Source organism: Pistacia vera, unplaced genomic scaffold (assembly GCF_008641045.1).
Source record: "Pistacia vera cultivar Batoury unplaced genomic scaffold, PisVer_v2 Contig351, whole genome shotgun sequence".
Lineage (NCBI taxonomy): Eukaryota > Viridiplantae > Streptophyta > Magnoliopsida > Sapindales > Anacardiaceae > Pistacia > Pistacia vera.
Window position 1 is genome coordinate 432,832 of NW_022196170.1, and position 72,089 is coordinate 504,920.

The window sequence follows — 72,089 nt, forward strand, 5'->3', positions numbered from 1 at the left end:
CTGATTGTACCTCCAAATTCCGACAAGGTGGAGCCACCACCAAAAATGCCTATAGGTCAGGCTAAAGTGCAAAAACAAACGAAGGCCTACACCGTGCCCACTACAGTGCACAAAGGCAAGGGAAAGCATGTGGCAGATGATAGGCCAAAGGGCTCGAAAGGACCAGCGAATACCGGTTGTGAAACAGGTAGAATACCTGTAGCTTTGCGACTTGGCGGTATGTCGCATCACGAAACGTCTCATGCCACATCGCATAGGCACCCCCACGAGAGTGCAAGGCAGGGAGATTCCCAGTATCGTCAGAATGATGGTTTTGACCATCATCACGACGGAAATGCTCACCATACATGGGTCGATTCTGACCACTGTGAAGGTCAGGATAACTCCCCTGGCCATTCAGTGCCTTCACATGGCTCTAGCCAGCCTGTGTCAAGGTATACCAGAGGTTTGGATAGAGGTGAGGAAGAGTTTGATATACGATCTTTCCTCAATTGTAATCGTGAGGGTTGAACCCATGTTGCGAAAAATGATACCCAGGTAGCTTTGGTTCCTCAAATTGAGGAGTTACAATGAGCTCTGGATCAACTTAGAGCTCAACATAATGAGTGCGGGCAGGTCGTTGAGGCATATCCCTTTTCTTCACCAGTGTTGATTGCCCCCTTCCCATCAAGGTTTCGAATGCCCAATATGTGAGCATTCAATGGGGATTATGATCCGTAGGATCATCTCTATGAGTTTAACAACCTCATGGAGCTTTACTAAGTTTCTAACTTGGCTAAATGTCGCTGCTTGGCAATGACTCTGTTTGCCCACGCCAAGCATTGGTTTAGATCACTTCCACTAAGATCTATTAACTCGTGGCAGTAGATGAGCTCGTTGTTTTTGAGACACTTTTAAGCCAATAGGAAGTTCTTGATGCCGTTGAGCTATCTGAACAACATACGGCGGGAGAGGAATAAGTCTCTCAATCTTACATTGACCGGTTCCACAGGGAGCTTTATAAGGTGGCTAATACACTTGAAGATTCAGTTTGAACTCTTATCATTGTAGGATTTCACTCGCAAACTGATTTGTGGAAGAAGCTGTAGTTTGAGGACAATATTTCCCTTACCTGCTTTTACAATCTCACTGAGAAATACCTCAAGATTGAGAATTTCATGGCTGCTCTAAATCTCCACGACCCTGGTCCTTTGACCAGTGCTCCTAATTGGAGGGAGACAAACCGGGGGGAAATAGTAGAAGGTCTGATCGCAAGTGGTCTAATGACGATCAGTGGAAGGGAAAGAAACAATGGTTCCAGACCAAGAAATCTTATGCCCAAATTCCTCATCGCGATCATGACAAGAATTAGTATACTCCATTGAATGCATCGGTATTAGCTATTCTGGATAAATAAGAAAAAGCTAATATGCTTGGGGAGCCAAAGTCTATGAATAATCCCCCTTCAGTGAGGAGCAACAAAATGTATTGCCGTTATCATCAGGATAATGGGCACCATACCGATGAATACCAGGCTCTTAAGCAGGCAATTGAAGACTTCATCAAAAAGGGGAACTTCAAGGAGTATGTTGATGGTCCAACTCCCCTTCGGGAGAAGGATTAAGAGGACCAGGGAAAGAAACGCCGTGGTCGCAAGGGTTTCTATTTAGTCGGGATCATCTTTGGAGGACCATACCTCACAGGAAATTCTCAAGGTGCTCAGGAAAAATATGCTCGAGAAGCTCGTCATGACCCCGTAAATGTGATGAGCACGACATCGCGACTTGCTAAGGTGCACAGAGAAGAGGAGATTACCTTCTTAGAAAAAAACGCAATACGATTACATCACCCTCATGAGGATGCACTCGTTATTGCGCCTAAAATAGGTCGGTACGAAGTCCACAGGATGTTAGTGGACAACGAAAGCACCGTGGAGCTTTTGAGAAAATGCAATTGGATGAGGTAGATCTGAAGCCTGCCATAATCCCTCTTTACAGTTTTACAAGGGACCATCTGATTCCCAAATGAACGATTACACTTCTTGTCACTTTGCGTGAGACCCACGAAGTGACTAAGATAACAGAGTTTCTGGTAGTAGACTGTCCGTCCGCTTTTAATGGCATATTGGGATGACCTCAACTTTAGAACTTCAAGGCTGACACCTCCATTTATCATCTGAAGGTGAAATTTCCCACTCTGATAAGGTGTGGGGAAGTCATAGGGTCTCAGTGTGAATCTCACGACTGCTATGTGAGAACAGTGCAGATGGCATATAAAGGGAAAGGGAAGCCAGTGGGCGTTCCCGAGCAGGCTATGACAATTAGTAGGATTAAACCACAGCTAGGTCCGATGGAAGATAGCATATATCCTCATATTTAGGAAGAGTATTCCCATAGCGGGCCTATTGAGACTTTACCTAAAGTATCGGTCGATCAGAGTGAGCTAACTCGCGTATTGAGAATTAGGAGTAATCTCATCCCTTAGCTCGCTACAGATATAACGAGGTTCCTTAGACAGAACATAGATGTTTTTGCATGGACTCATGCCGATATGATCGAAATCAGCCTGAATGTAATATGTCATGCACTCAATATTAACAGTGAAGTCAAGCCAGTTCGCTAGAAAAGAAGAGTCATGGACCCAGAGCGTTATGCTACTTTTAAGGTTGAGGTGGATAAGCTCCTTTCAATTGGGTTCATTCAGGAATCTCATTACCCGAGTTGGGTCACTAATCTTGTTTTGGTGAAGAAACCCAACGACAAATGGCAGACTTGCATTGATTTCACCGATCTTAAAAAAGCCCGTCCGAATGACTATTTCCCTTTGCCCAAAATTGATCAGCTCGTTGATGTCACTTCTAGGCACAAGTTGTTAAGCTTCATGGATGCCTACCCGGGGTATAATCAAATCCTAATGTACACGCTCGACGAGAAGCATACCTCATTCATTATAGATCGAGGACTTTACTATTATAAAGTCATGCCCTTTAGTCTAAAAAATATTGGGGCAACATATCAGCGTCTAGTTAATCGCATGTTTTCCAAGCAGATCGGGAAATAAATGGAAGTCTATGTCAATGACTTATTGGTCAAGTCACATGTCGCTTCAAATCACATAGCCAATCTCGCAGAGATGTTCAACATACTCTGGAGATATAAAATGAAACTCAATCCTTTGAAGTGTTCATTCGGAGTATCCTCGGGGAAATTCCTAGGGTACATGGTTAACTATCGGGGGATTGAAGTCAACCCCGAAAAGATCCAAGCTCTCTTAGATATGAAAAGTCTCATTAACAGAAAACAAGTTTAGAGCTTGAATGGGCAAATAGCGGCTCTCAGTTGTTGTGGAGTTTTGCAAGTGTACGAAATCGTGTAAGTAATAAAGTGTATAAATACAGATATCAAACCCAAGGGAATTACTATTATCAACTACCAATTAAATTATCCTATTACTATTTGATCAATCCAAATTGTATCAAGGAAAATCTAAATTAAATAAAATTAATAATTGAAATTAAAAAGAGAACTGAAAATAGAACAATTAAAATAAATCTTTGGGTTAAAACAAGATGACTAGACCTACGGCATAGATTTCACACGAACTCTTATTCATATGTATCGATCACTTATGCTAATGTTATTAAGCTCTTCCTACAGGTCAAAATCCCTAAATTTCCAATAACTTTCTCTCGAACAATTATCAAATTAACCCCTAATTACTAACCCGAATTATCTCTAATAAGATTTAAGCAATTGGAGATCATTATGTTCTATGAAGTTTACCAAAACCTCATAAGTCACGGTAACCTATCTCTAGTATTTGCTCAACCTATGGTTTTACTACTGTAGACCAACTAAGTATCACCTCTCGATCTCAACCTAGTCCATTAGTTCATTCAATTCTTAGGCCCTTAAGAATCAAAAGCATTAAGCATAATAATAAAACTTATGAAGAAATCTTAATAAAAATTAACATAAATAAAGCAACACATAATCAAGAGATTGGGCTACATCTTAGCCCTAGAGAATAAATTTAGTTCATAATCAACATGAAAGAAACAATCATCTTTATTAAAATAATCAACATGAGTTTATAAGAAAGAAACAAGAAGAACTTCCCTATATTGCCAATCAAAAGCTTCAGAAATTTTGTCACTTTGATCTTCTCTTACGTTAGCCCCCTCTAATTCTTCCTTCTAAGAATCCCCAAAATAATGCTAAAAGACTTCTATTTATATCCAACAAGATTTAGGGTTTTATTTTCCTTAATTCTATTTACTTTAGGACTCTTAACCCTATTTTCCTAATAAAAAACGGAAGAAAAATTCCTAACTGTCGTGACTGTGCCTCAGCACTATGCTGCGACGCGGCTGATTTTGGACAAAGTGTGCGACTGCATAGTGTTGCGGCACAGTGATAACTGTAACGCCCCACTTGAGGTACGTAGTTACTGTTCTTTCGTTTGCTCTTATTTGAGATGGTTTCGTGGTAATATTGTCTGATTGACATTAGTACGAGTGTGGTGTTGACTAATTGACTTGAAATTGGTTAAAAAAATAGAAGAAGTGTAGTGTGTCAAGCTTCGCCGGGGCGAAGATATGTTGAAACCAAGGGAAACTTTCTGGACAGTTTCGCCGCGGCGACAGAAGTTTCCTCGCCGCGGCGACGGTCCGACCAAAATGTTTACCAAGTTTTAGATATTCTCTTCACTAAGGGCAATTTGACCATTCTACCCCTAATTAGCAGGAAAAGTGGGGAGTGAATTGTAAGGAAATTTCAAGGAGAATATGTTAGTATGGGGGTGTGTTAGTAAGGAATCAAAGGATATGGATGGAATATCCAGAAAAGAGCAAGGGCAAAATGGGAAGAATGAGTATTAAGAGTTATAAAAAGGGTTAGCCTTTGTTGATGCTCTTAATTTTCCAGTTCCACCGCCTCCTTCATTCTTCTAAACTCTCCAAATTCCTCAATCTTTCAAGGATTTCCAAGAGCCTTTTGAGAAACTTTTAGTAGGGTTTTAACCTAAAGCTTCCTAAGGTAAGGGTTTGTGCTTTAGATGAGAGTTTTCCTATGTTTTGATTTGAATCTCATGTTGTGATTGTTGGTTAAATTGTAGAGGAAAAGCAAGCTTCCAAAGGAAAGGAGAAGTGTTAAAGAAGCTATTTCTCATAAGGTAAGTAAACTCAACCTAAGTTGAGATCAAGAAATCTTTTGAGTAGATTGAAATCATATGTGCTTTCTTTAATTGTTGAATGAGAGTAGGAATTATTTGAGTTATGAGTTATGAGAAGTGTGGATTTGCTTGATGTTAGGTTGAGTTTGATAGAAGTTGGAGGAAGTTTTGAGCAAGCTTATGGAAGTGTTTTATTGTGACAGGGATTTTAGATGGTTGTGAGGGAGTTTTCTCCCATTTGGTTGATTAAAGAAAACAGAAAAGTTAGAATTAGAGTAGAGTTACTTATGCACATGAGTTGCTTGATGAAATGCTCAAGAGAATCATAAGTAAGGGTAGAAAGCCTTAATTGTTGCTACTGTCATAGTTACTTTCATAAATGCATAATGAGTATGAATCATTGATGTGCATTAATTGCTTTACTTATGCATTAGAAAGAAAGAGGAGAGACTTTTGAGTTTAGACTACTCTAAGAGTAGAAGAAAAAGAGAAGGAGCACTATAGAGTAAAGCTAGAGTAGTGCTTAATAAGAGAGTAGTGCTTAATAAGGAATAGAGTAGGTTGTGCGATGGGGAATCGGTGAGTATGGGTAGAGTATTCCCGCATGTACGCCCATAGTGTACATGCGGATGAGGGCTATACCCGAGTTTACGAGAGATTCTATGCACTCACATGGCCAAAGGTTCCGAATCCATGCTTAACAAGTCGATCGGCTAGAATGAGTAGAAGTCACCGGGAGTGGGAGCGAGTCCCAGCCGTGTCCGGTCAGATGGGGCCGTGACTTACTAGAAAGAAAGTTAGTATAGAGGAGCATGAGAAGAGTAATTAGCTAGTGATTAAAGAAAGAGTTACGGAGATATTTGAGCTCAGGGGGTTACTTACTGAGCCTTGTTTGTGCTCATCCAGTTGTTTCCTATGTTTTTGCAGGTTCTAGATGAGGGCACAGTCAGATGGACATCGGCACACGAAGAGAAATGGCTACACTGTCTACCTCTTTTGATGTTTTGCATATGTCACAAAGTTGTAATATTTGTATAAAGAATGCATATGTTTAATGAAAAAAAAATTTTGGGCCCAACTTTTATATTATGGTTGTTGTATTTTCACTGTGCATGTTTTATAAGAATCGAGTCGTTACATTTTGGTATTAGAGCAAAGATTTTGGGATTGACAGTGTACCATTCTCATCGCTACGATGTCCAATAGCCGACTGTGTAAGTTAAATTATTTCCTTATGTCGAGTGTTCTCTTAAATTGACCCAATATGGTCGTTTTGTAGATGAGGGTAGTAACCGTAATAAGGGTAAGAGGGTGTGAAAGAGGGAGAACCTTCTAACCCCCCAGAACCAAACCCCCCTACTCTTGATGTGACATTGATTCGGAATATGTTCAAGAGGTGGTAGCAGAGAGTCAGGGGAGAGTTGTACCAGAAAGAACTGAGACCCCTGGTCGAGGACGGCCCGCAAGACAAGAACGTGAGGGGCCGGTACCTCCAATAGTACCGAATCGAGGTGATCCGGTTCAGGGCTTGCAAGCCAACATCAGCCGTCAGAGTTTAAGGGCACAAGTGATCCGCTGGAAGCAGAAGAGTGGTTTAAGTGTAGAGCGGATAGTGGCCTTGTTTCCCATGAACGACAGAGAGAGAATCAGATATGCTAGTTTCCTGTTTCGGGGAGATGCCCGAATTTGGTGGGAACTAATGGAAGAGCTCGACATCGGGTTTAATGACTTGGGCAGAATTCAAAAGACTATTTGAAGCCGGAGATCGAACGGAAACGACGAGTAACATGAGAAAGTCCAAGAGTTCATCAATCTGAGACAAGGGACTAGTACGGTGAAGGAGTATTCGGTAAGATTCAATTCCTCGCCCGATTTGAATCGGGATAGTGTACACTCCAGTGTTGAGGGGGGACAAGTTTGTACAGGGGTGAAATCCGATATTGCCTGAGATGTGATGACAGGAGCTGAGCCTCCCGATACCTATAGTGAGGCTTTAACAAGGGCGTTAAGGACAGAGATTTATGTGAATAAGCACATTGCCGAAGAGTCATCTTTACAGGTACTCAGTGAACCATCCCCTGCTTTGCAGAGGGAGAGGGTGGATGCTCAAGGAATAGAGAAGTAAGGGTCAAGAAGAAGTTCCAACCCAAGAATAACGGAGGGATTGGCAAAACAAGCGGCCCAGAACCGAAGGGTTGCCCCTTTGTACTAAATGTGGAAGGAACCATTCGGGGGAATGTTTAAGGGATAGAAATGGTGTACAGGTGCCGTCAGCCAGGGCATCTAAAGAAGGATTGTAAAGCTCCGTTTCCACCCGCGCTCAGGGGCGAGAGGTACTAATGCCAGAGTTTTACGGTGCTCAGGGTGAAGCTGAGGCCAGTCATCAGCCGTAACTGGTCAGTTGCTATTCCATGCTGTTCTTTATATGCTTAATTGATTCTGGGGGTACCATTCTTTTATATCGCATGGGATGATCGGGAGGATTAGGTTTGAAACCTAGCAGAGTGAGCAACCTATTAAGATTGAGTTACCTGATGGGGTGAGTGTGTTGACTCAGGAGATGTGTTAGGAGAATCCATAGTGATCCATGGTCGAGAGCTAGCAGGCGATTTAATAGTCTTGATATGCCCGACTTTGATGTGATTTTGGGCATGGATTCTTAGGGAGGTATGGAGTCGAGATCGATTGTCGAAAGAAGAAAGCGAGATTTAATCTCGATAATGGGGATAAATTAGCTTTGGAGAGGGCCATCGGTGAGTGATGTTAATTAGTAGTGTGAAGGCTAGAAAGATGTTAAGAAAGGGGTGTTCTGGATATATTGCGCATGTAGTGCAAAGTGGTGATGTTCCACAGCCAGAGATTCAGAAGGTGCCTATAGTTCGAGAGTTTTTGGATGTGTTTCCGGAAGAAATTACCCGGTTTGCCACCAGAAAGAGAGGTCGAATTTAGTATCGAACTAGCACACAGGGACAGCACCAATATCTAAAGCCCCTTATGAATGGCCCCAGCAGAGCTCGGAGTTGAAGAAGCAACTCCAAGAGCTTTTGGACAAGGGTTTTATCCGACCGAGTCATTCTCCTGGGGACCCCAATTTGTTTGTCAAAAAGAAGGACGGATCGCTTCGGATGTGTATTGATTATAGAGAGTTGAATAGGTGACTGGGAAGAATAAGTACCCTCTACCCCGAATAGATGATTTGTTTGATCAGTTGAAGGGGGCAGCAGTATTCTCCAAGATTGATCTGAGGTCAGGGGACCATCAGGTAAAGTGGCTGGGCAAGATGTAGCTAAGACTGCTTTCGTTCAAGGTATGGGCATTATGAGTTTGTAGTGATGCCGTTTGGTTTGACTAATGCCCCAGCAGTTTTTATGGACTTGATGAACCGGGATTTCCATGATTGTTTAGATCAGTTCATAGTGGTTTTCATATACGATATCCTGGTTTATTCTAGGACAAGAGAAGAGCATGAGGGACATTTGAGAATTGTACGCAACGGTTGAGAGAAAAGCAGTTGTACGCTAATTTCGAAATGTGAGTTTGGCTCGATCGAGTTATATTCTTGGGCCATACGGTATCGAAGGAAGGGATCTCTGTAGACCTGAGTAAAGTGCAAGCAATCTCGAGTGGCAGAGGCGAGGACAGTAAAGGAGGTCAGGGTTTCTTAGGCTTGGCAGGTTACTACAAGACGGTTCGTGGAAGGTTTGTCAGTTAGCAAACCATTGACAACTCTTACCAAACAGAAGACTCCTTTTGTATGGTCAGAAGCTTGTGAGGAATGTTTCCAAGAATTGCAGAAGAGGTTAACAACGGCTCCAGTGTTAGTGTTGCCGCAGGAGGGTGTAGATTATGACATTTACACAGATGCTCTTTGCAAGGACTTGGTTCAGTGTTAATGCAATTAGGTAGGGTGATAGCATATGCCTCTTGGCAATTGAAAGATCATGAATCGAGATACCTACGCATGATTTAGAGTTGGCAGCAGTGGTCTTTGCCTTAAAGATTTGGAGGCATTACCTCTATGGTGCAAAAGCAAAATCTATACTGATCATAAGAGTTTGAAGTTTCTTTATTCAGAAGGGTTGAATATGAGGCAGAGAAGATGGTTAGAACTAGTTAAAGATTATGAGTGCGAGATCAAATATCAACCGGGGAAAGCCAATGTAGTAGCCGATGCCCTGAGTAGAAAAGCCTATTTGTCCCGACTCACTAAGCAAGAGAATTGATAGAAGAGTTGTGTAGAGAGCAAATTGAAGTGATTCCGGGAGGGATCGCAAGGTTAGAAATTCAGACTACTTTACTGGGGGAAGTGAAAGAAAAGCAAGTGGGCCGATGAGTGGTGTCAGAAAATAGTTCAACGAGTACTTGAAGGTAAGACAGCAGAGTTTTGTGTGAGAGATGGTGCTCTACTTCAGGAATCGGTTGTGTATTCTCCGAACGGTGAGTTGAAGCAGAAAATTCTTTTGGAGGCTCATGACACACCATACATGCTCATCCTAGAGCAACTAAGATGTATCAGGACGTAAAGAAAAGCTATTGGTGGACAGGTATGAAGAAAGACATTGCAGAGTTCGTAGCTAAATGTTACACTGTCAGCAGGTGAAAGCAGAACATCAACGGCCGTCAGGGTTGCTTCAACCATTGAGTGTTCCAGGTGGAAATGGGAGAGTATTTCAATGGATTCATCACCGGTCTCCCTAGAGTCCAAAGAGGGTATAATGCTTTATGGGCGATTGTGGATAGGTTAAACAAATCAGCCCATTTTCTTCCAGTAAAGGAAGCAATACTATGATCAGCTGGCTCAGATACATTAAGGAAATAGTCAGGTTAATGGTGTGCCCAAGATAATAGTGTCCGATAGAGGATTCCAGATTTGTCTCAGCCTTCTGGATGAGTTTACAGAGGAACTTGGGTACTAGATGGCATTCAGCACTGCCTATCATCAGACGGATGGCCAAACCGAGAGGACAAACAGGTGCTTGAGGATATGTTGAGAGCCTACTGTATGGATTATAGAGCTTCTTGGCATGAAATGTACCCCTGGTGGAGTTTGCCTACAACAAAGTTATCAGTCTACGATTAAGATGGCGCCTTACGAGGCTTTGTATGGCAGACGATGTAGGTCTCCGCTACATTGGGATGAGGTAGGTGAAAAGGATGAGCTAAGTGCAGCCTTGGGCCAGAGGTGACTCAGAAATTGATAGAAGATGTGAGACTGATCAGAAACAAGATGAAGCAAGCCCAAGATCGACAAAAGAGCTATGCCGACTTGAAGAGAAAAGAAGTCGAATTTCAAGTGGGTGATAAAGTGTTTTTGAAAATTCCCCCCTTCAAGCGAGTAATGCGCCTTGGAAGCAAAGGGAAGTTAGCACGCGATACGTAGGTCCATTTGAAGTTTTACAACGGGTAGGAAAGGTGGCCTACAGATTGGCACTACGCCTAGTTAGGATAGGGTGCATGATGTCTTTCATGTCTCGATGCTACGAAAATATGTAAGTGATCCCTCCATATCTTGAGGTAGAGGACGTTGAAGTGACAGAGAACTAGTATAGAAGAACGTCAGTTCAGATTTAGATCGAGAGGGTTAAAGAGCTCTGGAACAAGAGTGTTCCGTTAGTGAGATCCTTTGGAGGAATCACAAAGTGGAGGAGGCCACTTGGGAAGTAAACAGGACATGCAGAACGCTTTCCGGAGTTATTTGTATGAATTTCGGGGACGAAATTCTATTAAGGGGGGGAGAATTGTAACGCCCCACTTGAGGTACGTAGTTACTGTTCTTCGTTTGCTCTTATTTGAGATGGTTTCGTGGTAATATTGTCTGATTGACATTGTACGAGTGTGGTGTTGACTAATTGCCTTGAAATTGGTTAAAAAAATAGAAGAAGTGTAGTGTGTCAAGCTTCGCGGGGTGAAGAGATCTTCGCCGCGTGAAGATATGTTGAAACCAAGGGAAACTCTGGACAGTTTCGCCGCGGCGACAGAAGTTTCCTCGCCGCGGCGACGGTCCGACCAAAATGTTTACCAAGTTTTAGATATTCTCTTCACTAAGGGCAATTTGACCATTCTACCCTAATTAGCAGGAAAAGTGGGGAGTGATTGTAAGGAAATTTCAGGAGAAATGTTAGTATGGGGGTGTGTTAGTAAGGAATCAAAGGATTGGGGAATTTCCATAAAAGAGCAAGGGCAAAATGGGAAGAATGAGTATTAAGAGTTATTAAAAAGGGTTTAGCCTTTGATTGCTCTTCATTTTTCCAGTTCACGCCTCCTTCATTCTTCTAAACTCTCTCAAATTTCCTTAATCTTTCAAGGATTTCCAAGAGCCTTTTTGAGAAACTTTTAGAGGGTTTAAACCTAAAGCTTCCTAAGGTAAGGGTTTGTGCTTTAGATGAGAGTTTTCCTATGTTTTGATTTGAATCTCATGTTGTGATTGTTGGTTAAATTGTAGAGGAAAAGCAGCTTCCAAAGGAAAGAGGAAGTGTTAAAGAAGCTAATTTCTCATAAGGTAAGTAAACTCAACCTAAGTTGAGATCTAAGAACTCTTTGAGTAGATTGAAACATATGTGCTCTTTTATTGTTGAATGAGAGTAGTAATTATGTTTGAGTTGAGTTATGAGAAGTGTGGTATTTGCTTGATGTTAGGATGAGTTTGATAGAAGTTGGAGGAAGTTTTAAGCAAGCTTATGGAAGTGTTTTTATTGTGACAGGGATTTAGATGGTGTGAGGGAGTTTTCTCCCATTTGGTTGATTAAAGAAACAGAAAAGTTAGAATTAGAGTAGAGTTACTTATGCACAGAGTTGCTTGATGAAATGCTCAAGAGAATCATAAGTAAGGATAGAAAGCCTTAATTGTGCTACATGTCATAGTTACTTTTCATAAATGCATAATGAGTATGAATCATTGATGTGCATTAATATGCTTTACTTATGCATTAGAAAAGAAAGAGTAGAGACTTTTGAGTTTAGACTACTCTAAGAGTAGAAAGAAAGAGAAGGAGCACTATAGAGTAAAGCTAGAGTAGTGCTTAATAGAGAGTAGTGCTTAATAAGAGAATAGAGTAGGTTGTGCGATGGGGAACGGTGAGTATGGGTAGAGTATTCCCGATGTACGCCGTATTAATAAAGCGGCCGAGTATCAGAAAGAGAAGTGGTGTAGCCCGTAGTGTATATGCGGATGAGGGCTATACCCGAGTTTACCGAGAGATTCTATGCACTCACATGGCCAAAGGTTCCGAATCCATGCATAACCAAGTCCGATCGGCTAGAATGAGTAGAAGTCACGGGAGGTGGGAGCGAGTCCCAGCCGTGCCTCGGTCAGATGGGGCCGTGACTTACTAGAAAGAAAGTTAGTATAGAGGAGCTATGAGAGAAGAGTAATTAGCTAGTGATTAAAGAAAGAGTTACGGAAGATATTGAGTTCAGGGGTTACTTACTGAGCCTTGTTTGTGCTTCATCAGGTTGTTCCTATGTTTTTGCAGTTCTAGATGAGGGCATAGCGATTAATGGCCATCGGCACACGAAGAGAAATGGCTACACTGTCTACCCTCTTTTGATAGTTTTGCATATGTCACAAACCTTGTATATATTTGTATAAAGAATGCATATGTTTAATGAAATAAAAATTTTGGGCCCAACTTTTTATATTATGGTTACGTGTATTTTCACTGTGCATGTTTTTATAAGAATCGAGTCGTTACAATAACCCTTTTTCTTTAGTTCAAATCTCGCCTCATTCCTCAGCACTCCAGAGATAGTGATTTTTGAGCGTGATAACGATGGAATTTGAGAAGTGGTAAACATATGAAATGTAGCCCTTTGAATTAGCTTTCCAATAGTCAAAGAATTCTCTTGATCCGAGGTCAAAATATTGACATATTATTGAAACACCGAGGCATGCTCAAGCTAGAGCGTAATCTAGAATCTTCTCTTTACTTCAAAGCTCCATAACTTCTTCAATTCAACTCCAATTCTCGATCCATTTGTTTCTACTTGTCACTCATTCTGCTGTTGATTTGAGTATAACATTTAGCACTAATAACCTATAAAACACTAAAACACACCTGTGATCCCATAAAAGACAATTATGAAAATATCAAGCAACTTTACCAAACTAAGCCTAATTTCCCACAAATAATCCCTATAAACCACTAAGTAAATGTGTATTTTCAAGCTTTTATCATCAACACTTCATATCAAGAGCAACAGATCGTTGTTTGTCGTTCTTTAATGTACTTAAGGCCAACAAGAGATTTGAATGGACTTCAGAGGTGAACAAGCCTTCTAGAGCATAAAAGAGCACTTGGAAAGCCACATCTCTTGTCCAAGCCCCTTCCCAAGGAAATCTTATTTCTCTACATGTCCGTTCCTCAATATGCGGTCAGCGCAACTCTCATTTAGGAAAAAGGTAGAATTTAATGGCCAGTATACTCTATGAGCAAGCGACTGCTGAACGTTGAGATACGGTATCCAGAGATGGAACGCTTAGCTTATGCCTTGCTGATCGCTTCCAGGAAGCTAGGACCTTACTTCCATGCCCACACCATCCATGTTTTGACTAACTACCCACTCAAGCAGGTCCTTCAGAAACCAGAGGCTTCGGGTAAGTTGCTCAAGTGGGCTATGGAACTAAGTCAGTTTGATCTGCATTACAGACTGAAAGCAGCAATCAAGGGGTAGGCTATCACTGACTTTATTTTGGAGTTTTCTCATCGACCAAATCAGGAACCCAAATAGCCAGCCAGCGAAGTTATCCAGGAAACTATTCGGCACTTGTCAACATAGAACCTTTATGTTGATAGATCTTCGAATAGGAGAAGAGCCAGAGCTGGTCCTCTACTCATCAACCCTGAAAGGACTCGCATTTATGGAGCCCTCAAGTTTGGATTCAAAACTACGAATAATGAGGCTGAGTATGAGGTGCTATTTGCTGGTCTGTGACTAGCGAGAGAAATGGGATCAGATATGGTCGACATTAATAGCGACTCCCAACTGGTTGTCAATCAGATTTTGGGAGAATATCAACTCAAAGAGGAGAATTTGATCAGTTACTTGAAGAAAGCCACGGCTGCACTCGAGCCCTTCAAGCACTATATGATCAAACAAATCCCGAGGAATAGTAATTCCATTGCGGATGCTTTGGCAAAGATAGCCTCATCAGTAGACTCTAATGCTCTAGACAGTGTTTCGATTAGGTACATCGAAACTTCCAACATCAGTTCAGCTGATTAGCTCGTAGCAGTAACAGAATCCATTTCTTGGATGACTCAGATTATTTAGTATCTCTGAAATAAGACTCTGCCTGACAGTAAGCCTGAGGCAAGACTTATACAAACTATATTCTGTGATCAGTTGTATAAGCGAGGGTTTAGCACTCGCCTCCTCCAATGTGTAACCGATGATGAAGTAGATTACATCATGAAAGAGATACATGAAGGGATCTGCAGTAATCACACTGCTCCATGATCTCTTGCCAATAAACTTATTCGCCAGGGATATTATTGGCCCCTACTTCATGAAGATGCCTTTAGCTTTGTGAAGAAGTGTGACAAGTGCCAAAGATTCGCGAATATCCCACGAGCTCTATCCCACCAGCTAACAACGATGACCAGTCTTTAGCCATTCTCTATGTGGGGAATTGATCTCATCGAACCCATGCCAACCAGCAGAGGGGTGTCAAGTATGCAGTGGTTGTAGTGGATTATTTCACTAAGTGAGTTGAAGCAAAACCTTTGGCCACAATCACTACAAAGAAGCTCAAAGACTTCATCTTCAAGAATATAGTGTGTCGCTATGGGATTCCTCATACACTCATCTTTGATAACGGGAAACAATTCGACAATGAGGAATTCAAATAGTTTTGCGAAGAGCTGGGGATTCATAAAAAATTTGCCTTAGTAGCAAGACCGCAAGCTAATGGTCAAGTTGAAGCTGTCAACAAGACTATTAAGCACACTTTGAAGGCCAAGCTTGGCATAGCCAAGAGCAATTGGGCCAATGACCTTCCAAAAGTTCTATGGGCTTATAGAACGACTCCGAGAACTTCTACTTCAAAAACACCCTTCTTGGTAGCATATGGCTGTAAAGCAATGGTTCTAGTGGAAATAGGAGTTGGTTCACTTTTGAGGGATTTCTTTAATGAAACAAAAAATGAAGCACTTCTACGTGCAAGTTTGGACTTAGTTGAAGAACACCGTGATAAAGCTTGGTTATGGATAGCTTCTTACTAGCAGCTGGTAAAAAGATTCTTCAACTCTAAAGTCAGGAGAAGAGACTTCCGGGTTGGAGACTTGGTGCTAAAAGAAATTCTTCTTGGCACAAGAGAACAAGTGCGGGGGTATTGAGACCTAATTGGGAAGGTCCATATCGTATCGCTAAGGTGATATGACTTGGAACGTATCACCTTAAAAGGCTCAATGGTTCCGAAGTGCCATGAGCTTAGAATGTTGAACATCTTCGACCTTATTATCAGTAATTCTGAACTCGCTTATAGCTTGATTGTTTTTCTTTCACTTGTAAAATTCTCATTGTTGTAAATAGTGTAAATAAGATTGTTTTACTCCTTTCCAAAGAATTACTTGTTGTGATCTCAAGTTTTTAATAGTCTTATCATTTATAACATTTTTTAAGTGTAAATGATCAAATATGCTATATTTGTATTATGAAGTACTTGAATTATAAAAGTGCTATCATAATTAATCAAAATCCTTGTATATATATCGATGTGTGCAAAAGATAATAAGGAGCTACATTAAAGATAAGCAAAAAAAAAGACCATATTTAAAGTATAGTAGAGAGCGATCAATAGTCTTAGTTTCCGAGATCCCTAGCCATGACTTGCTGTTCACTTGGCTGCTCGCCAACCTCCAGTTCGACTGCTCGATCTTCAGGAAGATATGTTTCCTGTTGATCATCTTCTGATGTGTTGTAAGTACAACATGCATAAATAGCAAGTGCAGTAGTCGCACAAAGTAATAAAGTGATGAGTGGATATCGTTCCCATGAGGATTGATTGTTAAGCACTAAATTTCCTAATTGTTTTCAAGTTGGAGGAACCGAATGTGTTTGGATTAATGGGAGAGATTAAATCTAAAACTAAAACAAAACTTACTAAGTATTGAAAACTAATTAATGAAAACAAGAATTTAAACGAAACAATAATATCAATTTAACAAATGGTTAGGGTTTTGACTTCATTCGGACTCTATGGATGAATTCTACGGACTATGTTAATTCCACACTCACATGCACAGATTGTAAATCGAATTCTCTAAGTTGTCAAACATACCTTCTCAGGCTATGAATTCCTACTTTTCCTTATTAAACTTCTGCATCCAATAAATTGAAGAATAATAGATCCAAGTTCATTAAGCTAATGGAATCCTAGATTGATTTCATTGATTCTCAAATCTATCTCTAGTATTCAATACTACAATGGTGATTACCTAAGAAGCTCAACATGATTCATTTCTCAATCTCATCATATTCATCAAATAAATTCCATTAAAAATAGAATAACCATACAATCCATGCAATAGAATATAGAAATAGCAATAATTAATTCACTAACCCATAGAAATCCGAACTTAATCAAAACCCTAATCCAAAATGGGTTAGTTCATAACTAAATCAAAATACACAGCAAGAAAAACAGTAAACGTAGCATTCAACATATTGAATTAAAGAGAAAAGAAAAGATATCTCCCCTAGTTGAAGAATCCACGAGGTTTAATCTCTAATCTTCTCACTTTCTTAACAAAAATGTCAAATCTATTCTAAGGAAAAATGAAAACCAGGCGAACTCCAACCACCCTTGTCAAAATGGTAAAGTTTTCCTTTTATAGTTCGCCCAAAAACCTACAACTTTCTTAAAATAAAACTGTGAGTTTTGAAGAAAACAAAAATCCACAAACTTCACTGCCGTGAAGAAAGACTTTCGCCGCGACGACGAGGTAAGTTAGAATCTCGTGTTTTACTTCCTTCGCCATGGCAAAGAACAAAACTTCGCCGCAGCGAACCTTCATGAAGATTTCTAAAATTACATAATTGCCATTCGCTTGCTTCTTTGCTTGAATCTTCGATCTCCGATGCTTTCTCATGGAAACAAGCTTCATAGTGCTTCAATCTGCTTCAAAACTCCTCCAAATTCTGAAATTCGCTCATTATTTGCTCAAAATGTCCATTTTGGCCTGAAATACAAAATGTAAAGAATTAAGTAGCAATTTAGGCAAAATGAACTAAGAAGTATCTAAAATTCGGCCAAAAAGCCTAATAAAAATAGTACAATTCTCGGATTATCAAATACCCGCAAACTAAAGACATGCTCGTCCTCGAGCATCAGGTACAAAACACAAAGAAAGAAAAACAACAAACGCCCAAAACAACGCAAAACAGCAAAACTGAAAATAAAATAAAATAAAAACATTAGACTCAACTCAACACAATGAACTGCCTAGAATTTAAACAAGTCTCATAGATCATTGAAAAATTATTACTAGAAAAATGTTCAACACTCCAAGAAGTTATAAGTTGCATCGACTATCTTCTCTATTAGTCCCCCGAGTCGGTGATCCCAACTTCAATCCACATTCCGACTTCCCAGATTATTTTATGCAGAAATGCAAAGTGTATCAAATGGCGGCAGACTCCATAAGCCTAAGTATCGAACTACTCTCCACTAATGAGGATTAGACATCACTAAAGATCAAAAGGTCTTTATAGGCTTGTAACGTTAGGCTCGATTAGTGGGCTTCAAAGAAACGGATAGGATTAACAAAGCAAGAGAACTCAGTTTTCTTTAAGCAAACATCAAGACTCAAATCAATTTCCACTTTCTTCCTTAACCACCATTACAAAGTCAACCAATTTATAACCCTCAAGCATGTGCACTTCTCATTTTTTTCAACTACATTGCAATTCTCAAATTCTTTTTTTTTTATTTTTTTATTTTTTTTAACACAATAAGTATTTTATTAAGGTTAATTACCCCTTTTATTCTTCTTGCCCTTCTCACAACCCCCACACTAATCTTTTAGTTCATTCACACAACTCTCCAAGCTCTTTGTGTTCGCATTAGGTTTAGAATTCTCTTCAAGGTTGCGGACGTGTTTAGGGTGAAAGGTTTGGGCATTATTGGTTTCACAAGAACACAAAAAGGGACAACGATGATTTCATAAGGTTCAAATAGGTAACTAGGGATCGAATTCATGGTCGCTTGGAAAGGCTCAAACGTTCCGAAAAATCGCCTAAATCACTTCCTCAATAATGTCTATTCCTAGAATTTCACCTCAAGCATTTCTAAACTAGGTTCTAGAGTCTACCAACATTATCAAGACTTTACCTAACCACATAAAATGAATCTAAGCATGCCGAAATAATGAAAATGGTGGTTGAACCACTCAACAAACCTTAAGCAAAATTCAGTCAATCAACATAAACTTGAAGCAATGCTTAACATTTTTCAGCAATAAAAACCCAATAATCCTATTCTCATCATAGACTTATGTAATTCATTATTGGCATACACAACAACTAAACAAAAATAAAAACTTGTTCAAATTTTTCCTTACCCCAAACTAAAGATGACATTGTCCCCAATGTCACATTATGCACGAATTAGGAATAGAAAAACAAAATCTACAAAGGTACGAGATAGTTCCCTGATTAATCCGTGTAGTTGAAGTTTCGCTCAACAGCATGCACACCCAGTCCTTGGCTCTCTCATCACCATAATTTGTAAAAACAATTGAAATACTGTGGTGTCCACTGTGTTAGAAAAGTTCACTGACTAATATGAAAATATTACAATCCTAATCTTGCCTTTACAACTACTAGGAAATTTAAAAAAACCTTTAAACCATCCAAAACAAAAAGCAATTTAGTTCAATGTTCGAAATGAAATACAAAAACAACTAAAACAAAGAAAAATAAAATACAAAAACAGGTGTTCAGGTTCATTCTTCTGCCTCCTCCTCTCCCTCGATATCGTCCTCTTCTGAGTCGGAGCCCATCCATTCATTTGAATCCCAGTTTTCCCACTGGTGTTCTGAAGTATCAATGTCAAACTTGTTGCAGCAGCTTTGCTGTAGATTATAAATCATCCTGGTTTGCTCTGCTAGCCAACCTTGACGTCGCTCTATTCGTTTCATCTTACCCATCATTTTCTGCAGCAACTCTTTCATTGTGGCTGTTGAATTGGATGAGGCTGCCGCTGCTGTGGTTCTTCTTCTTTTGGTTCTGGATCTGGGCACTTCACCGGTGGACGTTCAAGATGCTTGTGATAATAGTCTGAGTCGAGAATTAGGGCAGCATGGATAAGTGGCTCATCATCAGTTGCCTCAACTCCTGCTCGAGTGCACAACTCTGTAATGAGATGTGGGAAAGGGAAACTCCCTCGCCCTGGTTTGGCTGCATGTTGAATGTTAGTTAGGATAATGTTCCCGACATCCATTCTCTTTCCTGTGGCAATAGAATAGAGTAATAATGCCTTCTCATAAGTCACTTTACTATAGTGCGTCTCCGGCATCATCCTTGCACAAATAAAGTATTGCCACAACTGAGCCACCAGTGTCAAATTAGTTCCCTTAATACTCTTCCTGCCCTTCTTCGAAATTTCCCAAGTGGTATCCGGTTTTGTAATGACCGGAAGAATAATATCATCCTCAAACTGTGTCTTCCTAAATTCCTCATAATCATCACGATCAATGTGAGGCAAGTTATAAAACTGATTGATGACCTTCGCATCGAATGCCACATCAGTACCTCTCACAAACACAACACCAGGATCACACTCCGGGAGGTTGGCATAAAACTCTCTGACTATCACCTCTACGGTCGCATGTGTAGGTTCACCCATAAACAACTCCTAACGTCTCCCTCGACTCCACTCCTTGGCCTGGCTTGCGGTCAATCCACGCTCAGCAATAAATCCCTTATCTTTCCTTTGGATTGCCCCTTTATATCTTTTCTGAGCCTTGTCATTCACAAATCGGTTGTCCACTTTTTTTCCTTTTCCTTTACCCTTGGATTGTGCTTTGAGCGGCATTTTTCCAACTTACAAATCAACTCAATAATTCAACTCTAAGCACCTTACGAACAACCACAATCAATCTTGCAAAACCACAGCATTTCCAAAAATCGTACCTAGACCCCCAAAATTACTCTTCTTCCAAAATCAACCAAACACTCCAAAATTCAAAACCCAAACTCCTCAACACCATAACAATCAAGATCTACACTTCTTAAATCAAAATCAAAGCACAAACACCACAAAAAGTTCCACAACTCACGCAACAATCAAAATCTCAGATTCAACTCAAAAAAATTGAAATTGATCAATAAAAAGTTTGGAGAACTCGAAATCTTACCAATCCCAAGAAGTATTTTCCACTAATTTCATCGATTGCGGCTCCAATGGCAAGATCCTCAAATTTTGAAAACCAAGGGTTTCCAAAAATTTTCTTCAATTTTTCACAAAAATTGTTGTTAAAATGAGTTGTTTTGGTGTTTGGGAGGGTTAAGAAATGAGGGAAAGTGATGGGAATTTGCTGGAGAAAACTCTAGATTGAAGTAGGAAAATTTTTGCTCTTAAATGTGTTTTGAACTTTTGTGTTAAAAATGAAAAGTCGCATGGGTATTTATAAAAAGCAGAAGTTCTTAATTCTACAAATAAAAATTTTTCAACCCAGTCGATGCTGTGGCTAAGACAAATTCTTCGTTGCGGCAAAAAATTACAGAGTCTAAAGCACCGCGGCAAAGAACAGCCTTTGCCGTGGGAAACTTTCCTTAGCCAATTTCGCCCAACTTTCTTCGCCGCGGCGAAAATTTCCAGAGCCTACATTGTCTCGGCAAAGTCTAGAACTTTTCGACTTCCAATTCTTGTAAAATGCAGTTCATTGTGGCGAAGAAACTTATTCGCCACGGCGAAAACTGGAAAAATTCCATTTTTCGCCTTGATTCGATAATTCACCTGAAACACCCAAAAACACACAAATTAAACTTCATCTAAAAATCATAAGAAAACTAAACAACTTCAAAACAATAAATAAACAACAACAAATGGAAACACTTGGGTTGCCTCCCAAAGAGCACTTGTTTATAGTTGAAAGCTCGACTTTCTCAAGTCTTCATGTTGATCGGGACTATCCAAAAACATCAACTCCCGAGCATTGTCCTTGCACCGAAGTTTCAATTGTCGATGATTTTTTTTCACATGGGGCCTTTGTTGAGAGCTTAGCCACCCATTTCCATTCCTTGGTCATTCCTTTCATGGTTGAAACATTCTTATCAACAGCTTTCTGTTCTCTTGATTTTTCTTCACCCTTTTTGAGAGGAGGAATCCATCCTTTGTGAAGATACATGCTCAGTTGTGGCTCATCTCAGAATGGTGTAAAAATCTCTGGGTTGCGGTCCTTCTCCTTGAATCGCCTTGACTTGACCATGCATCCTTTAATTGACGAATTAAGATCGTTAAGTTGGGAAGTTTCAATGGTTGACTGACCCACCGAGTCAATTTTGAAACATGACTCTCGCTTCGGTGGAGCTTTTAGAGACTTAAGGACATTGAATGCCACTTCCTCATCTTGCATCCTCATGATCAACTTCCCCTCTTGAACATCAATTAAAGCTCTTCCGGTTGCTAGAAATGGTCGTCCCAGGATGAGAGGAATCTCATTATCTTCTTCCATATCCAACACGAAGAAATATGCCGGAAAAATAAATTTGTCCACCTTGACCAGGATATCTTCAACAATGCCTCTAGGATGCTTTATTGATCTATCTGTAAGCTGCAAGCATATGGTTGTCGGCTTCACTTCACCAATTCCTAATTTCCTGAAAATAGAAAAAGGCATTAAATTGATGCTAGCACCTAAATCACATAAAACTCGATCAAAGGTAATGTCTCCTATAATGCATAGAATAGTAAAACTCCCTGAATTTTTGAGTTTCGGGGGTAGGTTCTTCTGGAGAATGGCGCTGTACTCCTCCGTGAGCATCATTGTTTCCTCATATTCCAACTTCCTTTTGTTTGATAAAATTTCCTTGAGAAATTTCGCGTAGCTTGGCATCTGTTGCAATGCATCTGCAAAAGGAATGTTAATATGCAGTTTTTTAAATACATCAAGAAATTTAATGAACTGTTTATCCTGTTTCTCTTTTATGAGCCTCTGAGGAAAAGGCACGGGAGGAGTGTGATGTGCCAACTTTGGTGGTATTTTGGGAAATGGAAATTTCTCTTTCCTTTTTCTTTGCCTTACTTCCCGTTTTTGTTCTTCTTCCCTAGAACTGGATGGTTTCTCTTCAGCAACTATCTCTTCATCAACTTCCTCATCAGAGTCTTCCTTTTCCTTTCCCTTTTATGGACTTTCTTCTTCCCTTGATTTTTCCACCTCTTCCAACACTGTCCCACTTATCAAAGTTATTGCATTCACTTGCTCTCGCGGGTTAGTCACTGTGTTGCTTGGTAGGGACCCCTGTGGTCTCTCATTTAGCATTTCAGCCAATTGACCCACAAGTACTCCAAGTTCCGAATGGACGCCCCTTGATTTATGAAATTCGTTCTCGTGTCATTCATAAAACTTGTGGTCTCTTGCATAAACTTTCCAAACATGTTCTCCAATTTTGTCAATCTTTGCTCTCCTAATTGATTGTTCACCCCTGTTTGGTTGTTTGGCAATGCTCTTTGGTTCCATTGATTGTTTTGCTGATTCTGTTGATTTTGATTACCCCAAGACAAGTTTGGATTATTCCTCTAACCAGGATTATATGTGTTGGAGTACGGATTGTTCGGTTGCCTTTGATTTCCTGCCAAGTAGTTAACCTGCTCCAATGATGATGATGCTAAAGCAAATGTGTTCCCCACTTGACATTCGCTGCTCACGTGATTACCTGCACAAAATTCACAAGTTAGTTGAGGTGCTTGAATGGAATTTACCTGCATACTTCCCAACTATTTCTGAAGTGCTGTCAGTTGGGTTGAAATGGCTATATATGCATCAACTTCATGAAGGCCCATAGATTTCTTCGGTTGCACCCTCTCATTAGGTCTTTGATAATTGTTGCTTGCCAGAACTTCAAGCAACTCGTGAGCTTCTTTCGGAGTCTTATTTTGCAGTGCTCCACCCAATGCTGTATCCCCCATAGTTTGCACATTCACCATCAATCTGTTATAAAATGTTTGAACTTGCATCCAAACTGGCAACCCATGATGTGGACACCTCTTCAGTAATTCTTTGTATCTCTCCCAAGCCTCATACAATGATTCTGACTCTTCCTGTAGAAACGATGTGATATCATTTCTCAGCTTTGTTGACTTGGCTGGAGGAAAGAATTTGGTCAAGAACTTCTGTGCTAAATCATTCCATGTTTTGATCGTCCCTAATGGTAGTGCCATTAACCATCTGATGCTTGCAAATGCAACATCTAATTTTACCTCACTAAATTCTAATGCAAAGTCGTGTAGTAGCAAAGGGCAAGTAAGGTTCTTTCCTGTAGAGGATTTGTGAACTCAATTAATTATCTACTTCAAACGGGGTTTGTCACGAATTATAAAAACTCAACAAAAACTATCAAGCTAAAATTAAACAAAGTAAAACAATGAAACAATCACGAAAGAGATAAATAAGAGAAACTAGATTGAAGGTTTATTCGCCACCACTAGACATGAATTACATATAATAAAAGCACTCTTTAACTTCTACTCTCTTAATCACATCAGCTCAGAAAATACAAAACGTTGATAAGTTCTATCTCTCCTTACTGAGTCGTTGGATTAGACACGGTCATAACCCGGTTCCCTATTTATTAGATAACCTAGGATACGATCTCTAGATTCAAAGTAATAAAAGCATTAAGTTGCGAGAGACCTACTGAATCAAGGCTAAACTCATATGGTCGGTTTAGTTATCTTGAGTGATTACCCCCCATGTATGCAGGCATACACTTTACCACTAGTTATTTAGGTTAATAAAGCGATTCCGTACTAAACAACCTAAATTGGCATTAATAAATTAATCCTAACTATTTAATTGCGCACTTAAACAATTAAGACAATTTATCTAAACCCTATTCACAGAGAAATAATCACATAACCAAGAGGGATCAAAAGATAAATAGATGCAGATTTTATTAATCACAAGACATGTCTAGGGTCTTGAAATCACCCTCAATCACAAAAGAATTAGTTCTTCATGAATAAATATGAGAACATCATTGTATTATTCATAACAAATAATAATAACAAAGAAGAAGAAAAACTTAGTGAAACTTGGTTGGATTAATGAAGTTGATGATGATCTCCTCCAATTATTCTTCTCCAAGCCTTCTTTAATCTCCCTTTTTCTTCAGTTCTTGAATATCTTTGTTCTCTCTTTTTTTATCTCTCAAAGAATTCCCTAAAATAATGCTAAAAGACTTCTATTTATATCCCACAAGGGTTAGGGTTTTGTTTTCCTTAATTGTAGTTAGTTTAGGACTCTTAAAATCCTATTTTCCTAGTCAAAATAGAGGAAAAGTTCCCAGCTGTCGTGACTGTGCCGTGGCAGTTTAGGACTCTTAAAACCCTATTTTCCTAGTAAAAAATGGAGGAAAAGTTCCCAGCTGTCGTGACTGTGCCACGGCACTGTGCTGCAGCACGGTAGCTACTGGAAAGTGCCACGGCAGATTAGCTACAGGTCTTCTTCCCGCATCATTTCACTGTTCTTCAGAGATGATGATTTTTGAACTTGATAGCGATGAAATTTGGAAAGGTGGTAAACATGTGCAATGTAATACTTTGAATCATCTTTCTAAAGATCCAAGAATTGTCTTAATAAGAGTTCTACAGATCAAGATATTCTCAAAATACTGAGGCATGCTCAAGCTGGAACGTAATCTAGAATCTTCTCTTTACTTCAACTTCCATAACTTCTTCAATTCAACTCCGATTCTCAATCTATTTGTTTCCAGTCGTTACAAATTCTCTCGCCAACATCATCTCTCATCTGAATATTATTTTTGAGTCTTATTCCCTGAAAACACAACAAAAATACCCGTGATCCCGAAAAGTGCGTTTATGAAACAATTAAGTTAATTCTTGCGAATTAATCCTAATTTCCCACAAATGATACCTATAAACCACTAAGTATAAGTGTATTTTCAAGCACTTATCACAACCCTCAACTAGCTTCTTACTAGTCCCTAGCAAGCTAAGCGATAAAAATATGTCTTCTAGCTTGAAAATTAAAATAAAATAAACATAAATCTAATCTACCCCAAATCACTTCCGTAGATTGTCACGGTTACATTTAGCATATGCAATAAGCCTTTAAACTGCTAGGTGGCCCTAGTTGGACGAGTTGTAGTCTCGTGAGGGTTTCCAACGATGATACCCACAAACATCCATACTAAACCTAACCTAGACTCGAAAATTAAAAACAAACAAACAAAACATTAGTCTCCGGATATACATTCGTCTCAAAAATTGCATACAACACATAACATAAAGAATAGTTAAACATCACCCAAGCCCAAAGGTAACTCAAAAATCAATTTCATTTTCATGATCAACTCTCACACATCAATCATTCCACAAACCCGTTAATCTCAAAACCCGGATGATCACATGCACGAACTTCACAAACAAAGAATTGATCTCAAAATTTTTAAAAAATATAATATAATGTATAGAATCAATTTCCATAGGCTCACTTTTCAAACTACTCTCCACTAATGTAGAATGATCACACTACCTAGGATCAATAGGTCTTTATTAAGCTTGTTATGTTGGCTAAGTTATAAGGTTATGAAAGAACGGAAAAGATAAGCAAAAATAAGAGACTCGATCCTATTTCTTTCAAACACTTTCATTCAAGCACCACCATTCTTCTTTACACCCTACTTTTTCCACCCTTTATCAAAATAATTTAATTGCATCATTTATACTTTGCAATGTTTCTCAATAAATTTCCTTTTTTCTTTCTTTCTTTCTTCTCTATTTTTGTTTTCTTCTTTTTTTTCTTTCAATTTTTTTTTTTTCAGAAGAAAGAAAAGAAAGCTAAAAATGCTACCCCAACTCTTGATTAAAAAGCACTCCACAAACCCCAACCTATTCTTTTGAGCACATTTGGAATAAATTGACAATTTTCACAAACCTTCACCCTCACTTCTTTAATTGCTCTCACCAATCTTGTACTTAGATTAAGTCTCTTAAAAATCAAAGGGTAGGAATGTGTTTTTGGCTCAAAATAATGGTGAGTTAATAGGTTACATGAAAGAAAATCAAGGCTAAATGTGTTTAATAGTGGCTCAAAGGGCTAACTAGCAATAATTTGAATAAAGGGTTGGCTTGAAAGGCTCAAACGATCCAAAGATAGCCTAAATCACGTCCTAAGCAATGTTCATTCTAGGATTTCGCCTCAAGTAGTTATCAAGTGAGTTCTAGAATTTGTTGAGATCGCAAAAATGTCTATAAAAATTCATACATAACAAACATCACTAAGCCTTAAGACTAACTAACCAAATCATACCACATGGCATGAGAGTCTCAAACTAGATGAAACTAATTATTCATAATTACCCCTAAACCTAAGCAACAAATAAAATCGGATTTTGGGGCATTTGATTTCTTGGGCCTAAATTACCCAAGCGTTGACATCTATTACATGTTTTGCAAAAACAATATGCGTCTTTAAAGAGTGTAGGCCTATAGAATCCACTCTCAAGAACCTTGAGAGTTGTCCTCTTTGCTCCGAAGTGTCCTCCACATGCATAGGAATGGCAAAAAGTTAAAATTGAATTAAATTCACTTTCGGAAAAGCACCTTCTTATGATTTGGCCGGGGCAATATTTCTAAAGATATGGATCATCCCACACATATTGCTTGGTGATCTTCTTCAGTTTGTCCTTGCTAGCAAGCGACATGTTGGGTGGGGTTCCCTTGGTTATTATGTAATTTACTATATCTGCATACCATGGTCCCGAGGATGTCATTGCAAGTAATTGTTTGTCCAGAAAATCATCTTTCAATGGAAGAGCATCTTCTTGGTTTATCAACCTACTTAAATGGTTTGCTACAACATTCTCACTCCCTCTTGTGTCTTTGATTATTTGATTGAACTCTTGTAGCAATAGAATCCACATTATAAGCCTTAGCTTAGCCTCCTTCTTCGTAAGCAAATACCTAAGAGCTGCATGGTCAGAAAAAAACAGTAACTTTAGTGCCAATTAGATAGGAACGAAACTTTTCTAGTGCAAAAATAACTTCCAAAAGTTCTTTCTCAGTTGTGGAGTAGTTAGGTTGAGCATCATTCAATGTTCTTGAAGCATAATAAATGGCATGTGGTAACTTTCCAACTCGTTGTCCTAACACGGCTCCCATGGCATAATCGCTTGTATCGCACATCAACTTGAATGTAAGACTCCATTCGGGAGGCTGAATAATTGGGGCTGTGGTTAGGAGTTCCTTTAGTTTCTCAAACGTCTTTATACACTCTTCATTAAACTCAAACGCTACCTCTTTTTGTAACAAACAGCATAAAAGCATTGCGATCTTGGAGAAATCCTTGATAAATCTCTAATAAAATCCTGCATGTCCAAGAAAAGAACGTACCTCTCTCACACAAATGGGAGGTGGTAAGGAACGTACAAGATCTATTTTAGCTTTATCAACTTCAATCCCCCTAGATGAGATAATATGCCCTGAAACTATCCCTTGATTTACCATAAAATGGCATTTTTCCCAATTTAAAACGAGATTAGTTTCTATGCATCTTTTAAGAACTAATGTCAAATTACCCAAACAATTATCAAATGAGTTCCCATAGACACTAAAATCATCCATAAATACCTCTATAATGTTCTCTATGTAATTGGAGAAAATACTTACCATGCACCTTTGAAAGGTGGCGGGTGCATTACAAAGGCCAAATGGCATGCATCGATAAGCAAAAGTGCCAAAGGGGCATGTAAATGTCGTCTTCTTTTGATCTTCCGGTGCAATCACAATTTGATTATAACCTGAAAATCCATCAAGAAAACAATAGTGAGAATGGCCCGCTAAATGTTCAAGCATTTGATCGATAAATGGAAGAGGAAAATGATCTTTGCGCGTTGTGGCATTGAGCTTGCCGTAGTCTATGCACACTCGCCATCTCGTTTGAATGCGAGTGGGAACTAAGTCATTATCTTCATTCTTTACCACGGTTATTCCGATTTTCTTAGGAACTACTTGGACTAGACTAACCCATTTACTATCCGAAATTGGGTAGATCACACCAACATCTAACAACTTGATTATTTCCTTCTTCACTACTTCCATCATTGGTGGATTCAATCGTCTTTGTGCTTCTCTTGTAGGCTTCGATCCTTCCTCTAATAATATGCGGTGCATGCACATGGAAGGACTTATTCCTTTAATGTTAGTAATAGTCCAACCAATTGTCGTTTTGTACTCTCTCAACACACGAACAAGTTTCTCTTCTTGCACCTTTGAAAGGTTGGCCGCTACAATCACGGGCAATGTGTCTCCTTCTCCCAAGTATAAATACTTGAGATGACTTGGTAAAGGCTTAAGCTCCAAGGTTGGGGCCTGCACAATGGAAGGTAAAAGTTTCTCATTAGATATGGGAAGAGAAATATAGGAGATTTTATACCTTGGATTTTGCTTTGGAAGCTCATCCAACATTGCTATAGTTTCATTTAGCTCTTCCCCTAACTCTACGACTTCATTAAAATTTTGAGGTTCCTCGGTTGACAACCCATTCCATATTGCCACTTCCAATGGATCTTTACCCTTAAGCTTGAACATTTGCTGCGTTAAAGAGTCAAGTACATCAATGGAAAAGCAATCATCATCATTAGGATACCTCATTGCATCAAAGATGTTCAATTGAATGACTTCCCCATCAAACTCCATTGTCAATGTCCTATTATGCACATCTATTTTCGTACGGGCTGTTTTCACGAATGGTCTCCCCAAAAGCAATGGCATGCTCTTCACAATTTTTTCATCTTTCATGTCAAGCACGTAGAAATCCACTGGAAAAACAAGCTTGTTTACCTGCACCAAAACATCTTCCACAACTCCTTTTGGATAGGCATTAGATCGATCAGCGAGTTGAATGACTACACCGATCTCTTTAAGAATACCAAGATTTAAATCAAGATAAATTGAGTAAGGCATGACATTAATAGAAGCACCTAAGTCTAACATTGCTTTCTCAAACCTTGTGTTGCCTATGACGCATGGCATGGTGAAACTACCCGGATCTTTGCACTTTGTTGGAAGCTTCCTTTGCAAAACCGCTGAGACATTTTCTCCCATGCTCACCACCTCATTTCCCTTAATTTTTCTCTTGTTGGTGCATAATTCTTTAAGAAATTTCGCATAACGCGGCACTTGCTTTATTGCATCCAACAAAGGAATATTGACATGTACTTTTCTAAAAGTGTCCAAAATTTCTTGTTCATGTTCCTCCTTCTTTGATGTGGCACACCTGCTAGGAAAAGGCAAAGGAGGTTCACAAGTATTAATAGGAACTTTAGATTGTACTTTAGGTGGATGTTTTGGATTGGAAGAATCGGTTGGCAAATTTTTTGCACTTTTAGGCTGTTTTGTTCCATCTTGAATCAACTCATCTCCAACTTCTTTCTCATCATTTGGCTTCTTGTGAGTCTTCTCAAGTTGTCTACCACTTCTCAAAGTAATGGCACTAGCATTCTCCCTAGGGTTAACCAAAGGTTGGGAAGGAAGCTTTCCGGACCCATGCGCCTCTACTCTTCCAAGAGTAGGAGCCAATTGACTAACTTGGCTTTCCAAATTCTTGATTGAAATTTTTGTTTCTTGTTGGAACTTGAGATTCTCTTGCTGAAATTGAAGAGAGCTAGTTACTAATGAGTTTACCGAGTCCTCCAAAGACTTACCTTGAGGTTGGGAAACATTTTGGGGTCTTGCTTGTTACGGTTGTGGAGCTCGTAGGTAAGGGAAACCAGGTGGATTATTAGTGACAGCAGCTTGTTGATTTTCTCCATAGCTAAGATTATGGTGATCCCTCCATCCTGGATTATAGGTATTGGAAAATGGATCATACCTTTGCCTTTGTTGTCCTTGGTATCCTCCCACGGCATTTACTTGTTCTGCATTTGTCTCTTGAAAGGTAGGACACATATCGGTAGGATGTCCTGCATTGGAGCAAATTCCACATGTCTTCACTTGTCCAATTGCAATTTGTTGCACAAGTGTAGTCAAATTATTCAATTGTTGCTCAAGATTATTGGATATTCCCACTTCATTTGCCTTCCTTGGTGGTGGATCGGATTGAGTACCAAATTGTTGAGAGTTTGCTGCCATGGTTGCAATTAAGTTCCTTGCTTCTGTAGGAGTTTTATCAACTAACGCTCCTTTACTTGCTGCATCTATCATGCTCCTCTCCATTGGCATCAATCCCTCATAAAAATATTGGAGAAGTAATTGCTCACTTATTTGATGATGCGGACAGCTTGCACACAATATCTTAAACCTTTCCCAATATTCATATAAGTTTTCCCCATTGTATTGCCGAATCCCACAAATTTCTTTCCTAATGAGTATGGCTTGAGATGCTGGAAAATACTTCTCCAGGAACAACCTCTTCATCTCATTCCAAGTAGTTATGGTCCCGGATGGTAGGTAATAAAGTCATTCCTTAGTGCTATCTGCTAAAGAAAATGGGAACGCCCTTAACTTCACTTGTTCCTCCATTGTTCCATTTGGTTTCATACTCGAGCACACCACATGGAACTCCTTAAGGTGCTTATTTGGATCCTCTCCCGCTAAAACTCTGAAAATTACTAGGAGATGAATCATCCCAGATTTAAGCTCAAAAGCTCCCCTTGCCGTATCATTGTATCGATGCATAAAGGTTGCTGGTCAACGGTTGGTGCAGCCATCTCTTTGATAGTTAGATTAGCCATCTCCTCTTGATCAGAAAAATCAGAAGAATCACTTGTGAGTGGAAGATCGGTATGGATTGCTTGATCGAGAGTTGATCTATGCAAAGGTTATTTTGAATGAGTAATAGGTTGATTTAGATCAGAATACGGATTTGATCTCAAACTATATCGCGAGCTCATTCACCAAAAACACCTACAACTCAAAAACAAAGAACAAATAAAATTGAAAAATAAACAAAAAGTAAACAAATAATTAAGTTAATAAAATCCCTGGCGACACGACGCCAAAAATTGATGCTTGCAAATGTAACACCTAATTTTACCTCTCTAAATTCTAATGCAAAGTCGTGTAGTAGCAAAGGGCAAGTAAGGGTCTTTCCCGCAGAGGATTTGTGAACTCAATTAATTATCTACTTCAAACGGGGTTTGTCACGAATTATAAAAACTCAACAAAAACTATCAAGCTAAAATTAAACAAAGTAAAACAATGAAACAATCACGAAAGAGATAAATAAGAGAAACTAGATTGAAGGTTTATTCGCCACCACTAGACATGAATTACATATAATAAAAGCACTCTTTAACTTCTACTCTCTTAATCACATCAGCTCAGAAAATACAAAACGTTGATAAGTTCTATCTCTCCTTACTGAGTCGTTGGATTAGACACGGTCATAACCCGGTTCCCTATTTATTAGATAACCTAGGATACAATCTCTAGATTCAAAGTAATAAAAGCATTAAGTTGTGAGAGACATATTGAATCAAGGCTAAACTCATATGGTCGGTTTAGTTATCTTGAGTGATTACCCCCCATGTATGCAGGCATACACTTTACCACTAGTTATTTAGGCTAATAAAGCGATTATGTACTAAACAACCTAAATTGGCATTAATAAATTAATCCTAACTATTTAATTGCACACTTAAACAATTAAGACAATCTATCTAAACACTATTCACAGAGAAATAATCACATAAGCAAGAGGGATCAAAAGATAAATAGATGCAAATTTTATTAATCACAAGACATGTCTAGGGTTTTGAAATCACCCTCTATCACAAAAGAATTAGTTCTTCATGAATAAATATGAGAACATCATTGTATTATTCATAACAAATAATAATAACAAAGAAGAAGAAATGAAGTTGATGATGATCTCCTCCAATTATTCTTCTCCAAGCCTTCTTTAATCTCCCTTTTTCTTCAGTTCTTGAATATCTTTGTTCTCTCTTTTTTTTTTATCTCTAAAAGAATTCCCCTTAAATAATGCTAAAAGACTTCTATTTATATCCCACAAGGGTTAGGGTTTTGTTTTCCTTAATTGTAGTTAGTTTAGGACTCTTAAAACCCTATTTTCCTAGTAAAAAACAGAGGAAAAGCTCCCAACTATCATGACTGTGCCGCGGCACTGTGCTGCGGCACAGTAGCTACTGGAAAGTGTCGTGGCACAGTAGCTATAAGTCTTCTTCCCGCATCATTCCACTGTTCTTCAGAGATGGTGATTTTTGAACTTGATAACGATGAAATTTGGAAAAGTGATAAACATATGCAATGTAGCCCTTTGAATCATCTTTCCAATGGTCCAAGAATCGTCTTAATACAAGTTCTAAAGGTCAAGAGATTCTCAAAATACTGAGGCATGCTCAAGCTAGAACATAATCTAGAATCTTCTCTTTACTTCAACTTCCATAACTTCTTCATTTCAACTCCGATTCTCGATCCATTTGTTTCTAGTTGTCACAAATTCTCTCGCCGATGTCATTTCTCATCCAAATATTATTTTTGAGCCTTATTCCTTGAAAACACAATAAAAATACCCCGTGATCCCGAAAAGTGCATTTATGAAACAATTAAGTTAATTCATGCGAATTAATCCTAATTTCCCACAAATGATACCTATAAACCACTAAGTGTAAGTGTATTTTCAAGCACTTATCACCATCCCTTAGCTTTATCCTTCAATGAAAACGGGAATATTCTCAATCTGATGGCATCATCTGACACTCTGTTTGACTTGAAAGTATCACAAATCTCCAAAAAATTGGCAATGTGTAGATTTGGATCTTCCTTCAAATCTCCCCTGAACTGTACCAATTGCTGAATCCTTTGGATGATTGCCAGCTTTATCTCAAAGTTGTTGGCTTATACTGCTGGTCTAGTAATGCTTGAACCACTGCCTTCAACTGTAGGAACTAAGAATTCCCTTAGTGTTCTATTTTCTGCCATCTCTACAACTATGACTTCTGGTTCAACTGTAGCCTCTCATTCTCTTCTCTCTCTGTTTAGTCTTCTAGTGGTTCTTTCAATTTCTGGATCAACAGGAATCACTGGCTAACGTCTTGCTCTTCACATAAACTACACAGAAAGAGACAAAAAGTGAGATCACAAGCCAACCAAAACGAATAACAAAAATTAAACTAACACACAATTAAGCAAAAATAAAGCTCTAATCTAGCTAACACAAGAAAAATTTATTGTTCACACAACTTAATCCCCGGCAACGACGCCAAAAACTTGATGCGTTGTAACTACAACATGCATAAATAGCAAGTGCACTAGTCGCACAAAGTAATAAAGTGATAAGTGAGTATCGTTCCCGCGAGGATTGATTGTTAAGCACTAAATTTCCTAATTGTTTTCAAGTTGGAGGAACCGAATGTGTTTGGATTAATGGGAGAGATTAAATCTAAAACTAAAACAAAACTTACTAAGTATTAAAAACTAATTAATGAAAGCAAGAATTAAAATGCAAGAATAATATAAATTTAACAAACGGTTAGGGTTTTGACTTCATTCGGACTCTATGGATGAATTCTATGGACTACGTTAATTCCACACTCACATGCATAGATTGTAAATCGAATTTTCTAAGTTGTCAAACATACTTTCTCAGGCTATGAATTCCTACTTTTCCCTATTAAACTTCCGCACCCAACAAATTGAAGAATAATAGATCTAAGTTCATTAAGCTAATGGAATCCTAGATTGATTTCATTGATTCTCAAATCTATCTCTAGCATTCAATACTACAATGGTGATTACCCAAGAAGCTCAACATGATTCATTTCTCAATCTCATCATATTCATCAAATAAATTCCATTAAAAACAGAATAACCACACAATCTATGCAATAGAATATAGAAATAGCAATAATCAATTCATTAACCCATAGAAATCTGAACCTAATCAAAACCCTAACCCAAAATGGGTTAGTTCATAACTAAATCAAAATACACAGCAAGAAAAACAGTAAACGTAACATTCAACATATTGAATTAAAGAGAAAAGAAAAGATATCTCCCCTAGTTGAAGAATCCATGAGGTTTAATCTCCAATCTTCTCACTTTCTTAACAAAAATGTCAAATCTATCCTAAGGAAAAATGAAAACTAGGCGAACTCCGACCACCCTTCTCAAAATGGTAAAGTTTTCCTTTTATAGTTCACCCAAAAACCTACAAATTTCCTAAAATAAAACTGTGCGTTTTGAAGAAAACAAAAATACGAAGACATCGTTGCGGCGAAGAAAGACTTTTGCCACGGCGACGAGGTAAGTTAGAATCTCGTGTTTCACTTCCTTCGCCGCGGCGAACCTTCATGAAGAATTTTGAAATTATAGAATTGCCCTCCACTTGCTTCTTTGCTTGAATCTTCGATCTCCGATGCTTTCTCATGGGAACAAGCTTCATAGTGCTTCAATCTACTTCAGAACTCCTCTAAATTCTAAAATCCGCTCACTTCTGGGTCTAGAAACTCCAATTCGCTCATTATTTGCTCAAAATGTCCATTTTGGCTTGAAACACAAAATGTAAAGAATTAAATAGCAATTCAGGAAAAATGAACTAAGAAGTATCTAAAACCCGGACAAAAAGCCTAATAAAAACAGTATAATTCTCAGATTATCATCTTTCAGGGCCAACTTTTGTTCCCTTCGCTCTTCAGCCTCTAGCATAGAGATGAGAATCTCTTGATACTCGTTAGTAAGGTTAGAGATATCCATTTCTAGATTTCTCAACCACAAGCTATAGATCGCTTGTATCGCCCAATGAATGGCCTTCCTCTCAAGCTCGAGATTCTGTTGCCCTATTTGTTGGTCAACGAAACGACTTGCCCTTGGGCCAACTTAAGATCCACCTGCAGTGCCTTCTGCTACCTTTCTGAATTCTCCCATAACTCAGCTCGGGTCCTCTCTGTTGCTTTTTCACGATCAGTGCTCACTTGTAGCTCATTCTCTCTTTGAATCAGCTTTTTGGTAAGCCTTGCCATTGTTCACTGAAGCTCCTTGTTCTCATCATCCTTTTTGTCGAGCTCAATATTCTGGAACTCTACTGTTCGTATAGCAGAATTCCTTTCAGTCATGTATACATTCGACCGAATGTGGGAAGCTTTTAACTCTACATCTAAAGCCGCCAGTTCTTGCTTTAGCTTAGCATTCTCTTCCTTTAACTCATGGAGTTGATCGGCAGAATAGATGTCCATCTTCTGTTGAGCCACACTCAAGGTGAAAAAGTTCGTTTCTTTTTTTTTTTTTTTTTTTTTTTGAGATCTTAAAAAACTAAAGGCTCGACTTGTATAGAGGAAACCCTTAAGAGGATCAGTCACTTTACCTGACTCTACATTTGAACTACAGTGGCCACTAGGTTGTCAGGTCGAGAATTCACAAACCCCTTGAAGGCTGTGGCCAATTGGCACTCTAAAAGGGTGTAAACCATCGGACGCAAGTGATCTAGTAGCTTCCCTAATAGATCCAAAACAGGCGAGTCTAGCCTCAAAAAAGCAAGCACTTCGTCGACCCTGTTGTCTGCATGTTTTCCCTTGAGCAGTTGTTGTCGCTCCCTCTGCTCTTTACAAACTCCCAGGTGTAGCCGATGTCCCGGGAACATCCCTCGAGGAAGTCCTCAGGGTAGAGACTTGGTAGGGCTGAAGTGTGTCTGGCAACACCCCGAAGCCTTCTAGTTCGGATTCAGAGTCCTCTTCGGTGGGTAATTGCTTCCTCTTCTTGGATTTCTGGCCCATGGTCTTCTTCTTCAATGCGTGAGTAACCACGTTCTGGGGAGCTTCTTCACGTCGCTCCCCAACGTAAATCCCTCCTATGGGGATATTGCTGGAGGTCGCTCCAACCAGTTCAGTCGAGTTAACTCTGGGGAATTTGAACACCCCAGGTCTTCTTGATGTCTTCAGAACCTTTGGAGGCATGTTCGCTACACGACATAAAGATGTATCAGCAAAGAAAAGTCTTCTTTTGTTAATAAAGACTTAAAAATATTTTTGCATAAGGGATACTTACAATCTGGACTTTCCAACGATGCTTCAGAACTGAAAAACCCGTACTTTTGATGGTTGGCGGTAGTGACGAGTAGTCTCACATCGCGACTTTGGTTGGACAGTTGACCAAATGCTTCGATGTGGCTAAAGTCAGCTAGAGCAAACAACCTGGTTGTTTTGTTTTCTGCAAGAAAGCAAAAAATTTATTAGCCTCATTTACCAAAGAAGAGTTAGAGATAAAGGGTAGAGAATCTAAAGATTAAAAGGAAAAACCTACTCGGATCCCCATATTTATAGACTCTATCATACTTGAAGAAGAAAAATTTGGTGCCATAAGCCCCGACGTTGCTTGGGTAACCAAATATCCCTCTCTCAATAGTATTTCTTTTGGAGAAATACTATGAGTCCTTCTTTTTACTCCTCTTAAGGTAATAGGCACAGGCAAGTTCCACAGCTGTTGGCTCGTGTTGATTGTGTTCACCAAATGCGATATACATAGCGACTGCTATCATATACACATTTGGCGTCATTTGGAATGGTACGATTTGGAAGTGGTTGAGAATCGACCTAAACATTTGAAAATTAACTTCGAGATTGTAGCCATTCCCCCGGGAGGATCCTAAGCACTATGCGACCTGTATTGGATGATGTCCACATTGATCGCACATTGGTCAATCGCCTTCTATATGCCTCCCTTGTGGTTGTCGATAACATCTCCTGGTTGGGACCCGCTAAGGTGTTTGGTGGTCGCGAGCTTCCTTCTCTAGGTATTCTTTCTTGGGGAGCATCCATTACTCTCAAAGTCTGAAAATGTGTGACATGTAGGGATGACTCAGTCTTCATACGCATTGCCTTGTACGACGACTTAAAAGAGTAAAGGAAACCTTAAAATGCTTAAAAACCCTAAAAATCTTTAAGGGAGATTTTCCAAAGATCTATGCCCTAGTTTTCCACTTTTATAAGTGTTTCTTTCCAAAACATTACTAGGGGATGCTCACTATCTACGTCTATCAGACGTTCATACCCACCATTGTTGTAAAAACTAAGCTTTTTACAAAGATGAAAAAGACAAAAAAGAAGAAATTTCTTTACCTCTTGATTGCTGGGGATGAATGCTCTGTACGTAGGATGAACTAATTTCTTGAGTGCAAAAACGTTGTTTTTCTCTCTAAAAGTGAAAGTTCTGTGAAAAACTTGAAATGGACTTGGGGTTTTATAAAGAAGAAGGCGATGTTTGGTTTCCTTTATAAACAACTTTTGGGAGGGATACGTTTCTAACCATTGATTGTGACCATCTGTCATCGATCCATGCAAAGAGTAACCCCCACACTTTGTAGAAATCAACCGGCATTTCCTTTTATCGAAATCGTGAAACATCGGCTTGATTATCTCCTCCACATTAAATGCACCTTCATCCGCATTTAATGTTGAAAAAGGGAATGTCGTTTCAGCATGTCTTGCATTTAATGCTCATGGCTGACACTTATTTTACAGAGACACGTCTATCAAATAACGCTTATCTCATTGACTTAAACAGCTGTCAAGCGCTACGAATAACATCTGAAGAGATCGTTCGAACGAACACTCTTCTCCATATATCAAGCTCAAAGTGAAGTGGTTCTCAGTTTTCGACAGCAAAATATCCTAAGTATTTTCAGGTCGCGAATGACAGATAAAGCTCAAGATACATTATTATAGCATTGAGCATGATCCAACATAAGTCACTGAACCTTTTGGGTTGATTACCGCAGGTCGCTTGTATAACTCTTGAAAATCCATATCGCAACCTTTACTCAATTCGCTGGTCGTGTCAAGCAATCAGCCTCATATCGTTTGTAAACAATGTGGCTGTTCTCAACTGCTAGTTCGAACATTTTCTCTTCGAGTCAGATTAGATCGCGACATAATCTTGAAGTTCTTAAGATTCAATCTTTGAACCTTAAGAACTAGGGAGTTTCTGCTATGCCTAAAAATCAAGGCTGACGTAAGCTGCAATTAGTCAGCATCAATTAGAGTTCAGGAAGGCTTTGCGTCGACCAAAAGCTACCATGTCACCCCAAAACAAAACGAACATAGCTCTCATCAATTTGGCAGATTCAGATTTTGTCTACAAATGAACAAAGGCCGCACACCTGTCCAAACCCTAGATAATTTGAGAATATCTCTTAAGTTATCAGCCAATAAGAGGCAAGGAAGGACTTGCACTGCACCTACCAACTTGCATATTTGTAATCATTACCTTTAATTCCTCTACTATAAATAGAGGACTCCCTCTCACTTTCGAGAGGCTGATTTTTCTGATTGTAATCTATATTTTCAGAGCAAGAACAACCTACTAGAAAGAAACTGACTTAATATTTGCTCTGAATACAGTTATTGCATCTATGTTTACTGTTTGCTATACACGACCTCTTGTAATCTCTCATATATAAAAGAAACAGTGGACGTAGGATTCGTTTAAGCATCCGAACCACTATAAAAATCACTTCTCATTTACTTTCGATCGTTGCATTAGATTATCAAAATCACATCACGTGTAATTTCTACGGTCAGCTTAGCACTTTGCACGTGTGAGTCATTGGTCTCAAAATCACGCATCAACATATGGTATGAAATCACAAACAAAAGGAGGCTATATATTTTAGGATATTATCCTAAGAATATATTGATTTATACTACATATACAAATGGTAACACCATTTACTTCAGTTTATCTGTTTCGAGAGCTTATCTAGTGGATTATTTTTATAGTTATTGTAAATGTATCTGCAAAATTAAAGTACAACAAAGATTAGTGTCTCACTGCTACCTCTATGCACTCAATCTAAAGTCATGTTGTTGTCAATATCTATCTTCAATTTTAACTACCAAGTTGATCTTCCATGACTATAGGAGTTTTAGAACAACATTCTTGGATTTGTTTGGCAATCACCTCTATCGAATATAATGCTCATGGATAGAAGGATGGCAAGCTATTTCAGTTGTTACTTAACACCAGTTTATCAAAACCGAGGTAGGCACACTTACAATGAGTGGGGCCTAATTGTGATCCCCTTAAATTTTTTTTTTTTAATTAAACTGTATTTGTTTTAATACTTTTAGATTTGATCCCACTCATTTTTTTTTTCATATTGTATATTATTTTATTCTAAATTTTCCCTCCTTGAACTTAATTTCTAAATCCATCCCTAATCAGGAGCAATGCATTAATTGGAAACAATCAATCAAAGCTTAGTCTAGATCTATTAACTGAAAACAAGTATTGTATCTACTATATACTTCATATTTGTAATTTTACCGATGCAATTGTCTTTATAGCTTTCTTTTTTTCCATAAGTTTAAAGTGAATACATGACTTGGAAAATTTGGGTAGGAAAAAGTTGTTGGTCAATACTGTAAATCTTGAAGCAAAGCAAAATGAGAAAAAAATGGAAAAACAAAGAACAAAAGATAGAGAGCAATTCGGTGAATCAGTGGATTCTTTTCATTAATTCTTAACTGAATACAAATGTGGATTCAGTTCCATATTTATACAAAATAGCTATAGTAACTAACTTATTAATTACATTGAAAACGACAGCGTATATGGCTTTATTTGATTCATTTTCAATGCATTGCAAAACGGTAGCATAATGTAATGTTTTGCAACTCCACTTCGGTTAACAGTCTTCATCGACTCTGAATTCTACTTTGGTCAACAGTCTTCATTGACTCTAAACCAATATGCCTTCTCAAACGAGACTACCTTCTGATATCAACAATTTACCAATATGCCTTCTCAAAAAGCACTAGCTAGCACTACCTCTAATTACTTCTATCAACTCTCTAACCAATATGCCTTCTCAAAAAGAACTATCTCTGATTACTCTAATTACTTTTATCAACTCTCTAACCAATATGCCTTCTCAAATAGAACTACCTCTGATTACTTCTATCAACTCTCTAACAAAAGTTGTCGTTCATTCAATTGAGCTGCTAATTCTTAACAAACAAAAAAACTAAGAATTTCATCATCATGGACTTTAAGCAATCAAAGAAACACCTAAGTTTTGGTAATATCTGCATAATGCAAGAAAAAAATTGCAGCACAACAATAGGCACTATCTGCTACTACTCAACATCACCTCTCAACAACTCAAAAACTCACATCACGCCAGAATGCAAAACAAAAAATGCAGCACAACAATAGGCAATATCTATTGCTACTCAACATTACCTCTCAACAGCAATGCAATGCAAAAAAAAAAAAAAAAAAAGTTGAAACACAACAGTAGGCAGTATATGCTGCTACTTAACATCAACTCTCAACAACTTAGAAACTCACATCAAGCCAGAAATACTCAACATCACCTCTCAATAGCAATGCAAAAAAAAAAAAAAAATGGAAGCACAATAGTAAGGAATATCTGTTGCTACTCAACATCACCTTTCAACTTCAAAGTTCTTCAGAGGATAGTACTCTCAATTTCTTTCTTAAATCAGCAGTTTGAGTAATAGACAAGGCCTGTGTGAGCAGATCAACAATTTGCAACTTAGAAGGGACATATTGAATGGCAATTCGTTTAGCTAATACTTATTCTCTGATGTAATGAGAGTCAATTTCAATGTGTTTTGTGCAGGCATGGAATACTGGATTGGCTGCCAGTGCTCCAGCACTATCATTGTCGCACCAAATGACAGGTGTGGAAGCAAACTACAATTCAATTTCAGAAAAAATACTCTGCATCCATGCAATCTCGGTAGCTGTATGAGCTAAGGCCCTATATTCTGCTTCAGTAGAAGAAAGTACAACAACTTTTTGTTTCTGAGAGCTCCATCAAATCAAGTCATGGCCTAAATATAAACAAAAACCACTAGTTGTACGTCTGTCTTGTAAACTACCACCACAATATGCATCAACATAACACTCAACTTGTAAAGAGCTTGCTGGTTAAAATAATAGCCCATGATTTAAGGTGCCTTTAGTACACTGAAGAACTCTTTTACAACCTACCACTGTAGATCCGTTAAAGCTTGTAAGAATTGGCTAAGTTTGTTCACAGTGAAGCAAATATTTGGTCATGTAAGTGTCAGTTATTGGAGAGCTTCAACAATACTTTTGTATTAAGTAGGATTCTGGAAGGGCTCACTATCGGTAGAGAACAGTTTGGTTCCTACAGCCATTGGTCTAGAATAAGGATGTGTCTCGGACATGTTGGTTTTAGCAAGAAGATCATAAGCGTATTTGGTATGCTTCAAATGAAGTCCAACTTCTGTTCTGTTAGCTTCAAGTCCTAAAAAATACTTTAAAGAACCAAGTGTTTTTAGAGAGAATTGAGCATTGAGATCTATTAGAAGTTGGCTGATGTAGGCACTATCGAAGCCAGTAACTAAAATATCATCAACATAAACAAGAACATAAATAAAACCTAATGTTTGTTTAAGGGTAAACAAACTCGAATCAGGAACTGAATTTGTGAACCCTTTATCCTGAAGAGCCTGTTTCAGTTTATCAAACCAAGCCCTTGGGGATTGTTTGAGACCATATAGAGTTTTATTGAGCTTACATATAGAGGTAGGAAGAGCTGGATCTTCAAACCCAACAGGTTGCTTCATGAAAACATTTTCAACCAAAATGTTATTCAAAAAGGCATTGTTGACATCTATCTGCTGAACATCTCACCCATTAGTGATAGCCAAGGTGAGTACAAGTCAAATTGTTGATGGTTTGATAACATGGTTGAATGTTTCAAAATAGTCAAGGCCCAGTGTTTGTTGAAAGCCCTTAGCAACAAGCTTGTCCTTATATTTTTATAAAGAACCATCATCATTAAATTTGACCCTAAACAACCACTTGTTTCCTACAATATTCAAATTAGGAGATAAGGGAACTAATGTCCAAGTATTGTTCTTAACCAAGGCATCATTTTCAGACTACATAGCAGTTTTCCAATTATTGCTAACTAAAGCTTTAGCTATTAACAAAGGTTCAAGCTCTATAGAAGTCTAACCTATGGTAAGCAAGGCAGTGGAAACACTCTGGTCGTTGAAACTTGGCAATTGGACAATCTTCTTAGACCTTGAAATCATAGGGTGAGTATTTGCATTGGGTGGAACCAGTTGAGTAGAAGTGTCAGAAAATTGTGAGGATGTTAGATCAACTTCAAGCAAACAAGTTGGTGGAGAACCTGAGGTAGTGTTTGAAGGAAAGTTGACTTTGTTTGGTGAACAATCTACCAATGAAAAAGGTAAACTAAGTGTGGCAAGTGAAGACTCAGTAGGTGGGCTGAGTTGAGAAGGTGACAAATCTGGTGCTAACATGGCTGAACTGTTTTTGGAGATAATGGATGAGGCTAAGTTGAAACCAGTGTTGTTAGAAGAGATAGTTGGAGCAGAATGAGTGCTCCCAGCTAAATGTTGAGTAGGACTAATGTCTTGAGAATCAATTGTTGTAGTGGGAATGGGGACAATACCAACTAAAGTGGGAATGGTCATAGTGACAATAGGTAAAGGTGAAATATGAGGGTTTACAGTGTTACTGGATACAGGGACTGTGTTTGTATTGGACAAATGAGTAGTGTTTGATATATGTGTAAGTAATTGATCTACCATATGCAGCGGAAAACAAAAATTCAATCGGTAAATCAATTACCTTTCTTTGCCTAGATCTGAGTATAAATTATACTGTTTACATGTTTATAAACAAAAATATGTATAAAGTAAATACATTCAAGGATTAAAATACTTACGTACGTTTGGAGGCTCCTTCGAATATCTCTGATTCCGGACAGGAACACTCTTCGCGATACTATTTGCTATCTACTGTTCACCGTTTACTGTTCATGTGATTTTTTGCCAATCGATCCAAAGTATGATCACACTCACGGAAGTCCACACGAAGATAATTAGCAGAACCCTTGATTATTTTGCTAGAACAATTAAGGGCTTCAAGAATCAAGAAAGAAGAACAAGAAAAGTTTTCTTCTTGAGAGAGAGAGAGAGAGAGATAGGGTGGCTAGGGTTTTAATTGAATAAATAATTCGCTAATGTTTTAATTTTAAGTTGCACTTATATAGTACAACAATTAAAACCCTATTCCACTTAGGAATAGCCATGGGCTCCAACCCTAATTCACCCTTGCAACCAAACACACCCTTTATGGTATTTTAATTAATTAATTAATTATTATAATTAAAATCAATTAATATATAATAATATATTAACCTTTAATTAATAATAATAATTCATTTAAATATATACAGAGATATTTAAATATAATCTCACAAATTTAATTTTAATATTAAAATTAAATACAAACAACGACCTCAGCAAATTTAATTGCACTGTGAAATTACCAAAATATCATTTCGTCCTAAAAGATGAAAATACTCTTCTCACAAATTGATTCTTAAATTATCTTCTAAGTGTGTGACCCGTATGCTACCCATCATATCGGCAGTGTGTAGTACCGCAATCAACACTAATTAATCATCTCACTACACACAGACCAAGATTGGCCCCTAGCAAGGCATCATGATCACCTGATAGATTCAGATTCAAAGAAACCGTAGCCTGTCAACTGTATGGTTACCGTGAAATCAAATCATTTCATCAACTATTATCTCATCGAGACTGAGGTATAGAAATAGTGTCAACCTCAGATTTCCTCGACATGTTTGTATTCAGTTACTGGACCAACGACATGAATATTAAATTGGATTGAGCATCAACTCAATCCCACTGTGGCCACAGATTTAGTGTCATTGCCATTTATTTAATTACTTTGTGATATAACTTCTTTTTTATCCATGAGTGATGAATCCTTTGTCGATCCACCATAGTCTCGATACACTTCTCAATGTAGCCAATCACTACCATATTGATAGCTTTGAATATAATTACGTTGGGCTAGTGTCAAACTACACCAATTGGTACACAAGACGCTCCGATGATCTCAAGTCTAAGGATCACATGCACCACTATCCGTTAGAGGATTTATTCCATAGACACTAGGATTACCATCCATATGGAATCCTCTGGTAGGCCTGTCTAGTGAACTTGCCTCTAGCAAGCACCCGTGCATTGCACCAGGTTGTCGGCAAACAACCTTGACAAGTGAGATTAGTCACTGGCTTTCGACAGGATCGTTCAACACTATGATAGCCTTACTGTATTATCTTTGTCCTTGATCAAAATAATACCGAGGCTATGAATATTTCTAGAATGGCCATCATATGTGATCATAGGGTTCTCATATCAAGATTTGAAACACTTGATACCCTCGTCACGGTTCTACCATCCTAAGGATATATATCAATACATATAATATGATTTACGTGATATAGTAGAATATGCCTTTTATTGATAAATAAACATTTATTACAAAGTCAATTTTACAATAATTGATTGGCTCTAGGGCACCTACTCTAATAATCTCCCACTTGCACTATAGTCAATCATTCATGTATTTAATATCGAATGACCTTAAGTGTTTTTCATGCTTCTGTTGTGATAGAGGCTTTGTCAGTGGATCAGTGAGATTGTCATAAGTATGCACTTTACTGATCTATACATCTTTCCTCTCAACCATTTCTCTTATGAGATGAAAGCGTCTGACTATATGTCTGGACTTCTGGTGAGACCGTGGTTCCTTTGCTTGAGCAATTGCTCTATTGTTGTCACAATAGACATCTATCGGATCAACAATCGTGGAAACCACACCAAGTTCAGTGTCGAACTTCTTAATCCAAACTGCCTCCTTGGCCGTATCGGATAATGCAATATACTTAGCCTCCATTGTAGAGTCTGCTACAATGTTTTGCTTGGAGCTCTTCCAGCTCACTACAACCCCATTGAGACAAAATAGAAACCCTGTTTGCGATCGATAATCATCTTTATCTGTATGGAAACTAGCATCATTGTATCCTCTTATAGTGAGCTCATCTTCCCCTCCATAAACCAAGAACATGTCTTTAGTCCTCTTCAGGTACTTAAGGATGTTCTTGACAGCTATCCAATGATGCTCACCTGGATCCGATTGATATCTACTACAAGTACTTAACGAACATGAGATATCAATCTGAGTACATAACATGGCATACATGATGGATCCAATTGCTAACGCATATGGGATCCTCTTCATTCTATCTCTCTCATCATGTGTTTTAGGACATATATCCTTAGAGAGATAGACACCATGTGACATCAAAAGAAATCCCTTTTTGGATTCTTCCATACTAAATCTCTTTAGTACCTTGTCAATGTATGTACTCTGACTTAGGTCAAGCAACTTATGTGATCTATCTTGGTAGATCTTTATTCCGAGGATGTAGGTTGTTTCTCCTAAGTCTTTCATGGAGAAGCACTTGGATAACCAAGTCTTTAGCTATTGCAAGTTTGGTATATCATTCATGATCAGAAGTATGTCGTTGACGTACAACACTAGGAATGCCACTGCGCTCCCACTCACTTTCTTGTAAACACAAGCCTTATCTTCGTTCTTGATAAAATTGAATTCTTTTACGACTTCATCAAAACGAATGTTCCAGCTCCTTGAAGCTTGCTTGAGTTCATAAATGGATCTCTGCAACTTGCATACCTTTTCAGCTTGCCCATCAAGAACGAAACCATTGAGTTGTGTTATATACATATCCTCTTTGAAAGCCGTTTTGACATCCATTTGCCAAATCTCATAATCATGATATGCAGCAATCGCAAGCATAATCCGGATGGATTTAATCATGGCAACTAGCGAAAAGGTTTCCATATAGTCAATACCATGAATTTGTTTGAAACCTTTGGCAACCAGTCATGCTTTATAAGTGTGCACCTTGCCATCCATGTCAGTCTTCTTCTAGAAAACCCATTTACACCTTATGGGTTTTACCCCTTCAAGTGGTTCCACCAGAGACCATACTTAGTTCTGGTACATAGAGTCCATCTCATATTTCATGGCTTCAAGCCATTTAACGGAATCTGGATCTGATATAGCATCTTTGTAGATTCTGGGGTCATCGTCTTGGTAGACAAGTACGTCACCATGTTGAGTCATGAGATAATCGTATCTCTCAGGCCCATGGCGTACTCTCCTAGATCTACGTAGCACTTGTGCTACTTAAGGTGGTTTACTTTGATCCACAAGTTGTGGAGTAACCTCTGTTGGAGTAGGTGCCCTAGAGCCAATCAATTATTATGGAATTGGCTCTTTGTAATAATGTTCATTAATCAATAAAAGGCATTTTATACTATATCACGTAAATCATTATTATTGCAATATGTATTGATATATGTCCTTAGAATGGTAAAACTGTGACAAGGGTATCAAGTGTTTCAAATTTTGATAATGAGAACCCTATGAGCACATATGGTGGCCATTCTAGAAACGTCTGTAGCCCTAGTATTATTCTGAAGTAAGGGCACAGATAATACGGTAAGGCTATCATAGTGTTGAACGACCCTGTTGAAAGGCAATGACTGATCTCACTTGTCAAGGTTGTTTGGTGACAACCTGGTGAAACACATGGGTGCTTGCTGTAAGCAATTATACCGTAGCAAGTTCACTGGACTGACCCACCAGAGGATTCCATATGGATGGTAACCCCAGTGTCTATGGAACAAATCCTCTAACGAATGGTGGTGCATGTGATCCTTAGACTTGAGATCACCGGAGCGCCTTGTGTACCGATTGGTGTAGTTTGACACTAGCCTAACGCAGTTCATTTCAGAGCTATCAATACAGTGGTGATTGGCTGCATCAAGGAGTGTATCAAGACTATGGTGGATTGACAGAGGATTCATCACTCCCGGGTATGGGAGAAAGTTATCTCACGGCGCAATTCAGTATATGGAAATGACACTAAAACTATGGCCACAGTGGGATTGAGTTGTTGCTCTATCCAGTTTATAATACGGGTCATTGGTCCAGAAACTGAATAACTAATATCGAGAGTAACCGAAGGTTGACACTATTTCTATGCCTTCGTCTCGTCAAGATAACGTATGATAAAAGGATCGAATTGCACGGTAACCATATCGTTGACAGGTAGCTACTTTGCTGAATCCGAATCTATCGGGTGGCCATGATGCCTTGCTAGAGGCCAATCTTGGTCTGTGTATTAGTGAGACAATTAATTGGTGTTAATCGCGATACTATACACTGCCGATATGATGAGGAGCCTATGGGTCACACACGTACAAGATAATTTAAGATCCAAGAAGAAAGAAGGACGTTTTCGTCTTTCAAGGCAAAAGGGTATTTTGGTAATTTCACAGTGCAATTAAATTTGCTGAGGTCGTAGCCTTTATTTAATTTGTTAGAAAAATTAAATAAGTGAAATTACGTTTAAATGTGTACTCACACATATTTAAATATATTATCATTATTGTTAAATGTTAATATATATTTAAATATATATTAATTGATTTTAATTGAGATAATGATGGAAATTAAAATAAATCAAATTGGGAGTGTTTGGCAACATGGAGCATTTGGGTTGAAGCCCAAGCCTATTCCGTATGGGATTAGGGCAAATTGTTTTTTACTATAAAAGGAAAAGTGTGTTAATTTAATAATAGATTTTTCCTTTGAAAAACAAAACACACAGCCCCCAATTATACACTCCCACGGCAGAAAGGTTTTGGCCTAAAAAATCAATTCAATTGATTTTACTTTCTTCTTAATCTTGAAGCGAAAGAGGATCTAGCAAATCCCTCTTTGGTTCTTTTGAGATTGTCTTCGTGTGGACTACGTGGGTTCGATCCTACAATTGGATCGGTAGCAAAATGTTCAAAGACAATCGTGGTGAGCCTCCAAACGTGCGTATGGTTTCTAAACATAGATCATTAATTTCTGCAGATTCTTACTTTGATAAAATTGTAAAATTATACCCTTGATCTTGGCTCATGTAAACGATCCCTGAATTATTTGTTTTTGTTTTCGCTGTGTATACGGGACCATTTACTAACAACCTCCTCCTGATGTTCAACCACTGCTTGTGGTACATCTTCCTGTCCTTCGTCTAGTATATCTTGTGGCTCTAGAACTTCATCGAGTTCTACTTTTCTCCCACTAGTACTTCTTAGAAAAAATTCCTTTTCTAGAAAGACATCAATACGAGCAACAAAAATTTTGCGCTCTTTTGGATGGTAGAAATAGTATCCTTTTTTCTCTTTAGGATACCTCAAAAACATACATTTGTAGGATTTTGGGCACAGCTTGTTCAAAGTCAATTTCTTGACATAAGCTTCACAACCCCAAATCTTTAGATAAGACAAATTGGGCTTTCGCCCATTCCATAGTTCAAATGGAGTCTTGTCTACAGACTTTGATGGCACACGGTTCAAAATGTGAGTTGCAGTCTCTAGGGCATAACCCCAGAATGATACAGGTAAATCTCTAAAACTCATCATAGACCTAACCATGTCAAGTAAGGTCATATTCCTCCTTTCAAACACTCCATTGTGTTGGGTTGTATACGGAGGGGTGAGTTGTGATATTATCTCATATTCCTTCAAGTATTCAGAAAACCCTGAGCTTAAGTATTCACCTCCTCTATCTGACCGAAGAGCTTTAATACTTTTGCCCAACATATTCTGTACTTCATTCCTGAATTCTTTGAACTTATCAAAGACTTCAAATTTATGTCTCATAAGGTAGACATAACCATATCTACTGAAATCATCAGTAAATGTGATGAAGTAGGAATATCCACCTTTGGCTTCAACTGTCAGTGACCACATACATCACTATGGATGATGCCTAACAGTTCAGTGGCCCTTTCACTTTATCCTGTGAAAAGTGACTTGGTCATCTTGCCTAAAAGGCATGACTCGCATACATCAAATGATTAGAAGTCAAAAGGGTCCAAAACTCCATCCCTTTGAAGTTTTGCAATACGGGTCTGATTAACATGACCCAATCTACAATGCCAGAGGCATGTATGGTTTTGTTCGCTATGTTTAGCTTTCTTAATTTCAACATTGAGAATATCCTTATTGTTCAAATCAAGAACATATAATCCGTTATATAACCTTGCAATTCCACATAGAATACCATTCAAACTAAAGGACAACAATCCATTAGAAATCTCAAAACGATATCCTATATTATCCAAAGCGGATACTGAAATAATGTTTCAAGAAATCGTAGGTACAAAATAACAGTCTTTGAGTTCTAATAATAAGCCCGAAGGCAAAGACAAACAATAAGTCCCTACAACAAATGCAGCCACATGTGCTCCATTTCCAACTTGTAGGTCCACTTCTCCCTTGGTGAGCAATCTACTTTGCCTTAGTCCTTGCATATCAGTACAAATGTGAGTACCACATCCTGTGTCAATGACCCAAGATGATGAAGGAGAGAAATTAATCTCAATCATAAACATACCTGAAGTCGGAGCATTTGACTTCTTCCTGTTTGCGAGGAAAGCCTTGCAGTGCTTCCTTTAGTGGCCAGGCTAGCCACAATAGAAGTAGACTACCTTCCCACCTTTCCCAACGCCACCTGCAAGCTTGAGAGCATCCTATCCTTTAGGCTTGGGCTTGGGATTGGCCTTGGCCTTTCCCTTGCCCTTACCCTTTCCTTTACTAGTAGTTACCAGTAAAACAAGCTTGGACTTCTTCAAGTTTTGCTCTGCAGTCTTTAGCATGTTCAAAAGCTCTGACAGGGTTTTCACCATAGCGTTCATATTCAAGTTCATTATGAACAGTGCATAAGAGTTAGGCAAAGATTGCAAAATTAAATCCACTTGTAATTCTACATCCAACTCAAACCCCAAAGTCTCAAGCCTCTCCATGTGCTCGATCATTTTGAGCACATGAGGGCCAACTTGGGCTCCCTCGGTCAGGCGACTTCCAAACAATGCTTTTGACACCTTGTACCTCTCATGTCGAGCATTCTCTTCGTAAAGCTCCTTGAGGTGTAGAATGATGGTAGTAGCGTCCATATTCTCATGCTGCTTTTGCAGCACTAGTGTCATCGATGCTAACATCAAGCATTGAACGCCATCAACATCATCAAGGAACTTTTGATAATTATCCTTTACTTCTTGAGTGGCATCAGGATTAGGCTCAGCCATGTATGGCTTATCAAAGATATACAATTTCTTTTCGAACTTAAGTATAATCCAAAGATTACGATACCAATCCGAGAAATTGGATCCATCCAACTTGTTTTCTTTCTCGATTATTGGTCGCACGTTCATAATGCTCATTTTTAAGTGAATCTACAATTCGGAAAAGTAAAATCAATATAATGTTTATTATTTCTTAATATGGTCTTTTATTAAAAAATATTCCCACTATTTTCCTCAAGCCAATAGCTCTCACTATTGACTCAAGAAAGCCAGTTGGCTTTCCTAGTGGACTAAGATCCCATCTGGTTCATTTCAAACCTTCGTTGTGGCGAACAAGCCAAAATAGGTTGATTAGGTAGGCCAACAAACTTAATCCACACCAATTGGTAGCTCCTACTACCAATCTCAAATGTGAAGTAAGCCAACAAGCCAATCACACAATCCAATGGCCTAGCCATCATTCTAATTTACATCAATAAAATAGAAACCTCGCGTTACATACGAGGGGAGTGAGATGAGGAGAAGAAATACATGGAGATAACAAGCCAAAATAGGTTGATTAGGTAGACCAACAAACTTAATCCACACCAATTGGTAGCTCCCACTACCAATCTCAAATGTCAAGTAAGCCAACAAGTCAATCACACAATCTAACGGCCTAGCCATCATTCTAATTTACATCAATAAAATAGAAACCTCGCGTTACATACGAGGGGAGTGAGATGAGGAGAAGAAATACATGGAGATAACAAGCCAAAATAGGTTGATTAGGTAGACCAACAAACTTAATCCACACCAATTGGTAGCTCCCACTACCAATCTCAAATGTCAAGTAAGCCAACAAGTCAATCACACAATCTAACGGCCTAGCCATCATTCTAATTTACATCAATAAAATAGAAACCTCGCGTTACATACGAGGGGAGTGAGATGAGGAGAAGAAATACATGGAGATTTAAGAAAGAGAGGCAGGACACACATGTCCTATTTGTTTATAAAAAATTACAAACAAACCCAATAAACAATAAATAATAGGTGTAAGGCTCATGTATCGGGCACCATGCAATTATCAAACAAGAACATTGCATACATTAAAAAACAATCAACTTTTGAATTGGGTGGGTTGAATTATCAAGTTACCACCTTAAACGTGCAGAATGATATTGGCTTCAAAGGTTCAAAAAACTACAATTTAGCCCCTGTGCGAAAAATGGAAAGCAAAAACTGAACAGTAGGTTTCTTGCCACGGCGAAGAAATTCTTCGCCCCGACAAAGTTCATGCACATATGGTCACTGCGGCAAAGTTTTATTTTGCCGTGACGACCGTGAACTTCCAAAAAACACAAACTGTTCCAGAGAGTTTTATGCCGTGGCAAAGTTTTATTTTGTCGTGGCTAGATCTACTTTTCTGGAATTTCGCTGCGGCTAACGCCGCAAAATAGTGAATCAGGCATAGTAAGGTCTTTTGCAATTTTTCACATAATGGCATAAATCCAAATCAAATCGAATGCTTAAACATTCGACTAGGATACCAACCAACCAATACACATTCAATCAACACATTATTTAATCAATTGATTAATTAAGACATTCAACATACAGAATTTTTCCAGATTTAAAAAATACTTCAAATCATGCAATAACATGTTATCAAACAAATATAAATGTTATCAAACATCAATTAAACAATATAATCTAATACTCGAGGATCTGATACCATTGTAAGTAATTGATCTACCATACGCAGCGGAAAACAAAAATTCAATCGATAATCAATTACCTTTCTTTGCCTAGATCCGAGTATAAATTATACCATTTACATGTTTATAAACAAAAATCTGTATAAAGTAAATCCATTTAAGGATTAGAATACTTACATACGTTTGAAGGCTCCTTCGAATATCTCTGATTTCGGACAGGAATACTATTCATGATACTATTCACCATCTACTGTTCACGTGATTTTTCACCAATCGATCCAAAGTAGGATCGCACTCACAGAAGTCCACACGAAGATAATCCTCAGAACCCTTGATTATTTTGTTAGAACAATCAAGTGCTTCAAGAATCAAGAAAGAAGAACAAGAAAAGTTTTCTTCTTGAGAGAGAGAGAGAGATGGGGTAGCTAGGCTTTTAATTGAATAAATAATTTGCTATTGTTTTAATTTTAAGTTGCACTTATATAGTGCAAAAATTAAAACCCTATTCCACTTAGGAATAGCCATGGGCTCCAACCCTAGTTCACCCTTGCAACCAAACACACCCTTTATGGTATTTTAATTAATTAATTATTATTATAATTAAAATCAATTAATATATAATAATATTTTAATAGTTAATTAATAATAATAATTCATTTAAATATATATAGAGATATATTTAAATATAATCTCACTAATTTAATTTTAATATAAAATTAAATACAGGCAACAACCTCAGCAAATGTAATTACACTGTAAATTACCAAAATACCCTTTCATCCTAAAAGATGAAAATACTCTTCTCACAAATTGTTTCTTAAATTATCTTCTAAGTGTGTAACCCGTAGGCTCCTTATCATATCGACAGTGTGTAGTATCGCGATTAACACCAATTAATCGTCTCACTACACACAGCCCAAGATTGGCCCCTAGCAAGGCTTCATGGCCACCCAATAGACTCAGATACAACGAAACCGCAGCCTATCAACGGTATGGTTATTGTGCAATCAAATCCTTTCATCAACTGTTATCTCATCGAGACTGAGGTATAGAAATAGTGTCAATCTCAGATATCCTCGACATATTTATATTCAGTTACTGGACTAATGACATGAATATTAAATTGGATTGAGCATCAATTCAATCCCACTGTGGCCACAGATTTAGTGTCATTTCCATTTACTAAATTACCCAGTGAGATAACTTCTCCTATACCCAGGAGTGATGAATCCTTTGTCAATCCACCATAGTCTCGATACACTTCTCAATGTAGCCAATCACTACCGTAGTGATAGCTCTAAATAGAACTACGTTAGGCTAGTGTCAAACTACACCAATTGGTGCACAAGGCGTTCTAGTGATCTAAAGTCTAAGGATCACATGCACCACCATCTGTTAGAGGATTTATTCCATAGACACTAGGGTTACCATCCATATGGAATCCTCTAGTGGGTCTGTCTAGTAAACTTGCCTCTAGCAAGCACCCATGCGTTGCACCAAGTTGTAGGCAAACAACCTTGACAAGTGAGAGCAGTCACTGCCTTTCGACAAGGTTGTTCAAACTATGATAGCCTTACCATATTATCTTTGTCATTGGTCAAAATAATATTGGGGCTACGGACGTTTCTAGAATGGCCACCATATGTGATCATAGGGTCCTCACTATCAAGATTTGAAACACTTGATATCCTCGTCACAGTTCTACCATCCTAAGGACATATATCAATACATATAATATGATTTACGTGATATAGTAGAATATGCCTTTTATTGATAAATAAACATTTATTATAGAGTTAATTTTATAATAATTGATTGGCTCTAGGGCACTTACTCTAACAATAGGGGGCTGATTACTAGAAAGAAGGAATTCATTTTCATTAAAATGGACACTAGGTGTAATGAACAACTTGCCATCAGAACCCAAACATTTATATCCCTTATGTATTAAACTATAACCCACAAACACGCATTTAGATGAATGAAAATTAAACTTATGTTTATTAAAAGCTCTAAGAAAAGGAAAGCAACAACAACCAAAAGTTTTGAGTGTAGCATATAAAGGTGGAACATTAAATAGTTTTTGATATGGAGATGTATGATTAAGGGTTGGTGTAGGCATTCTGCTTATCAGAAAAACTGCTGTTTCAAAGGATAGCCGTCAATATGTCAAAGGCATAGATGCATAAGCAAGTAAGGTAAGCCCTGTTTCTACCATATGCCTATGTTTTCTTTCACTTTTACCATTTTGCTGATGTACATATACACAAGAGTGCCTAATCTGAATTCCATGATCAGTGAGATAAGGAATGAGAGCTTTGAATTCTCCTCGCTAATTAGATTGTAAGCATTTCAATTTGTAATTAAATTTCCTTTCAGCTAGATGATGCAACTTAACAAATATGGATTTAACTTCTACTTTTGTTCTAAGATGGAAAAGCCAAGTGAATTGACTAAAGTCATCCATGAAGGAAACATAATATTTGAAACCTTCAAAAGAAGTATAAGGTGCAGGACCCCACACATTACTATGAACTAATACAAGGGGAGCAATAGTGAAAGTTTGTGAGGGTGGAAAACTAGTTTGGTGTAGTTTCCTTGGTTAGCAAGCATCACAAAAGATAGTGGATAGGTATTGGTAGTCTTAAACTTAGAGGGATAGAGTTTTTATAACTCTTTCATGATAGCATGTTGTGTGTGTGCATGAGGATGGCCGATGCGTTGAAATTATAACATGCAATGTGTAGCAAGTGCGCTAGTCGCAAAAAGTAATAAAGTGATAAGTAAAGTATCGTTCCCACGAGGATTGTTTGTTAAGCACTGATTTTCCTAGTTGTTGTCAAGTTGGAGAAAACGAAAAATATTGGATTTGTGGGAGAATTTTAAGCTAAGTGAAAACAAAATTTACTACGTACTTAAAAGGCTAATTAATGATAGTAAAACTAATTCGAGAGAAAATATCAATTAAGGCAAACGGTTAGGGTTTTGACTTCACTAGGAATTTATGAAATAATCTACAAATTATGCTACTTCTACATTCACATGCACGGATTATAAACCAGACTCCTTAATGTGTAAAACATACCTTCTTAGGCTATGTTTTCCTACTTTTCCCTATTAAGCCTCTACACCCAACAAATTGAAGATTAGTAGTTCCAAGTTCGTTAAGCTAATGGAATCCTAAATTGATTTCATTGATTCTCAAACCTATCTCTAGCGTTCAATACAACAATGGCGATTATCCTAAAAAGCTCATATATGATTCATTTCTCAATCTCATTATGTTCAACAAATAAATTCAGTAAAAACAAGAATAATCACACAATCCATGCAATAGAATGTAAAAGCAGCAATAATCTATTGATTAAACATAAAAATCCTAATTACATCAAAACCCTAACCCAAAGTGAGTTAGTTCATACTGAAGTTAACACAAATAGAAATAAAAACAGTAAACAATGCATTCAGCATGTTGGAATCAAGAGAAGAGAACAAAAATCTTCCCTATTTGATGAATCTAAAGAGTTTAATCTCCAGTCTTCTCTTCTTTCTCCCAAAAATGTCGAACTCCTAATAAAATGGCTAAGTTTTTCTTATATAGTCGGTCTAAGGAAACCTAAAACTCGCCTAAAACAAAACTGTGCTTTTTAATAAAAACTGGAACTTACAGACTTCGCCGCGGCGAAGAATAAACTTCGCCGCGGCAACGAGTTCCCGAGCGTTTATCTCCGCGGCAAAGAAAGGACTTCGCCATGGCAAACTGTTCTGAACAATGTTGAAATTACAGAATTGCCCTCCCCTTGCTTCCTTGCTTGAATCTTCAATCTTTGGTGCTCTCCAATAGAAACAAGCTTCATAGTGCTTCAAATCCGCTTCAGAACTTCCCCGAATTCTGAGATTCGCTTGCTTCTGGGTCCAAAAACTCAATTCTGCTCTTTATTTGCTCAAAGTGCACGTTTTGGCCTAAAACATAAAAAATATGAAATTAAGTTGTAATTCAGGCAAAAACAACATAAGAAGTATCCAAAATCCGGCCAAAAAGCCTAGATAAGATAGTATAATCCTAGGATTATCAAATACCCCCAAACTTAAGACATGCTCATCCCCGAGCATCAGGTACAAAACACGACTAAAAGAAAAACAACTGACACACAAAACAACAAAATTGAAAATGAAATGAGAAAAATTACACTCAAACTTAAACACAAAGAACTTCCTATAATTTACACAAGTCTCAAAAATTGTTGAAACATTATTACTGAAAAATGCTTAACACTCCAAGAAGTTATAAATTGAATTTACTATCTTTCTCTATTGGCCTCTTGAGTAGGTAATCCCAACTTCAGTCCACATTCCGACTTCCCAGATTATTTTATGCAAAAATGTAAAGTTTAGAAAATGGTGGTAGACTCCATAAGCCTAAGTATCGAACTACTCTCCACTAATGAGGGTTAGACATCACTAAGGATCAAAAGGTCTTTACAGGCTTGTAATGTTAGGCACGGTTAGTGGGCTCCAAGGAAAAGGATAAGAAAAACAAAGCAAGAGAACTCGGTTTCCTTTAAGCAACACTAAGAACTACATCAATCTTCACTTTCTTTCTCAAGCACAACTCAAGGTGTCCACCCTTTTATAAGCCTCAACATGTGCAATTCTCATTTTTTATTCTGAGATGAAACTCTCAATTTTTTTTTTTTTTTTAAGCAACAATATTCTATTGAGGTCAATTATCTCTTATTCTTGCCCTTTTTACGACCCCCAAACTTATTATTTTGGTTCATCAACATCTCACACAACTCTCCAAGTGCTTTTATGCCTGCATTAGGTTCAAAATTCTCTTAAAGGTCATGATACGTGTTTAGGGTGAAGTGTTTGGGCATTTTTGGTTGCACAAGAAGAATATGGTAGTGATGATTTCATAAGGCTCAAATGGGTGACTAGGGAAAAAAATTTCATGGTCGACTAGAAAGGCTCAAACGTTTCGAAAAACTGCCTAAATCACTTCCTCAATATTGTCTATTTCTAGAATTTTGCCTCAAGCACTTCTCAACTAGGTTCTAGAGTCCACCAACATTATCAAGACTTCACCTAACCATATAAAATGTTTCTAAGCATGCTGGAAAAATGAAAAGGGTGGTTGAACCACTCAACAAACCTCTAGACAGGAAAAATTCATCAACCAACCTAAACTTGAAGCAATGCTTAACATTTTCCATAAATAAAATCCCAACAATCCTATTCTCATCATAGACTTATGCAATTCATCATTGGCACAACAATCCAAAACATAAAATCAACTAAACACAAAACAAAATTTCAAATTTTCCTACCCCCAAACTAAAATTGACATTGTCCCCAATGTCACATCATGCATATCCCAGGAATAGAAAAACAGAATGAAAAAGGTATGAGATAGTTCCCTGGTTAATCCGTGAATTCTGATTTCTGTTCAACAGCATGCACACTCATTCCTTGGCTTCCTCATCATCATCATCATCTGTAAAACAAATGAAATGTTATGGTGTCCACTGTGTTAGAAATTTGCACTGAATAATATGAAAATATTACAACCTAATCTCGCCCTTACAACTAAACTAGAAAATTCAAACAACAATTAACAATCTAAACAGAAAAGAAAATAAGTTCCAATGTATAAAACAGAACAAGAACAATTAAAAACATAAAATACAAAAACAAGTGCTCAGGTTTCATTCTTCGTCTTCCTTCTCTCCTTCGGTGTCATCATCTTCTTCCATAGAATCATCTTCTTCCTCTTCTTGCCAGTCTTCCCATTGAAAGTTCGAAACATCAACGCACAGATTGGTGTAGTAGTTGTGTTGCATATCGTACAGCATTCGAGTCTGCCCTAACATCCAATTTTGACATCGTTCCATCCAGTTCACCTTGTCTAAAATTTGCTGCAGCAGCTCCTTTGTCGTGGATGTCGAACTGGATGTTGTGGCAGCTTCTGTGGTTCTTTATCTTTTCGTTCCGGAGCTAGGTCCTTCTTTGGGAGGACACTCAAGTAGCTTGTGATAGTAGTTGGTGTCGAGGGTTAGCGCAAGATGAATAAATGGTTCATCATCTGCCTTCTTGACCCCCGCTCGAGTGCACAACTCAGTGATGAGATTTGGGAAGGCGAAGCTCCCTCGCCCTGTTTTGGCTGCATGTCGTATACTCTTCATGATAATATTCCTCACATCCATTTTCTTTCCAATGGCAATGGAATAAAGTAACACTGCTCGATCAAAAACCACTATACTATAATGTGTCTCCGAGACCATCCTCGTACAAACAAAATACTGCCACAATCTAGCCATGGGAATCAAATTCATTCCTTTAATGCTTCTTCTTCCCTTCTTCAAAATATCCCAAGAGGTACCCAGCTTTGCTATGACCTTAAGAATCTCCTCCTTCTTAATATGCTTCTTCTTAAATTCCTGGTACTCATCACGATCAATTGGATCAAGTTTGTAAAAATCATTGATAACCTTCGCATTGATTGGCGCATTGATACCTCTCACATAAACAGGCCCGGGATCACACTCAGGGAAGTTAGCATAGAATTCTCTCACTATTGGCTCTATGGCTAAATGTTCCGGTTCACTCATAAAAATATCCCAATTTCTCCCTCGATTCCAATCTTCTCTATCGATTGTGGTCAATCCTCTCTCGGCAATAAACCCTTTGTCTTTTCTTTTGATTGCGCCTTCATAACGTTGTCGAGCCTTCTCATTCACAAACCTATTGTCGACTTGTATTCCTTTACCCCTAGCAGCTGTTTTGAGCGACATTTTGGTTTTCACTGTGATCACTCAAATCTACCCCTAAACTAAAAATTCAACTTGACAATTCAACGCTAAGGTACTCTTGCTACTAACCACAATCACTCCAAAATGCACACCAAGGTTTCAAATATTGCACCTACACCCCCAAATCACCACTCTTCCAAATTCAATCAAAACACTTCAAAATCAAAAACCCAACTTCCTCAACGACCAATAAATCAAACTCCACACTTCTTAAATCAAAATCAAACCACAAACTTCACCCAAATTCAAAACTGAACACATTCAATCAATTTCTCAAATTTAAAGCACTAACAATCGAAATTGATCAAATTTAAGGCTAGAGAACTCGAAATCTTACCAATCTCACAATGAATGCACCACCAATCTCACCAATTTCGGCCCAATTTGCAAGATCCCAAATTTTGGAAAACCTAGGGTTTCCAAAATTTTCTTCAAAATTTCGCAAAAATCGTTGACAAAGTGAGTTGATTTAGTGTTTGTGAGGGTTAAGGAGTGGAGTTGAGGGAAGGAAATGCACTGGAAAATTTCTGGATTGAAGGTGGAAGTGTTTGGCTCTTGGGTGTGCTTGAAACTTTTTGCAAAAAATGAAAAAATGTTGCAACTTTTATAGAAAACAGACTTCGCCGCGGTGAAGTTCTTCGTTCAATTGCACAACCCAATCAATGCCGCGGCGAAGAAAATTTTTCACCGCAACGAAAAATTACAGTGTATACCGCGCCGCGGTGAAGAATATACTTCGCTGTGGCAAAATTTCCTTAGCTCATTCGCGCAATACCGTTTATGCCGCGGCGAAGAAAATTTCTCGTCGCGGCAGGGAATATAACGCCTTGGCGAAGACTAATGCCGCGCCAAAGTCTGGAGTTTCGTGAATCCATTTTTGGCTAAGTGTACATTGCCGCGGCGAAAAATAAACTTTGCTGCAGCGAAAACTGGAGAATTCCACTTTTCGCCCCAATTCGATCATTCACTTGAAACACCAAAAACAACGAAATTAAATTTATTCTAAATAATAAAACAATTAAACAAATTCAAAACAACAAACAAACAACTGAGAACACTTGGGTTGCCTCCCAAGAAGCGTTTGTTTATAGTCGGAAGCTCGACTTTCTCAAGTCTTCATTCCGGGATGTCGAGTTTGACGGGTAGTGACTTACAACTCATCGCCCCATTAATATATGGCTTCAACCGCTGTCCATTGATCTTAAATGTCCCTTTTTCTTCATGTGAAATCTCCACCGCTCCGTATGGGTAGACTTCAGTAACTATGAAGGGTCCAGACCATCTAGACTTAAGTTTTCTAGGAAAGAGCCTAAGTCTAGAATTGTACAACAAAACTTTCTGACCTACTTCAAAGGTCTTCTTCATGATATGCTTATCATGCCACATCTTGGTCTTTTCTTTGTAAATCCGGACATTCTCATACGCTTCATGATGAAACTCGTCAAGTTCATTCAATTTCAGCATCATTTCCTCCCCAGCAACTTGTAAATCCATGTTTAGCTGCTTGACTGCCTAATATGCCTTATGCTCAAGTTCCACCGGCAAGTGACATGCCTTCCCATATACCAACCGGAATGGAGACATACCAATTGGAGTCTTGAATGCAGTGCGGTATGCCCATAATGCATCATCCAACTTTCATGACCAGTCCTTCCTAGCCGTGTTAACTGTCTTCTCTAAAATTCTTTTCAGTTCTCTGTTCGACAGTTCCATTTGCCTGCTGGTCTAAGGATGGGATGGTGTGGCCACTCTATGTTTCACTCCATATTTTCCCAAAAGAGCATCAAATTGCCTATTGCAAAAATGCGATCCTCCATCATTGATAATTGCCCGTGGCACTCCAAATCTGGAGAAAATGTTCTTCCTCACAAAGTTAACCACCACCCTGGCATCATTGGAAGGTAATGCAACTGCTTCCACCCATTATGACACATAGTCCACAGCCACAAAGATGTACATATTTCCAAAAGAATTTGGGAAAGGACCCATGAAGTCAATTCCCCACACATCAAACAATTCAACAACCAGAATGTTATTCAACGGCATCTCATCTTTCCTTGTAATATTTCCACTCCATTAACATTGATCACATTCCTAAACTACCCGGAAAGCATCCTCGAATAAGGTTGGCCAATAAAATCCAGATTGAAGAACCTTGGCCGTTATCCTAGTTCCTCCAAAATGACCACCCACTTCCTTCTCATGGCAATGCCATAAAATACTCTCCATCTCTTCTTCTGGGACACACCTACATATCATCTGATCTGTACAGTGTTTATACAAAAATAGTTCTTCTTACAAATAAAACTTCAAGTCAGAGAAAAACTTCCTTTTCTGCTGGAAGGTCATGCCATTTGGGAGTACTCTCGATGACAAATAATTTGCAATATCTGCATACCAAGGTGCTTCTTCAATTCTCATCAATTTCTCATCTGGGAAAGTCTCCTTGATTTAAGTTTTCTCTTCACTTCCTTGGTTTGGTCGTTCAATTCTTGATAAATGATCTACCACTACATTTTCTAACCCCTTTTTGTCTCAGATTTCCAATTCAAACTCTTGCAGTAGTAAGATCCATCTTATCAGCCATGGTTTTGCTTCTTACTTTGCCAATAGATGCTTGAGTGTTGAATGATCCATGTAGACTATCACCTTAGCACCTAGCAAATAAGAACGAAATTTGTCAAATGCAAAAACAACGGCTAACAGCTCTTTTTCAATAGTGGTGTAATTCAACTGTGCATTAGTTAGTGTCTTGCTAGCATACTGAATTGCATGCAAAACTTTGTTCTTCCTTTGTCCTAAAACTACTCCTAATGCAAAATCACTAGCATCACACATCAATTCAAAAGGTAGTCCCCACTCGGGAACTACAATAATGGGTGCAGATACTAATAAATTTTTAAGAGTGTGAAAATCATGCATGCATTCATCATCAAAATCAAAAGAGACATCTTTAATCAGTAAATTGCAAAAGGGTTTAGAGATTTTAGAGAAATCCTTGATAAACCGTCTATAGAACCCTGTATGCCCTAAGAAACTCCGGACTGCCTTAACATTTACAGGTGGTGGCAATTTCTCAATCACTTCTGTTTTGGCTTGGTCCACTTTGATGCCGTCCTTTGAGATTCGGTGATTGAGTACAATTCCCTCCTGAACCATGAAGTGACATTTCTCCCAGTTGAGATTCGATGCCGTATCTTGACATCGCTACAAAAAAAATGAGAGATTAGATAAACAATTGTCAAAAGAAGAACCGAAAACAGAGAAGTCATCCATGAAGACTTCTATGAACCATTCCACCATGTCACCAAAAATTGACATCATGCATCGCTAGAATGTGGCCGATGCATTGCACAACCCAAAAGGCATCCTTTTGTACGCAAAGGTGCCATAAGGACAGGTGACTGTCGTCTTCCCTTGATCTTCAGGAGCAATGGCAATCTGATTATAACCTGAAAAACCATCCAAGAAACAATAATAGGCATGCCCTGCCAATCTTTCCAACATTTGATCGATGAAAGGAAGTGAAAAATGATCCTTCCTTGTTGCTTCATTCAGTTTCCTGTAATCAATGCACACCCTCCAACCTGTGACTGTCCTAGTTGGTATCAATTCATTGTTGTCATTCTTAATCACCGTGATACCTCCTTTGGAACCACTTGCACCGGGCTCACCCATGGACTATCTGAAATAGGATAGATTATGCCTGCATGTAAAAGTTTCACCACTTTCCTTTCTCACCACTTCCTTCATAGAAGGATTCAATCTCCGTTGTGGTTGCACTCTAAGCTTGACATCATCTTCCATGAGTATCTTATGCATACAAAAAGATGGAGAGATACTCCTAATGTCCGATATGGTCCATCCAGTTGCTGATTTGTGCTCCCTCAACACCCGAATCAACCGCTCTTCCTCTAATTTACTCAGCCCTGCGTTGATGATCATCGGAAAGGTTTCTGATTCACCAAGAAACACATATTTGAGGTGAGAAGGTAAAGGCTTCAGTTCAAGTTTTGGAGGTTCTTCCGTTCTTGCTTTTTCCTTCTCTTTTTCAATGTCAAATTCTTCAAATTCTGGATCTTGACTTGTGGTAATCGGCTGAAGTGCTTCCAAAAGTCTAGCAGGCTCATTCTTTGCCGGCTCATCTACCTCTATTATTTTTTATTGGGCAATGCAAGCTTCTAAAGGTAGTTGAGGGGTGTTCTCTTCAATAGCATCGGCTACTAGTCTGTCTATTAAGTCTACACTAAAATATGAATCAGACTTTGATGGAAATTTCATGGCCTCAAAAACATTGAATGTCACCGTTTCATCTTAAACCCTTAAAAGCAATTTTCCTTCTTGCACATCAATTAGGGCTCTTCTGGTGGCAAGAAATGGTCTCCCCAAGATGAGAGGCATTTCTTTGTCCTCTTCTATATCTAACACGACAAAGTATGTAGGAAATATGACTTTGTCCACCTTGACCAATACATCTTCAACTATACCCCTCGGATGCTTGATGGATCTATCTACAGGCTGCAAAGAAATGGTCATTGGCTTCACTTCGCCAATCCCTAGTCTCTTGAAAACAGAAAAAGGCATTAGGTTTATGCTTGCACGTAGATCACATAAAACTCTATCAAAAGTAATATCTCTTATAACACAAGGGATAGTGAAACTCCTTGGGTCCTTGAGTTTTGGTGGCAACTTCTTCTTTAGAATGGCACTGCATTCCTCCATAAGCATCACTGTTTCCTACTCTTCCAACTTCCTTTTGTTTGGCAGAATTTCCTTGAGAAATTTTGCGTAGCTCGGCATTTGTTGCAAGGCATCTGCAAAAGGAATGTTAATATGCAGTTTTTTAAATATCTCAATGAATTTTGTAAACTGCTTATCCTGATTTTTCTTTCCGAGCCTCTGAGGAAAAGGCACAGGAGGGGTGTGATGTGCCAACTCTGGTATTATCTCGGGAAATGACAATTTTTCTTTCTTTTGCCTTTGCCTCTCTTCCCGCTCTGGTTCATCTTCCCTAGGACTGGTTGGTTTCTCTTCAACAATGATCTCTTTGTCAACTTCTTCATCAGAATCTTCTTTGCCTTTTGGTAGGCTCTCTTCTTTCCCTGTTTGTTCCACCTCTTCCAAGACTGTTCCACTCTGTAGCGTTATTGCATTTGCTTGTTCACATGAATTTGTCACTGTGTTGCTTGGTAGGGAGCCTTGTGGTCACTCATTGAGTTTTTCTGCTAATTGCCCCACCTGTGCCTCTAAGTTTCAAATAGATGCCCCTTGGTTTCTGAAATTTGTCCTAGTTTCACTCATGAAACCTGTGGTCTCTTGCATGAATTTCCCGAACATATCCTCCAATTTTGACAATCTTTGCTCCCCTAGTTGATTATTCACCCTCTCTTGATTATTTGGCACTGTTCTTTGATTCCATTGGTTATTCTGCTGATTCTGATTGCCCTAAGACAAGTTTGGATGATTTCTCCAACCAGGATTGTACGTGTTGGAATAAGGATTGTTCTGTTGTCTTTGATTCCCTGCCAAGTAGTTAACTTGTTCCGATGATGATGAAGATGAAGCTGAAATGAAGGTGTTCCCCACTTGGCATTCATTGCTCACGTGGTTACTTGCACAAAAATCACAAGTCAGTTGAGGTGCTTGAATAGAATTCACTTGCATACCTCCCAATTGCTTCTAAAGTGTTGTAAGTTGGGCTGAAATAGCTATGTAAGCATCAACTTCATGAAAACCCATAGACTTCTTCGACTGCATCCTCTCATTCGGTCTCTAATAATTGTTAGTTGCCAGAACTTCAAGCAACTCATAAGCTTCTTCAGGTGTCTTATTTTGCAATGCTCCCCCAAATGCTGCATCCACCATCATTTGCACATTAACCATCAACCCATTATAGAACGTTTAGACTTGCATCTAAACTGGCAACCCATGATGTGTGATAATCCGTAAATTATACAGTTTTTATTTGAGTCTTCGCCGCGGCGAAGCTATTTTCTTCGCCTCGGTGAAAACTCACAGAGGCCACCCGGGTTGAAGCACTCCCTCTTCGCCGCGGCGACAAAACTTCTTCGCCCCGGCGAAGACCATAACCCTAAAATTTTGCTAAATCATACTAACCTTCAAGAAAAACACTCCACCAAACCAATACACCTTTTCATCCAAGAATAAACCAAACAATAATAACAACATACAGACTCAACTAAGGATAAATCGATAACCATTCATCAAATCTTAACTACGTACCTCAAGTTGGGTGTTGCACTCACATAGTGATATAGTTGTGAAGTATGTTTTAAGCAAAGCTCCTATAAATTTTAAGGTACCCCCTGTTATATCAATGTATGATGAAGATGTGAAGTTATTTATGCTTGATGTGGGCGATAATGGTTCGAGGCCAATTTTAACGGTTTCGGTTGTAGATAAAGCTTTGAAAGTTGATTTAAGAGAAAGCGGTGATTTGGGTGAGGAGAATGCTAGTTTTATTTTTAACTACGAGGACATTGATTTCTTTGTTGAAAAATCAAGAGTAAGCGGTGATTTGGGTGGTGAGGAGGACACTTTAGAAGAGGTTGGCCATGTGGGACACAATGAAAATATGGATGAGGAGGACCCTATACATGTTTGTACAAATGTAGAGATTCCTATAAATACAGATTATGCAGAAGGTGTAGTTTGTGAGGAAGAGAACACTATGGTTGTTTATGTAGGTTCAGAGGTGGCAATTGCAGGTAGTAATGAATCACCTCACATTTTTAGCGATGGATCGAATTTGCGTGTAGGTTATTTATTTGACAGCAAGGAGGAAGTGGTGAGGAAGCTAAAACTTGTTGCCGTGAGAGGAAATTTTAGTTCATCACCAAAAAGTCTAATTCATCGGTGACGGTTGCATATCGTGACTGATGCGTTGAAATTACAACATGCAATGTGTAGCAAATGCACTAGTCGCAAAAAGCAATAAAACGATAAGTAAAGTATTGTTCCCACGAGGACTGTTTGTTAAGCACTGATTTTCCTAGTTGTTTGTCAAGTTGGAGAAAACGAAAAATGCTTGGATTTGCGGGAGGAATTTAAGCTAAAGTGAAAACAAAATTTACTACGTACTTAAAAGGCTAGTTAATGACAGTAAAACTAATTCGAGAGAAAATATCAATTAAGGCAAACAGTTAGGGTTTTAAGTTCACTAAGAATTTATGAAATAATCTACGAATTATGCTACTTCTACACTCACATGCACGGATTATAAATCGGACTCCCTAATGTGTAAAACATACCTTCTCAGCCTATGTTTTCTTACTTTTTCCTATTAAGCTTCCCCACCTAACAAATTGAAGATTAATAGTTGCAAGTTTGTTAAGCTAATGGAATCCTAAATTGATTTCATTGATTCTCAAACCTATCTCTAGCATTCAATACAACAAGGGCGATTACCCTAAGAAGCTCATACATGATTCATTTCTCAATCTCATCATGTTCAACAAATAAATTCAGTAAAAACAAGAATAATCACACAATCCTTGCAATAGAATGTAAAAGCAACAATAATCTATTGATTAAACATAAAAATCCTAATTACATCAAAACCCTAACCCAAAGTGAGTTAGTTCATACTGAAATCAACACAAATAGAAATAAAAACAGTAAACAATGCATTCAACATGTTGGAATAAAGAAAAGAGAACAAAAATCTTCCCTATTTGATGAATCCAAAGAGTTTAATCTCCAATCTTCTCTTCTTTCTCCCAAAAATGTTAAACTCCTTCTAAAATGGCTAAGTTTTTCTTATATAGTCAGTCCAAGAAAACCTAAAACTCACCTAAAACAAAATTGTGCATTTTAATAAAAACTGGAACTTGCAGACTTCGCTATGGCGAAGAATAAACTTCGCCGCGGCAACGAGTTCCCAAGAGTTTATCGCTGCGGCGAAGAAAGAACTTCGCCGCGGTGAATTGTTCTGAACAATTTTGAAATTATGGAATTGCCCTCCGCTTGCTTCCTTGCTTGAATCTTCAATCTTTGGTGCTCTCCAATAGGAACAAGCTTTATAATGCTTCGTCGTGGGTGTGGTAAGATTTCAAGTTCTCTAGCCTCAAATTTGATCAATTGCGACTGTTAATGCTTTAAGTTTGAAAAATTGATTGAATCTGTTGAGTTGTGGATTTTGATGCAATTTGTTGATTGATTTTGACTTAAGAAGTATTGAGTTTGATTTGTTGTGTGTTGAGGAAGTTGGGTTATTGATTTTGAAGTAGTTTGATTGAGTTCGGAAGAGTGGTAATTTTGGGGTGTAAGTGCAATTTTTGAAACCTTTGTGTGAATTGAGGAGTGATTGTGGTTTGTACAAAGTGTGCATTAGTGTTGAATTGTCAAGTTGAATCACTAAGTTTGGGGGTAGATTTGGGTAATCACTATTGAAAATCGAAATACCGCTCAAAACGGTTCCCAAGGGTAAAAGAAAATAGGTTGACAATAGATTTGTTAATGAGAAGGCCAGGCAGCGTTATGAAGGCGCATTTAAAAGAAAAGACAAAGGGTTTATTGCCGAGAGAGGATTGACCACCACCTATAGAGAAGATTGGAATCAAGGGAGAGGTTGGGATATCTTTATGCGTGAACTAGAACGCTTAGCCATAGAGCCAATAGTAAGAGAATTTTATGCCAACTTCCCTAAGTGTGAGCCCGGGAATGTGTATGTGAGGTGTATTTAGGTGCCGGTTAATGTGAAGATTATCAATGATTTCTATAGGATTGATCCAACTGACCGTGATGAGTATTTAGAATTCAAGAAGAAGGAGACTAACGAGGAGGAGATTCTTAAGGTTATTGCAAAGCCGGGTACATCTTGGGACATTTTGAAGAAGGGGAGAAGAAGCATAAAAGGAACTAATTTGATTCCTATGGCGAGATTGTGGCAGTACTTTGTCTGTGCGCGGATGGTCCTAGAAACGCACTGCAATACAGTGGTTTTTGAGCAAGCAGTTCTACTTTATGCTATTGCCATTGGAAAGAAAATGGATGTGAGGAATATAATAACGGAGAGTATACGGCATGCAGCCAAACCAGGGCGAGGGAGCTTCGCCTTCCCACATCTCATCGCTGAGCTTTGCACTTGAGCGGGAGTCAAGAAGGCAGACGATGAACCACTTCTTCATCCTGCTCCAACCCTCAATCACAACTATTATTGCAAGCACCTAGACCGTCCTCCCAGTGAAGGACCCAACTCCAAATCGAAAAGACAAAGAACCATAACAATGGCTACAACATCTAGTTCAACGTCCATGACAGAGGAGCTGTTGCAACAAATTTTGGACAGGGTGAACATGATGGAATGACGTCAAGATTGGATGGCAAGGCGAACCCGAATGCTTTATGAGATGCAATACAACCGCTGCACCAGTCTAGGCATTGATGTTTCAAACTTCTGTGGCAAGATTGGCAAGAAGAGGCAGAAGATGATTCCATGGAAGAAGATGATGACGTCGAAGGAGAAGAGGAAGACGATGAATGAAGCCTGAAACACTTGTTTTTGTAATTTTTGTAATTTCTATTTTCATTTGTTTTTGTTTTGTAAAATGGAACCAATTTTCCTTTGTTAGATTGTTAATTGTTGTTTGAATTTTCTAGTTTAGTTTGTAAGGGTGAGATTAAGTTGTAATCTTTTCATATTATTCCGTGGAAATTTCTAACACAGTGGGCACCATAGAATTTCATTTGTTTTACAGATGATGATGATGAGGAAGCCAAAGATCGAAAATTGGCCTTCACAGATTAATCAGGGAACTATCTCGTACCTCTTTTAATTATGTTTTTCTATTCCTAAAATGTGCATGATGTGACATTGGGGACAATGTCATTTTAAGTTTGGGGGTAGGAAAATTTGAAATTTTGTTTTGTGATTAGTTTGTCTTTATGGTTTGTATTGTTGTTGCCAACGATGAATTGCATAAGTCTATGATGAGAATAGGATTGTTGAGATTTTATTTATGGAACATGTTAAGCATTGCTTCAAGTTTAGGTTGGTTGATTAATTTTTCTTTTCTAGAGGTTTGTTGAGTGGTTCAACCACCATTTTTATTATTTCGGCATGCTTAGAAACATTTTATGTGGATAGGTGAACTCTTGATAATGTTGGTGGACTCTAGAACCTAGTTGAGAAGAGCTTGACGCGAAATTCTAAGAATGGACATTATTGAGGAAATGATTTAGGCAATTTTTTGGAACGTTTGAGCCTTTCCAGCCGACCATGAATAAATTTTTTCCTAGTCACCCTTTTGAGCCTTATGAGATTATCACTGTCCTATTCTTCTTGTGCAACCAAAAATGCCTAAACATTTCACCCTAAACACGTTTCACAACCTTTAAGAAAATTCTGAACCTAATGCAAACACACAAGAGCTTAGAGAGTTGTGTGAGATTTTGACAAACCAAAATAATAAGTTTGGGGGTCGTAAGAAGGGCAAGAAGAAGGGGTAATTGACCTCAAAAATTGATGTTGCTTTAAAAAAAAAAAAAAAAAAGAAATAGAAATTTGAGAGTTTCATTTCAGAATCAAAAATAAGAATTGCACATGTTTGAGGGTTATTAAATGGTTGACACCTTAATTGGTGGTTGAGAAAGAAAGCGGAGAGTGATGTAGTTCTTAGTGTTTGCATGAAGGAAACCGAGTTCTCTTACTTTGTTTATCTTATCCTTTTCTTTGGAGCCCACTAACCGAGCCTAACATTACAAGCATGTAAAGACCTTTTGATCCCTAGTGATGTCTAGTCCGCATTAGTGGAGAGTAGTTTGATACTTAGGCTTATGGAGTCTACCATCATTTGATAAAATTTACATTTCTGCATAAAATAATCCAGGAAGTCGGAAGGTGGACTGAAGTGGGGATCACCTACTCAAGAGGCTAATAGAGAAAGATAGTCAATCAACTTTTAACTTCTTGGAGTGTTAAGCATTTTTCAGTAATAATTTTTCAACAATTTTTGAGACTTGTATAATTCTAGGTAGTTCTTTCTGTTGAGTTTGATTCTAATTTCTCTCATTTCATTTTCAACTTTGTTGTCTTTTTCTGTTTGTTAGTTGTTCTCTTTTATTCAAATTTTGTACCTGATGCTCGGGGACGAGCATGTCTTAATTAGTTTGGGGGTATTTGATAATCCTAGGATTATACTATTTTATCTAGGCTTTTTGGCCGGATTTTGGATACCTCTTCTTTCGTTTGTGCCTGAATTACAACTTAATTTCATATATTTTATGTTTCAGGCAAAAACGTGCAGTTAGAGCAAATACTGAGCGAAATTGAGTTTTTAGACCTAGAAGCAAGCGAATCTTAGGATTCGGGGAAGTTCTAAAGCGGATTTGAAGAACATGAAGCTTGTCCTATTGGATATCAATAAAGATTGAAGATTCAAGCAAGGAAGCAAGCGGAGGGCAATTTCATAAATTTAGAATAGTTTAGAAAAGTTCACTACAGTGAAGTTCTTTCTTTGCCACGACGATAAACTCTCAGGTCAGATAAAGAATTAGAAGCCAACTCGATGTTGCGGCGAAGTTTATTCTTTGCCGCGGCGAAGTCTGCAAGTTTTAGTTATTAAAACTGTGCGTTTTAATTTTATACGAGAGTTTTAGGTTTTTTTGGACCAACTATATAAAAGGGACTTAGTCATTTTAGAAGGGTTCAACTTTGTTTTGGAAGAAAGAAGAGAAGATTGGAGATTGAAACTCTTTGAATTCATCAAATAGGGAAGATTTTGTTCTCTTTTCTTTGTTCCATCATGTTGAATGCCTTTCTTATAGCTTTTATTTTGCTTTGTGTTAATTTTAGTATGAACTAACTCATTTTTGGGTTAGGGTTTTGATGTAATTGGGATTTTAATGTTTAATCAATAAATTGATGTTGCTTTTACATTATATTGCATGGATTGTGTGATTACTCTTGTTTTTATTGAAATTACTTGTTGAGCATGATGAGACTGAGAAGTGAATCATGTATTAGCTTCTTAGGGTAATTGCCATTGTTTTATTGAATGCTAGAGATAGGTTTGCGAATCAATGAAATCAATTTAGGATTTCATTTAGCTTAACGAACTTAGAACTATTAACCTTCAATTTGTTAGGTGCGGAAGCTTAATAGGGAAAAGTAGGAAAACATAGCCTGAGAATGTATGTTTTACACATTATGGTGTCCGATTTATAATCCGTACAGGTGAGTGTAGAAGTAATCGAATTCGTAGATAATTCATGAAATCCTAGTGAAGTCAAAACCCTAACTGCTTTGTTTAATTGATATTTCTCTTGAATTAACTTTGCTATCATAAATTAGCTTTTAAAGTACGTAGTAAATTTTGTTTTAACTTTAGATTAATTTTCTCCCGCAAATCCAAACATCTTTCGGTTTCTCCAACTTGATAAAGAACTAGGAAAATCAGTGTTTAACACACAATCCTCATGGGAATGCTCTACTTATCACTTTATTACTTTTTGCGACTAGTGCACTTGCTACACATTGCATGTTGTAATTTCAACGCATCAAGGTCCATACATGGACTCAAGCAAGCTTCAAGGAGCTGAAACATTCGTTTCGATGAAGTCATAAAATACTTTGGTTTCATCAAGAATGAAGATGAGGCCTATGTTTACAAGAAAGTAAGTGGGAGCACAATGACATTCTTAATGTTATATGTTGATGACATACTTTTGATCAAGAATGATATACTGAGTTGCAGTCGGTAAACACTTTGTTATCCAAGTGATTCTCCATAAAGAACTTAGGAGAAGCAGCTTACATTCTCGGAATGAAGATCTATCGGGATAGATCAGGAATTTTGCTTAGCCCAAGTTGAAGTACATAGACAAGGTACTGAAGAGATTCATTGTGGAAGAATCTAAGAAGGGATCTCTTCCGATGGCACATGGTGTTTATCTCTCTGAGGATATGTGTCCTAAACCATACATTAAGAGAGACATAATGAAGAGGATCTCATATGCGTCAGCAATTGGATCCATCTTGTATGCTCAGATCGATATCTCATGTGCATTAAGCACTTGTAAGGGATATCAAGCGGATCCAAGTGAGTGATTCTAATTGCATGCTCGGACTAATGTCTCATGTGCATGGAGCACTTGTAGTAGATATCAATTGGATCCAATTGAGCAATGTGATATCATGTGCTTAGATTGATGTCTTATGTGCATTAAATACTTGTAGAAGATATCGATCA

The 72,089-nt window shown here is 38.2% G+C and overlaps 1 protein-coding gene and 2 non-coding genes across 3 annotated transcripts; 2 read left to right on the forward strand and 1 right to left on the reverse strand.

Moving 5' to 3' along the window:
* Positions 1-23,339: 23,339 nt before the first annotated feature.
* On the forward strand, positions 23,340-23,446 carry LOC116139536. Its single transcript, XR_004129484.1, has one exon. It is a non-coding gene; the product is annotated as a small nucleolar RNA R71 (small nucleolar RNA).
* A 3,521-nt stretch (positions 23,447-26,967) lies between these two features.
* LOC116139471 lies at positions 26,968-30,057 on the reverse strand. Its single transcript, XM_031425137.1, is given in 4 exon segments — positions 26,968-27,321; positions 27,323-28,333; positions 28,427-29,983; positions 30,040-30,057. Coding segments are annotated over 4 exon segments (2,940 nt in total).
* Positions 30,058-30,596: 539 nt separating this feature from the next.
* On the forward strand, positions 30,597-30,704 carry LOC116139538. Its single transcript, XR_004129486.1, has one exon. It is a non-coding gene; the product is annotated as a small nucleolar RNA R71 (small nucleolar RNA).
* The last annotated feature ends 41,385 nt before the right edge of the window (positions 30,705-72,089 follow it).